Below are 64199 nucleotides of genomic sequence, written 5' to 3'. Positions count from 1 at the left end.
GCCACTGGTTTGGAGGTCACTGAGCCCACGTTTCACCTGCTCAGACTGTTCCCTGGGGTGCCCTGTGGGGTCAGCCCGGGGCTGGGTGTTTGTCTGTACCAGCTGAAATCCATCTGGGATCCCAGTGCAGGTTTGTTCCAGAGGACGTGCGTGGAACACACTGGCTGGACGTGGTGGGGTATGGGAAGGTCTGTGGGGCGTTTCAGTCCCATGAAATTGCCCTTTTTAGGTAGGTTCTTCCATGTTTAATGACAGTGACAAAGCAGGGGACGGGCACTCCGCTCCTCCCACCGGGATCCCTGGGAGTGCCCGGCTCACAGTTCTGTGCTCACAATCAAAGCTGCCGCGTTCTCCACCTGTGGGAATGGTCTGGGAAGAGGGAAGAGCATCAGCACAGCCCTGGTGTGTAACTCCCCAGAGAGCACTTGATCCATGGTGGCCTGTGGGACACCCTGGGCTGGCAGCCAGGCTTTGTTCCTGTTCCACACGTCCTTATCTCTGTCCTGGGGATGGAAGGTACGGCACAGCACGGATCTGTGCCTGGGGGGCATTCCCATTTCAGCCTCCAGCACTCCTGCACAGCCCCTTTGGGATAGTGTTAGGGGTGCCTGTCTGTCAGCCTCCAGCCTTGAGATCTGAAAGCAAATTTGAGGATGAAATAGTGGGATTTGTTGGTTGTTTGTCTCGGGATTTTCTCTCTATTATCCAACTTGGCTGCACAGAACTCCACCAAAGAGACGCTCCCTTCAGTCACACTGGGATCCCTGTCGTGTTCCATGTTGCATTTATTCATGGCTGCACTCCTGGCGTTTTTGGGGAATCCTCCCCTTCCCACATGCATGCTGTGCTCCCAGTTCTCCCCGTGCCTGCTCCCACACAGCCTGCGAGCGGGGCGGAACCCCCGTGGAATTGCACCCTCAGGATGGGGGTTGGGATGGACCCTGCACGCTCAATAAACGCTCTCTCAAAGCATCGAGGTATCTGCACCTTCCCTCGGGATGGGAGCTCACGGAGACACGGCTTTGGAGCTGCTCTGGCTTCCCAGGGAGCAGCTCCACGGAGCAGCCGCCCTTCCCTGAGCAGGGGAAGCTGTTCAGATCCTTCACATCAGGTCACACCTGTCAGGCTTTATCCCAGGATATCGGAATGACCATCACCCTGACTCCAAACACTCCTTAAGATCCTGGTTTCTTTCCAGAGAAGCTGAATTCCAGCCCCTCTGATCCCCACACCCCTCGTGAGCCTGGGTGGAAGGGCTGGAAGCTTGTAAATCCCACCCAGCTCTGCCCATTGCTGCATCCTGAGATCCGAGTATTCACCAGGTGGGATCCTCGTGTGGTGCTTCCCTCTGGAAAGGGAAGAAACTCTGGATTCAGGAGGTCTTTGCTTTGCTGGTTAGATCAGTGTGGTGCCTCTGTCAGCTCTGCTGGGTAAGTCCAGGTCATGGATGTGGAGTGGAACAGCTCCCAAACCTCAGCTGAGCCTGGGCTGGAATCTGGGACACAGCCAGGAATTTGACAACAGTAAAATACGGGGAAAGGAGTGCAGAGCTCACATGGAAGGTGATCTGTGCTGGGTGGGGAAGAAAATGTGCTTTTCCTGCAGAGTAACAGGTTTTGGTTGTGTCCTGCTCTGTGTTCCATCATGTGGTGCTTCAGAGGTGAGGAATGGGAGCAGGATCATACAGGTCATGGGATGGTTGGGGTTGGAAGGGACCTTAAAGATCACCCAATTCAACCCCCTGCCACGGGCAGGGACACCTCCCACTATCCCAAGTTGCTCCAAGCCCCATCCAAGCTGGCCTTGGACCCTTCCAGAGATCCAGGGGCAGCCACAGCTTCTCTGGGGGAGTTGTTTGGTCTCTCATTTATTCATTTCTCACAGAATCACACAAAAGGTGCCCAAACTCAGGGCATTAAAAGGAGCTTCACTTCCCAGGGGCTGCCTGAAGGGTGTCGAGACCCGGCTCTTTCTGTGCCACACAAAATGTACCACAGAAGATGTACCACACCCTCCCCCGATGCCGCTTTGCCTGCCCTCACAGCCAAAACTCATGGAAAAACTTTGGCTTTTTGGAATGTCCATGTGCCCAGGACCTGTGTGGCCCCCTGGTGTAACAGCTGGGCTGGGCTGGGTGTGAGGCTGATCCTGTGGGTGCAGGGACGGGGTGTGAATCCTTGGGATACACAGGGAAAAAGGCTGGGCTTTGTTAAAGCGGGAGCTGAACCACCTTGGCTGTGGAGAGCTGGGAAACCTCTGCAGGAATTCCCAGCAGGAATCCCACAGCCTGACCCACCACAGCCCCTGCCCCGAGGCACTGGTGTCCCTGGGCACAGCATCCCGTGGCTTCTCCTGTGTTCATGTAACTCCTTTTTCTCCGGATTTGGAGCAGATCCAGCACGGTCTGATCCCAGCACCAAAGTCCCTGGCGTAGCGTTTGTCCTTTTTTTTTTATAAACTGCTTGGTTTTTTCTTCTTGTAATAAAACATCACAGTTATTTTTTACATGCTTGAAACCCTTGTTTGCTTCTTGCCTCGTTCTTGGAGCTCCAGTGGAGCGGGACGGACGGTGGTGGGAGCGAGCGGGAATGTGCTGGGGGAATTGGGGTCAACTGCTTGGATTTTAGAGCCTGATTGAAAATAATCGTTGGCAGTCCTTGATTGTTCTTCCTGCTCTGCATGTTCCAGGCTCTGGGAATGAGCTGTATTTCAGAGCATGTGAAAGGAGAGGGGAAAATAAATTAAAGAGCATTATTCCGGGGCGAATTGGGAGTGTCCAAGGCCAGGTTGGACGGGGCTTGGAGCAACCTGGGATAGAGGAAGATGTCCCTGCCCATGGCATGGGGTGGGACTGGAAGGGATTTACGGTCCCTTCCAAACCCAACCCATGCCGTGGCTGATCTCCAGGTGGGATGCGGTGCCGGGAAGCTGCCGGCACTAGAGGGCAGCAGGGTGCGGGGACAGCGGGACAGGGACAGGACAGGGGGGAAGAGCAGGGATGGAACGGGGTGAGGAGGAGACGGATTCTGAGCTGCACCCCAGGAGATCCCACAGCACAGAGGCCGGGAGCTGAACCTCCAAATCCTATGGGAGCTTGGCCTTAGGGCGTTGGGGATTTGGGCTGGGAAGGTTGGCTGAAGGAGGAATATCTTCTTAAGAAGGGAAGCCCAGGCTGTGCCTGGAACCCTCCAAATCCTTCATGGCTGGGGATTTTGGGATGGCCAGCAGCCAACCTGCCCTCAGGGAGTGGTGTCCCCATCGGCAGCAGAGGGAGGGATGATCTGCACCGGGATAGGGACGTGCTGGGGCAGGGAGACATGGACAGCAGGATCCCCAACCCCAAACCAGCCCTTCTTCCAGCTCCTCTGGGGGGTCCCACTGCCTTTGGAGACATCCCTGTGGTGACACGGGAATGAGGGATGGGGGGGACAGACCCCCTCAAACACACCCCCGCTTCCAAAACCTGCTTTTATTTACATTTCAAGTCAAATCACATGCGAACTCCTGGTTTGGGTTTTTTTTGTTGTTGTTGTTTTTTTTCTTTTTGTTTCCTTTCCTTAAGAAGAGTGTGATTAGCAAAAAAGACGCATTATTAGAATTTCCAAATAGCAATTAAATATACAAAAATAGAGCTTACAAAAAAACCGAACAAACAAGAGGAAAAAAAAAAAAAAAAACAAACCAAAAACCAAAACAGCGAATGTTTTAAAAAATATTCTGCTGCAGAATCCGTAGTGTACAAACACGTCTATGAGGCTCCACGCTCCATAAACAGTCCTGGGAGGAATTTACGGGATGGGGGGACGGCACCCGGCGCTCCCCCAGCCCTGCACCCGGGAAAGCCACTGCCATGTAATACTGACACCCTCCCCCTGCCCAAAATCCAGGGAATACGAGTTGTGAGGATGGCGGGGAACACCCAGATCTGTGGCTGGAGAGGCGAGGGGGTGGCCCAGCTCCCCCCCACGCCGATGGCGGGTTTGGGGGGCTGCCCAGAGACTCCCAGGGCCAGGCTGGAAGCGATGGGATGATCCCAAAAGCCAGGATTTTTGCCTGCCCCCTCCATGCCATGGCTCTCGCTGCTGATGGGTGACACCAGGATGGTGCCCGTTCCAGGGACTCCTGAGGTAGCCAAGGAGGGGGACAACCACCCCCAGGCAGGGCGGGTGGGGAGTCCAAACCCAGGAGACCCCACACAGCCCCCACCCGCTGCCGGCGCCCAGGGGGCACCCAACCGCGGCACGATCCCGGGGCCAGACCCCGTTTCCTGGTGGGAATGGCAAAGGCAAAGGAACCAAAGGCGAAGAGGAGGGAGCAGGGACCGGCCGTGGTGCTCCAGGGTCCCCGCTGCGTTTGGGGCACAGTTGACGGGCGCGGGAGGCACCGGGAGCTGGGGGGGCGTTCCAGGTGCCACCGCGCTGCTTCCCGGAGAAGGGATGTGCCGGAAGAAGGATGTGGTGCTGAGGATCCCGAGCCCCCTCCGAGCCCCGGCAGAGGAACCGGGCCCGGGCTCGAGCGTCAGGCCCTTCATCCGTGGGGAGTGGGGGCTCCCCGGCTGCGTCCCCGGCGCTTTGGCTGTGTCCGAGCGGCGCGGGCGGGAGCGGCCCCGGCCCCGGCCCGGCCCCGGCGGGCACTATACGATGTTCTGGGCCCCGGGCAGGGGGCCCTGCGGGGGGCCGGGATCCGGCTTCCCGTGGAGCTGAGCCAGCTGCAGCACCGGCATGTTACACAGCGGGCACACCTTCCGCACCTCCAGCCACTTGATGAGGCACCTGCGCGACACGGGGGGACACCGGCGTTAGTGAGGACACCTGGAACAGGGGGACACACCTGGAATAGTGGGGACACATCTGGAATAGGGGGACACGCCTGGAATAGTGGGGACACACCGGGCATTAATGGGGAGCTGCAAACCCCCCCAAAACCCACTGACCCCTCCCTCTGGAGCTTTGCTGCTGCCCCCAATTTTTAATTCACCATTTGGGTGCATCTATATTTTATTGCATGTGTGTGTATAAATAAATTGAATTTTTGTAGATAGGTTTTATATATATATATATATAGTTTATATTTGTTTATAAAATAGATATAAAAACTTATACATGTACAAAAAATAAAATATATGCACTAAAGATGTCTGTGAATGCATATAAATATGCATAGAAATTATACATAAGCTACGTATATAATATAATCACATATATACTATAATACTATTGCATATGTTATGTATTCTATTATATATAGTTATATGATATATAACATATATAATTATATACAAAACATATAGGTGTAATAATATAAAAGATAAATAATATAAAAATAACATAAAACACATGCGTAAGTAAATATAAAAATGTATTAGTATATATACTATATATAATACAATGGTTTTGCTTTATATAAACCAGACGTGTATAAAATAAATCTATTTACATTTTTCATGGAATTACAGGCTGAGTTGGAAGGGATCCATGAGGACCACCAAGGCCAACTCCTGACCCAGCACAAGGGCAACCTACAAGGTGAGCCCCAGAGCTTGGAACAGTGCCCAAATGGTCCCTGCAGATCCCTGGGGAGCTGTTCTGGTGGTTCTGGGGATCTATTTTATAGATTTATGTAAATTTTATAGATGTAAACACACACACACAAGGGATATGAAGAGCTTGGACTATTTCAAGTGTGTTTATACCTCTCTCTCTACAAATATATATATAAAATACACCTATATGTGAAGCACTTTTGTCAGTTTTTGATCGGATCTTCGCTGCTCCACATGCTCCAATTCATTCAATAAGGGACTGCAATTCCTGCCCCTGGAATGGGGGTGGGAAGAGCCCCTGGGAAGGAGCAGCAGCAGCACCAGGAGGCCCCAGGCCAGGAGCCCTCCCCCAGTCCCAGTGCCCACACTTACTTCCTGTGGAAGGCATGTTTGCAGGGACAGATCCCCAGCTCGTCCTTGGGCTTGAACTCCTCCAGGCACACGGCACAGATCTGGAAGGGTTGGGATGCAGAGGGAAGGAAGGTCAGTGGTCAGGAAGCAACATCAGAAGGGTGAAATCCTCCCTAAAACCTTCCCAAATTTCACTGCCCAGGCAGAGCCTCGGGTCTCCCTTTCCAGGCAGAAGGGACCCCGGAGCCTTCCCAGAGCAACAGCCAGGAAGCTGGGATGTGTTTGATGTGTCAGGAGCTTTTAGGGTGCAGGGGGATGGATCCACACTGCTGCTGTCCCTGGGTCTGAGCTGCATCCACAGGGATAACTCCAGGAACAGGAAAAGGCAGAAGGTGCATCTATCCCAGGGCTGGGAAAGCTGGTGGCTGTTTTCCCAGCAGGCAAAAGACTCAGCCAAAGACTCCTTCCCTGCTTAGTCCTGACTCATCTTGGATATTCCTGGAGATTTTGGGTATTCCCAGCTGGTTTTCCCAGCCCCCTCGGCCCGGGATCTCTGTCAGTCCACAACAAGGGCCAGGCGCAGCTGCCGGGACCATCCCCCAAGGAACACACACATCCCGAGCTCCCCCAGGGCCTGGGAGAGGCGGAACGATGGAAAAAGGGGAAAACCGAACCCAGGGACGGGGAGGGGGAAGGGCTGGGCGGGCGCTTTCCCCTCCCCAGGGCTCCGGGCAGCCGCCCCGTCATGTTGGAAAATTCCCACCCCGTGGCTCCGCTTTCCAGAAACACTTTCTTGTAAATGCCAGGATCCAAATGCCCAAAAAGGGATATTTTGGAGCAAATCCCTTGCAGCCTTTCCCAAACCCCAGGGAAGAGGCTGAGCTGCTCTGTCCCGTTCCCTCGTCCTCCCCAAAAGCTGGGAGAGCTGCGGAGAGCTGGGAACAGAGGTGGAGGAGGGACGGAGCGGGACCGCCGCTGTTCCCGACTCTGGCACATTCCCAAATCCCTCCCACAACCCGTTTCTCACCCCGGGAAGTGCTTTGAAGTCCGTGTGCCGACAAAAAAAAAACCCCACTGCAGGTCGATTGCAGGGAGAGGATCTGAAATAGGAGCCTCCAGCGGGGACTGCTCGGAACGCCGGGGCCCTTGGGATTTACCCCCTGGCCTCGGGGAGCGGAGGGTGAGGATAAAACGTGGGATGGGCTCTGCCCAGGGAATTAAAATAAAATAAATAGTGGCTTACAAACAACTGGAGCTGGCACTGAGCAGATGAGTGGCCTCGTGCCCGGGACGTGGGTGGGCATTTCTGTTGTCTTTGGGGGAATAAATAAATCCAGCCCGTGTTTGACGTGGGATTCGAGCACATTCCTGCTCAACTCCAGCGGGAAAACCGGGCTGTAAATAGGGACACTCAGCCCCCAAAGGCCTGGAAGCTCACGGAGAACAACGGAGGTGTTTCAGACCTCACGGGGCAGGGAGGGGGAGAGGTGGATCTGCCTCTCCCAGGGGCTGGGGGAAGGAGGGCGTTTATCCGGGACTCCAGTTTTCCCTGCCCAGAGCTGCGCTGGATATCGTCACTCTCCGGAGGGGACGTCCCCGCCCAGGGACACTGTTTATCCAAGGCCCAGCTTTCCTTGGCCTCCCCTTATCCACAGCTCCTTATCGCTGCCGTAATAATAAGGCAATAAATAATAATAATAATGGGGCAGTAAAAGCTCGAGGGGAGCCAAGAGGAGGGAGATGGTTTAATCCAGGCCTCTGCAGAGGTGCCTTCCCCCTTTCCAAAGCACACCTGGCTGTGTGCCCTGCTCCCAAGGGAGTTAAATTTGAGGATTTGCCCCCTCCCCAGTGTGAGGAAGAGGAGGGTGAGGGAGGCTTTGCTGCCCAGGATGTGCTCACCTCGTGGAGGTTCAGCTCCTTCACCTTCTCCTTGAGTATAACCTGCAAGACAAAGTGCTGGGGTCAGGACAGAACTGCTGTGAGCATTCCCAGGAAAAACCTCCACAAAGAGATGCAGTTGAGTTTCCCAGCAGAACTGGGAACCCCCCAGTAAACCTGGCACAGCCTGGGAGTGCGTGGGGCCCTCACCCCCGAGCAGGGACAGGAGGAAGGCAGTGCTGGCACAGACATAACCACAAACACAAGGACCAAATCCAGGAGGTGTCTTCCCAAATTTAACCCTCCTGGGCTCCCAACCTGCCACTCCATTCTCACTCCATCCAGGCTGAACACCTGGAGAGGGCCATAAATCCAGGACAACGGTTTGTTATCACCCTGACCCCACCCAGCTTCCTGCTTGAACAACGGATCAGAGGCAGAAAAATCCCATAAATCCTGGACAAAACAGGACGTGGAAGCAGCAACTTCACACCCACCTCTGAGCCCTGTTTATTTTAACTGGGGAGTGTGGGTGCGTGCAGGGAAGAGCTGGGATTGCCGAGGGGACATGGAGCTGTTCCCTGGGAGAGTCCTGTGGGTTTGGAGCAGCTGGGTCCGACCCTGGGAGCAGATTCAGACCCCACAAAGCATGGTTTGGTGGCTGGGGATGTTCCTGCTGCTTGGCAGAGAACCTGGAGACCTGCAGATGAGCAGGTGAGGGATGGTCCTGAGGGGCCCAGCTGGTAGGGAACAATTAAATCACCAGGATCAGCACAAGGAAACCTGATGGAGTGGAGGCTCCAATGTGAATTTGGCGCTGGGCATGAAGGGGAGGAGAGGAAAACTTCCTGAGGGTCATCTCACCTGTTTGTAGGCGTAAAGCTCTTTGTGTGCCTGGTGCCTGAGCCTGCAAAGGAAACCAGGGAGAAACGTGAAGACAGGCAAAGAAAACAGGATTACTGTAACACCTCAAATGTTTCCCTTCCCTCCTTTCCAGATCTAACATATTATTTTTTTAATTTTTCCTTTCAGAACTGAGAATGGCCACATGAAACAACATGTTTAAGAAACATTCAGCTTTCCCTGTGGCTGAGAAGGGAATGTCTCCATCCCAAAGCACACAGCTGTTCCCCTGTTCCTCTTTTGAGGACATGCAGACATCACCCAAACTGTTAAGATCAGTGAAAGCTGATGAGTAAATCACAAGCTGCCACAAATCCCCCCCAGGTTTCCAACCACTTCTGTTGCCAGCAATTCCTAGACTGGACAGAGCACTGTTTTCCAAGTGATGGGGACTCAGACCTGAGGAAATCTCCACTCCCACTCCAGCAAGGATGGGGAAGGAGACCTCTCTGCCCCAGGGTTTCCCACCATCCTGCGGCTTGGGCAACGTTGGGTTCATCAAACTCAGCACTATCTTCAACTCTATGATCAATTGAACAACATCCACTCCTGGAGCAAATCAAGGGGTGGAGATGAATGGGATGAACCTATTCCAAGGACACCTGTGCAGCAGGAAGTCCAGCTGGTGGCAGCAGGAATGGCTGGTTCCATCCCCTCCTTCTTCAGACTCTCCTCTTCAGAGCCAGAAGCAAGAGCAGTCTGTTTTCCACAGCCCAGGGGAGCGCTCCACAGGCATCCACTGGCTGGAGAAGCCCATTATGATCCCAAAATAAATACACTTAAAATAAAAAATAACTAATATTGCCTCTCATTACCAGACCTGGCTCTCAGTGAAGTGCTCTGAAAGCTCAGGAGGGAAGACATCTAAGCTAAAGAGTTGGCCAAGGACTTTCCATAAGGAGTCAGTGTGTGGCTGCAGGGCTTGGAGAGCTGTAGGAGTATTTTCCCCAGCCAGCTCTGAGTGTGAATTCAGAGGGAAACCCCCTTGTCTGGAATTTAATTTCTCTGAAAATATTATTCTGGGGGCTGTCTCAAAGCCCTGGCTGAGCTCATGGGGGTTTTCCAGTCCTGCCACGCTGCAGTGGGGGAGCTATAAAAACAGGATGGAAAAATGCATCCTTATGCTCAGATCTCTCCCCCCCCCCCCAAAATGTGGGCCTTAAAAGCTGAGGAATGGGTGAAAACACACCTTAATGCTGCAGAGAGAGATGCAGAAAGTTGGCTCCTCAGTCCCAAATATTATGGGGAGCCATTCCTCCTGCTCCAAAAGTGCTGCCTGGCAGGAACCTTCCTTCAGAATGATGGAAAACACTGCAGCAGGCAGGGAAGAGGAGGAGGAGGAGGAAGAGGCTGGGGTCGCATCCCTCTGCCAGTGACCCCGAGCAGAAACATGAGCAGAAGATGCAGGAACAATAGGGAAAACAGGATGAAACCGGCCCAATCCGCAGGGATCCGGTGGCTGGGAAAGCGGTTATGAAACACAGATGGAGAGAGGCACGGCGTGCGGCTGGAGACCACATACAGCGGGAGAACTCTCCCGGAATGGGAAGAAACATCCGTCTGACGGGTCCTTGGCCACCAAGGATTCGCTGAGCCAAAGCCACCGGAGTGTCTGGACCAGCAACGGGGAAGAAGGAGCCACCTGGCCCCGCATCTGTGCAGCCCCGTGCTGTGAGCACAGGGGCTACGATGCCATGGGCTGGTGCTGAGCTAGGTAGGGAATTTTTCCCAAAAAATCCCTCCCTGGAGGTTATGGGGAGCAGCACGAGCCCATCTGGTGCCGGAGCGTGCGAGCTCTGTCTGCTCCTCCACACTTCCCTTTCAAAGCCAGGATCCAGAGCCAGATGGATGCTGGTCGGGCCCGGTGCAGCTGTCGTAAGGAGACCCTGGATCCTGGCAGGCCCAGGGCTCCATCCATCTCGTGTCAAGCACTGTGACTCCAGAGGAATTCCTGGCAGATGTCTGCCCAAGATAAGGGACCACACAGCGGGTGGCTGCGGAGCGTGTGCGCCGTCACCCAGCCCCGAACTTAATATCCGCCTTAATATCCCGGGCTTCGGGATGTCTTCCCGCTTTTAAATCCCTCCAGGGATGGGGACTCCAATGCTGCCCTGAGCAGCTGTGCCAGGAATGGACAGTCCTTTCCAGGAAGAAATTTTCCCCAATATCCAAACCTAAACCTGCTGCTGGTACAGCTTGAGGCCCTCTCCTCTCTCTCCTCCTGTCCCTGTTCCCTGGGAGCAGAGCCTGACTCCCCCCAGCTCCCCACTCCTGTCAGGGAGTCGCAGAGCCAGAAGGTCCCCCCTGAGCCTCCTTTTCTCCAGGCTGAGCCCCCCCAGCTCCCTCAGCCGCTCCTGCTGCTCCAGACCCTTCCTCAGCTCCCTTCTCTGGACGCAAAACCCAACGGCAGTGTTGGATCCTGGCAGGTCTGAAAAAATGCAGAAGGAAACAGCCCCATAACAAATGGGGTTTTTAGGGGCTGCATTCTGTGCACCTCCTGGAGACTTCGAGCTGCCCTAGCCTGGGCTGATCCTGCAGAAAGCATGGAGAGAGGAAGCTGCAGCCTTCACCCAGGGTGAGCGTGGCATCGCTCGGCTCAGCATCCTTCTGGACTGGGTTTTATGGGACCGAAGGCAACACGATTTTATCACTTTCATTAATTCAGCAGAGATCAGACACAACCAGCCACCTGCAAAATTTAATTTCCTTGTTCCTCCCTTTTTTATCTGTATTTTTTCCAAGCAGAGGCAGCAGCCTCTGAGGGACCCAAGTTTGACCTGAGTGGTTTGCAGCAGCAGAAGAGCTCGAGATTCATCTGGACAGGGCACAGGTAACGATGATCTTTGCTGGGCTTTGTGCTGAAATCCCTGTCAGGCTCTTTTTAGAGCCAATCCAATTAATTAAAAATGCCACTTTTCCTCCCTTTGGAGCTGGCAGTGTGTTGTGTATTGACACAGCTGTGAAGCACAGCCCGTGTTCTCTCCTCCCCTGGCACATCCTTTATTTAAGGCCTCAGCTCTGGATTTGGGGTGAATACACCAGACACTGGCTTTTCCACGGATGCAGAGGAGAGCTGCACGGGATGCTCTGATCCACAGCAGGCCATGAGAACCACGGTGGTGTCTCGAGCCTCACCTGGTATTTGCCAAATATTTGCAGATGTGGAAAGGAGGAAAAGGAGGGAAAGGAGGGAGAGGGAGGGGATGGGCTGTGTTGACTCTGCACCTGTGGGGGTGCTGTTACCTGCAAATAACCCCTCTGGATACAAGTGGAGCCCTGGAGCTCCTGAGGGGACCGTCCTGGCCCTCTGCCTGGGTTGGTCTCTCTGCCCTTGCAGGTGGGTGGCCCTCATCCTGCTCTCCACCTACCAGGCTCCCCAAACCCCACCACAGCTCGTTTTTTATCCCCCACAAGCTGTGATTACACAGCAGCTTCCGTGGAGGCGGATGCTCCTGGGACACTGGCACAGCTAAAACCCCCGGCACGGCACAACCCTCCCAAACAGGGGCTGCAGGATCCTGTTTTTGGTTCTGTTTTGCCAATAGAAGAGCTGAGGGAGGAGGTCTGAAGAGCCATTTGTAGAGTCTCTATAGAGTTTCAGGCTATAAAGGGATCGCTGGATGATCTAATCCAGCCTCCCATCTATCATGGGTTGCTAAATAGCACCTCGGGAACAGGAGCCAAAACGTCTCGTCCAGAAAGGTCCTCGGTCTTGATTTAAAGATGTGAAGAGACACAGGACTTGCCACTTCCTTGCTGGCTCCTTCCACCGGTTACTCACCCTCTCTCTTACAACACGCCTCCAACTTCTAAATTTAAAGATTTTCTGGCTTGACCTTCCAGACATTACTCCTTGTTATTCCTTCTTTGGGGCAGAACACACCCAGCGAGACCTGGTGCTCAGGAAAAATACTCTCAGAGCCCAGAACGCAGCTTCGTTTTCCAAGCGAGCCGTATGGATTCAAGCTCCACCTGAGCAAAACACGTCCCTGAGCCTTCTGAACACCTTTGGTCTGGTTTTTTTATTTATTTATTTTGCATCCCCTCCCACTGGTGTTCCCAGTTAAAATGCAAGCACTGGATGCAAAACCCAGCACAGACTTTGTTAACATCGAGCACCGTGATGTTACTGGGAACAACCACCTTGTCTACCAGGATGGACAGATGTGCTGCACCTTAAAACACCTTTTTCTTCTGCATAATTGTGGGAAAAAAATTAAGATATGATGCCCATGCAGCCCGAATCACCCCTGGGTAAACCTGGCTCGGGGCTCATCTGCATATTTTATCAGGTTTTGCTTCGTACAGAGCTGGAAATGGGTGGAAATTATCAAGTATTTAGAAGGTGACATGGAAATCTCGCTTCCCAGGTCTACAAAAGCAGGACAAAATATTTTTAGCACCCTCTGGATAGAAAACCTGGCGGGAATGGCTGCTGTGAGCAGGCTCCATGGTGCAAGGAGAGACTGGGAATCTGTCTTGTTGGGACAGAGGGAGGGGATGCAATGGATGTATGACAAGCAGGGAGCTGGGGCCAGCTGAAAAGCCAGAGGGGTGGGAAGGGGGATGGAAAAGCTGGAGAGGAGAGCTGTGGGCACACAGGATTTTGGCTGCCACTGCTGGCAGTGGTGCCCTCTGCTCCCAGCCACAGGGAGAGGTGCAGCCAGCCCCCCATCCCGGGTTCTCAGCTCATCTTGCCCTCATCACCACCTCAGTTCCCAGGCACTGCACTTTTCCCCACTTGGCTCTTGTGTCTCCTCTCAATTAGCAGCCCAACGATCTCCCCAGTGGCCCATAAAACAATTAAAATGAGCCCCAAACTGGAACAACCTTTGGCCCTCCCGTCCCGCTCCCCATCGCTCAGATTAACACATCAACTCTGCATCATTAATCCCCAAACTGCGCTGTTGAAGGAGCAATTTGTGTCCAATAACCAACGGAGCAGGTATTAAACATTCCTTAAGCACACGGGACACGAGTTACTCATTACAGAGGCGAACGTGTTGAAACATTAAGCAGAAGAGCAGGGACCGTAAAACATCCCTTCCCAGGCCTTTTGATTCCATGCCTGTTGGAGCATTCGTGTACCTCCTGGTTTTTTAAGTGGATAACCTGACTGCCTTGTGGGACATCAGGTTGGTGGAGAGATAAGATGATGCCACCCTCTTTTTGGGACGGAGAGGGATCAGTGGCAGGCTCAGAACCAGGGGAACACTCCCTTACAGCCTTCCCTTACCTGATCAAGTAGCAACAGAAGAGCAGACTGAGGATGAAGACGAAGATGGCCGTGCCGAAAACCACGATGTATATGTTGAGAGGAAGGTTCTGGAACCCGATGTTCGGCATCCTGAAACTGTAATGCTGGAAGTCCGAGCTCATGGGTAGGCTGTGGAGACAGGGAGAAAACACATGGATGTGAGGCTCTTTCAGGATGCACTCTGGAGACCTGCAGTCCCTCCAAAGGGAGGCGGAGGAGGAAGGAGATGACTCCTCCGAGGTGAAGCCATCCTTGCCCAAAACTGAGCCCCCAGCTTGGTAAACCTGAAAGCAAAGCAGGGCTGGATCAGCCAGGGCTGGGATTTTCCCTCTCCCACTGTGAGCTTCTCCTCCAGCTGTTTTCCTTACGCATGTCACCCATCCAGTTAAACGCTGCATCAGATGGATGGCTGGGAATTGCATCCAAGCAGCCCTACTGCCCCTCAAACCCCTCAGTATCTGGGTAAAAACACTGAAAGCAGCCAGAAAGCCTTGGAGCAAGGCAGTATTTCCTTCCTTTCCCCTCCAGCAGTCTCCAAGACCGATTCCTCATTCCTTAGAATCTCCCCTCCAAAACCACTGAGGGCCCAGCATCAGTGCATCTCCAGCAGAAGGGAGAGGACAGGGACATTCCCGGGCCATACAGCAGCACCGCCGAGAGAGAAATCCACAGGGAGACTGTGGAGCCCGTAAAGGAGGCTTTGTTTGTTTGTTTCCCCGTGTGAGATCCGGGTTTGGTGGTTTTCAAGAGCATTTTTGCAGGTCTCAGCCTAAACTCCCCAGCACGACCCCCTTCCTCCCAGGAAAACCCCGAGGCACCGGCGGCCAGGAGGAAGGCGCGGCGATTTCTGCTGGTCACGTCCCACGTCTGGGACGTGTGACCAGAACCTCCCTCCCCTCGGAGAGCCCCGGTTAAACCCCGGGCAGCTGCCTGGGATAACGACTCCGGTGTATCATCTCCCCCCTCCCCACCCAATCCCTCCCTCCCCAGGCTTTTAATTGCACTTATTTATTATTCCTTATCTTTCCATCGCTCTCCGAGCCGTTCGCCCTCGGACGAGCCCCACCGTCGCTGGCCAGGCACAGAGTTCCCCCGCCCCCAGCACAGAAAAGGAAGTTACAAAATACACCTTGTTTTCCCTCCTGCCCACGGGAGAGGGCTGGACGCGGCGCGCGATGAAGTTTGGCAACAAGCAAGGAAAGTACCTGCAGTCTGAACGCTGTTTGCCAAAATAAAAGCACCCAGGGATAACAAAACCCTCCCCTGGGGCGGGGAGTTTTCGACGGCGCAGCAACTGCACAGCTCCTCATTCTGCACGGGGTGAGAAGGCAACGGGGAAACCACGGGATCTGAACCCAAACGTGCCGGGGAGCGACGCTCCGAACCCAAAGTGTCCTCTGAAATGTCCCTTCAAGCAGCATCCTCACTCCTGAATCTCTTTTTCCCCTTGAGGTCCCTTTTTTGCTGAACCCTTTGGGCTTTCCTCTGTCTTCCCATCATATGCTCCGGGGAGCAGACTCACCTTTCATCCCGGCTGCCCCACCGGCTCTATCCCCTCACCACAGGCAGCATTCCCGCCAGCACCAAACACCCGCCCGGGAGCCTCCTTGCTCCGGCTGCTTTCAGTTTCCTCGGCTCGCTGGAAGTTTCGAGGCGATTTCTGGTAGAGCCTGGATTTGATTAAAGGCTCCGGAGACCAACACGCATGTTCAGAACCTCTCCCGGCCAACGTGGAAACGCCACAAGAGCTCGGGGAGCCGGCACATCCCCCTGCCAGCGCCGGTGGGGATGGGATTTTATAGCCCAGCAACCACCCGGCAGCTCCCGCTCCTCCACCGACACTTGTTCCGCTCAGCTGAGCTGGTTTGCTTTGCAAATAAATTAAAAAAAAAAAAAAAAGCCCAAACTAGCCCCCAAAACCTTTGTTCCTGGCTCCGGCGGAGTTAATGCGCAGCTCGGCATCACGGAGCGGGGTTGGGTTTGGTTCTCGGCTCCGCTCCGTTTGCTGGGTCAAAGGGGTTTTTAGACGGTTCAGGGACTCCCCTTCGGTCACGCTCGCAGCACGAGGATGTGTCGGCTGCAGGACGAGGCTCTGGCTGCCCCACCTCGCCCCGGGGCTCGTGCTGATAATCACCGGCGTTGGCCAAGGTTGGCCGCCTCCAGCTCCCCAACCACCCTGGAGAAACGTCCTCCATCTGGGAAAGCTCCGGATGGTTTCTTTGCAAGGAAGGAGAGATCACTCTTGGAGAAGAGGCAACAAAGCCAACCAGCACAGGACTGTAATTTTTCTTTCCTTGACAACTCCTTTAACTTGCGATGCTCTTCTGACCAGAGCCAGGGTTTTGGCTCAGCAATTCCACCAGGAGATTCCATGGCAGAGGCGGCGGGTGAGGAGGATCCAGGCTGCATTTAGGGCAGCAAATCCCATGAAGCCTGAAAAATTCCTGATGGTTGTGTGTACCTGAGCTGTGCCGCTCTTGCACCAGACCCCAAAACCATCACAGCCCTCGGCAAATAAACAGTCGGCAGAAACGGAGCTCCGACCCGCTCCCAGCATCCTACTCTCTCTTTCCAATGGAACCACTTCCCAAATATTTTGTCCCAAAAGGGCATCACCGATGCAGCCATGACCTACCTGCCAGCCATGCCGTGGGGGCTCAGCCTCCCAGGACAACCCTTCAGTCCCCTACGATGCAAGTCCAGCAAGTCCCACACCAGACTCATCCAACCCCCGCGTGGAAGAACCTTCTCCACGTCGGAGCTGCCCTGGTCCTCCCTCCCTCCTGCTGCAACAGCTGAGAAATGTTGCAGCAAAAAACACGGAGGTTAGAGGGGGAAAATCAGTTATCCTGCCCAGGATCCAGGAAACTGTTAACTTTAAAAGACTCCAGTGAAATCTGATGATTCCAAGCAGCCAAGCTTTGGAGTTGGGTTTTTTTAAGGGGGGGGTGGGGAGGAACTGTATTTTAATCTGCTTCAGATTTGCGAGAGAGCAGCCAAAAGAAATAAAAAAGGAGGCATAAAGAAGGATGAGAAGTTTCTGGTGCAGAACAAAAGCCTCCCTGTTGCTCTCTCCATGGCCAAGGAACCTCAGAGTGGGGAGATGATGCTTGTGGGGCACCCACAGCCCCCAAGGAGGTCCCTGCATCCCCCACGATGGGGGGCATGACCTGCACATAGCAAAGGGGTACCGGCAGAGGTTTCCCAGAGAAGCTGTCCTATCCCTGGAAGTGTTCAAGCCCAGGCTGGACAGGGTTTGGAGCAACCTGGAATAGTGAAGGGTGTCTCTGCCATGGCAGGGGGTTGGAACGAGACAGTCTTTAACGGTCCCCTCCAACCCAAACCGTTCCACGATTCTGTGATTCTATAGGACACAGAGCACAGCGAGGAACAAGTGTGCTGGGATGCAGAGAGCCAGAGGTGGCAACGCCACAAGACAGAACAACCCGAGCCCCACGTCTCCGTCCTTCCACCCTCCAATGACTCAGCCACGTGGGGCCAAGCACGTCCGAGTTTCTTCAACGAGGACAAAACCGGGCTTTAATTAAAAGCCAGGCTGTGGTTAATGGGCTATCGAGCAGCCAGGAAGGGAGTGTTACAGGTCAGCCTGAGCTCGCTGGCATTGCTGCCCTTTGATTACACCTTGGGCTGTTAAAGGCAAACCTCCAGAAGCCACGTCGCCAAATTAATCCCCATTAGAGCCAGAGCGAGCACTTAATGCGCGGGGCCAACCTCTCACCCAGAGCGTTCCTCGGAGATCGCAGAGGGATTAATGAGGGAGGCAATTATCTTCTCACAGGTAGAGACACCGAGGCAGGGAGGAGGGGAGTGAGGCAGAATCCCTGAGTGTAGGGGGGGGTGACACCAGGGATGCCACAGGAGGTGACGCCATGAGCATCACCCATGGGATGAAAGCCACAGATTTTTGCTTTCCTGCTGCTTTGCCACATGGATTTGAACTGTGTGCTCCTTCTCGGGGTTTTACTTATTAAAAGGAGCTGCTTGTCCTCTTTTTAGAAGTTTTATTATTATTTATTTATAACATCAGTGCACAAAGGGGCCAGGCAAATGCTGTGCATCATCATACCTAAATACAGCCCATGCACAGGGTGGAGGGGTGGCCTCTGCCTCTGCTGTTGTGAATAAAACCCCATTTTTAGAAGGATTTAAGTTACGTTTACAAGAAAAACAACTTCCTCTGCAGGGATTCAAAGCAAACTCAGACTGGATCTCCTCAGCCATTAACTGGGGAAACTGGATGAAGCTGTTGGTCTGAGCAGCATCCCATCGGCCAGGCTGGTGAGGCCAACCCATCTCCAGGAAACACTGAGCTTTAAAAACACAGCAGAGCCAGACACAGGCAGGTCCGAAATCACGAATCTCGGGGAAAAGCAAACGCTAAGCCATGGCCAAACTCCAAGTTGAAACATTTTATCGATGGGAAAGATTTCAAGCGGGCGTGAACGGCGTCTCGAGTTTCAAAGGCGTTTCGCAACGTGTTTCAGACAGGTTTAACCAAAAGCGTTATTAACTCGGTTGAAAGTTAAACTGGGAGCAGCTGACAAGAGCTTTCTGAAACAGCCCAAGTTGCGCTGCGAAGCGGGGTATTCTTCCATGGAATGATTCCACAACAGGAAGGTTATTTATTGGCTATGAGTAACGGGATAATATTTAAAAGAAAAGGATTTTTCCAGGTGTTAAGAAGCAACGACCGGAGTCACCCGCGTTTTAACTCGCAGGCAAAAAAAATCCCCCTCGCGAACCCCAAAAGAAAAGCGAAGCCCTGACCTCAAGCAGCTGGAAGGAATTTCCTTCAGCTCCATCTCTGGAGCTGGTCCAGCACCGGGATCTGCAGCGCTGGGAAAATCACAGGCAGCTGCAGAGCCAGCCCCGAACTAGCACTGCTGTCGCCCCAGAGGTGCCACGCGGCTGCACTGCCTTTCCCCGGGACGGAGTGAGGGGAAATCTCAGTATCCCAGCCGGGAGCGACAGCCTCTGCTGTTCCAAACCAGGGCACAACAGGATTAAGAGGGGGGGTGAAAGCAAAAACTCTTGGCATGTTGTGATTTTATACAGCTACTATGCTGCCGTGGGGATGGTGCTGCATCCAGTGCATCCAACCTGACCCACATCCTTCATTCCAAAAACCCGGCAGCGAGTGGAGGAGGAGCGTGAGCGATGGCACAGGGCTTGGCAGCATTACTGATTAGTGGGATTAATGTGCTGGGAAGGAGGAGCATCCCAACAAGTCCCTCACATCACAGGCAGAGTCATACAGACATCCAGCAAAGCTCAGATAGGGCGATGCAGCACCACCAGCGGCAACAGAAACAATTTTTGGGTGTCAGATGGAACAAAAACCGGTTTGTTTCACCCACTTTGGCCGTGTGCAGGCTTGGGGGGAGGTGGTGGGGTTTTGTTGTGTGCCTGGACAACCAAGAAACCAAACTGACCTCCAACCACAGAGCGCTTCGGACCTTTGATCCCTTCTCCCCAAGAGTGGATCCAATGCTTTTTTTGAACGGGAATCAGGAACTTTCCTGGCTGTGTTCCCTGGCTGGCCGTCACCAAACACAAAACCTTAACCCTCTCCACTGCCTTTGGGCAGGGGACACAGAGTGATGTGACAATGTGCCAAAGCAATCAGCCACTGGAAAAGAACAGGGAAGTCTTTCTAAGGAAAGAAACAGCCAGCGGCGCAACTGGTACCACTGCAATTTCCAGCAAGTGCTTTTGATTCCAGGCAGTTTAACACACAGACAATCCCAGAACCTTAAGACTGAAGAGAACTTTTAAATGGGAAACTGTTTTTTGCTGCCATTGGCAGAGGAACATGCAGACGTGGAGCAGCTGCAGCCCCCATCACCCAATGTAAAGTCAAGTTCCCTCCCAGCGCCGTTGGAAAAGCAAACCAGAGGGTTTGCTCAGGGCTGATTTTGCAAGTTCCAGGAAAACAGGCAAAAATAAACAGAGAAAAAAATAAAAATCAATGGCACTTTTTAATCCTGTCTGGAGGAGGGGGAAGCAGAGTTTGGAGGACAGCCCTGCTTGGGCTCCCATCAGAAATGGGAGCTGGAAGTCCCTTCTCAGGAGGGTGTGAAGCGGAGCCAGCAGCTCCTCGCTCGGAAGGGCACACACAGGCTGCCCCAGGACGGCTCAACCCGCTGCTCGGAGATGAAATAACACTGCAGGAATTTTCCCCCTTTGGCCCCGGGGATCTGTAATTACTTTTTTTCCCCTTTTTCCCCGGCACGCAGCTCCAAAACGTCACAACCCGCTGAGCTCGCTCTTCCTCCCAAAAGTGTGGTGGGAAAGGATGTGCCGCTGCCTCCTCCTGCCCCCAGCCCTGCTCGTGCTCACGGGGTGAAAGGAGAAGGCAGCAGCCCCTGGTTCCCTGTAAGGACTGAGGGTAATGGGATCCCGTGCTTAAAAAATTTTATTATCACACATGTTATTAAATTTGGGTGCATTTTAGCCCAAACAGAGCAACGAGAGCACAGACATCACCATGGGGGTGGGCAGCCTCAGGCCACACCTTGCAGGCTCCCTTGTCCCTGCTGCTTCATTTGGTGGGAATAATCTTCCACCTTCATTTGTGGCTGCTTTTCCTGGTTTGCAGTTTTCCCCAGTTAAGAGGATCCTCGGGGAAAGCAAACTGGAAACTCCACGAGAAACGCTCAGCCTACGCAGCTGAAGGGTCAGAGCAGAGAAACTGGTGTAAAACGCTCCAGGGAATTCGAAAATTCCTGGGTGATGACACAGAGCTGGGGGAAGCAATAGGGACTCCCAAAATATTACATCTGGAAGAAAAAAAAAGTCCCACTTTGATCAAGTCTTCAAGGCTGAACCAAAGCCAATCGCTTTCCATGGAGCCAAAGACCAACTTGCCCTCTCCACTCTTTCATATCAAGAAGCAGATGGACTAAACAACTTCCTGAAACCCTTTTCCCCCCTCTCTGTTTTCTAAGCCCCTTTAATGGGGAAAAAAATAATAATAATAAGTGCAACACTCAGGACTCAATAATCCTACAAAATCCTGCTGGAGACAGGCACCCTGTGCCGGCCATGGGATCACAGCAGCCATCCCATAAAGGCAGTCGGAGGAGCCAAGCACAAATTTGGAAGCAGGAAGGCATAATGCTCTCGTTTACACTAAATAAGGTTGCTAGGTTATGGATTTTTTTGGGAGGGGGGGAGGCATAATCTGAAAGGGGATCCAGATGGCTGTAAAGCCTTGTGGTGGAAAAGCAGCATGAGGCCAGAGAGGGAAGAATTCCTCTTTATGCTGCTGCCGTCTGCTCCCAGATCCCGGATTTCAGTCCTCAGGAATGCTCCCCACGGACCCTTTTTAATTGCCCCATTTATATTTGTGGTAAAAACTAAGGAGAAGAAGGAGCTGGATGCAGGAGAGTGACAAAATTGGCGACTGGATACCGGGAAAAAGTCACTAAACAAATCCCATGGAGCAGCCATTCCCCAAAACCCACACTGATCCAGCCACTTTGTATTTCATAATGCTGAGAGCCTGAAAAAGCCTTTGGGAAAACCTAAACCACCCCAAGCCTCAGCCTGCTGGGAATTCACACTAATGCCACGTCACTGCCATTGGCAATTTTTCCTAATACTTCCAAAAAATGAGCTGCACAGTCAGCCTATCCTTCCCTGGTTTTAATCCAAGTACTGGGATTTAGGGGAGTATTTTTTTTTTATCATTCCTTCCACACTGCTAACAGAGAATAGGAAGGTTTTGCAACACTTTGTAGAGTCCAGCTGAAAGAAACCTCCTGGAAGTCATGGATATAGGACACAAACTGCTTCAGTTCCATGGGACTGGCACCAGAAAGGTGGGTGCAAGGATGGCAAACCCCTCAAAATTTAGCTGGAAATGGAAAATGGAACTTTTCCACTGCCAGACTTGCATAGTCAAGTGAGGTGCTTGGAGAGAAACACTCACAAACCCAACATGTGCATCTCCTCCTCTGTCAGAGTCTCAGCACTGAGGGTGATGCCACGGGATATTGTCCTTCTTCCCTGTTCTCCCAAAATTGTGGCCTGATCTTAGTGGGATGCATAAAGTCAAGGGACCTTAGTGAAGCACTGGCACAGGGTGCCCAGAGAAGCTGTGGCTGCCCCACCCCTGGATGTGTTCAGTGCCGGGTTGGACAGCCCTTGGAGCAACCTGGGCTAGTGGAAGGTGTCCCTTGGCAGGGGATGGGTAGTCTTTAAGGTCTCTTCCAAGCCAAACCACTCCACGATTCTAAAATCCAGGCATACCCACTCCCTGGGGAGTGTAACCAGGAGGTGATGGGCAGCCAGGTGTGAATTTTCAGCATCACCTCCTCCCACCCCTCCTTTGCCCAAGGACGAGTCCTTCTTACACAAGTCCTCATAAACTGAGCACTCAATAAGCAAAACACCAGTTTACAGCTGTGCTGCTGATGTTTAAAAATCAAAAAGGAGAACAAACAACTTCTGAGGAAGTTGCTCAAAATTTACCTTTTTCTTGCAGCCGACTGAACAAACCCTGCTAAATATTTTCCAAACAGCTTCAAAGCTACAAAGATAAAAAAACACCAGCGGGAATTTCAGGCGTGTAAGAGTTTAGTGTCAGACCTCCACAAATTCCCAGGCACTGAATCGTCTCCTAGAAGGGAAAATATATGAGTGGCACTAAAGAGGGGGCTTAGCAACGAGCAGGCTGGCGGCTTCAAGTGGCTTTTTAAAGGTCAAGAGAGAACATGATGTCTGAGAGCCCTCACATTCAGGTTTTTTACTATGATCTAATGATATTTCCTGCCAGCCTGGTTATTAAATCTCTGCCTCGCACCAACCAACAAGCCACACATCTTTTAAACCCAGTCTTGACTTAAAGACCTTACCTTTCTGAAATATCATTATACCTCTTTCCTACCCTTGCCCATCTTCACCAAGGGGAAAAGCCGTGTTGAGACGAAACACAAGGGAAGGTCCCACCACCAAGGGGATTTTCGGGAAGCACTGCCAAGCAGCATCATTGAAATTCAGCGGGAGAAGCCAGTTTTCCTCTGCTCTGTGGGGGCTGCCATGTTAAATCACATTTGGATTCACAGTACAAGGCTGCTAAAATACCACCGCGGCAGCTATTGGCACATTTCAATGAAAGCGCCGTGGCCTCATTAGTAGAGTGGAAATTATGAGCTTGTCTTTGTATATATTTAAAAGCTCGCCTCTGAAACTATACTGGGCCGGGGCCAGGAATTCCTGGCTCGGAGCTCCCACCACTCGGCAGCTCGGGATCACTTTGCTCACACGGGTCAAGCGACCGCGCAGCCACCGACCCGGCAGAAACGGTGTTGAAAAAACACCCTGCGGGGAAAGGCACGGAGCGACAGGGTTTGAACCAAACCCTCCCTCCTTTCCAGCTGGTTAGGGATCACTCCTAATGAAAGCACAGGTTGTAATTAAGAGGATGCAGGAATGTGGGTGTGTGGAGTTTCATCCCGCTCCTGTCGCTCCCAAAAGCCGGGGTGAGAGCATCCCGTCGGCCCAGAAGCGCCGTTCCCCTCTGGGGATGGACCACAAAAACCCAAATCCTTTGAAATAAGGGGCAACCTCATGAAAGAACGTCGTTTCGGGGATCTGATCCTCTCAAGATGTGATTTTGCAAGTCTCTAACCAAGGAAAGCTTCGGGCTCAGCTCCCAACTTACCCGCACGGGCGCCGCAACGCAGCCAAGCCACGCAAACCCAACGTATCTGCCGAGCGGCTACCGCGGTTCGGTGCCAGGGATGCTGGAAGAAAAGAGAAAAACACCCTAATATTGCACAAAAATCCAGATGGAGCGAGGGAGAGGATGAAGACATTGGGGTTTAAGCGTTTTGATTCGCAAAGGCTCCAAGAAATCGGTTGAGCTCCTGGTAACAGCAGCGAGATCCCCCTCCCAAAACGCGGCGATGATGTTACGTGGCATAGAAAGAAAACGGGGGGAGGCTCGGCTAATCCTCACAATTTTATAAGCATCTGAGACACTAATCCGTTGATCTCATTGAAAGGGATTAGAATTACTCCCTTGCCAGGAAATTTAAGAAGTTTTCCACCAGATGTAAACAAAAGCAGCGAGCAGCCCGCAGAGACGGCTGCCACACGGCGAGGCCTCATGGAGAAATCGGGGCTGGTTTTGGGGTGGAAGAGGGGAATTTCCAGCACAGCGTCACTGAGGGTTGTCTGGAGCGATGTGGGTATCCAAGGCAAGCCTGGTCAGCCCACCCAGAGCAGCCTAAGGGGAGGATCCCATCCCGACAAACAACCTGCCAGGGCATCACAACCCATCTTTGAGGTCCAATCTTATGGGAATGATGCTCCAGCTTAAAAAAAAATCCGCCACAAACTCCTGACTTGTTCTGCTCTGGCTTAGGAAAACATTATTTTAATGATAAGGAAAAAAGAGGGCAAATTTCTGAGCAGCAAAGTGGGTATTTCACACAAAACCTAAGTTGTGCCCAGCCTGGCAGCAGCATCCATCTGCATGGCTTTGCAGAAAGGTCTCAGGTTGATAAGACAGGAAAATATAACACAGTATCCTCATGGAAATAGTCTGGGATCTGCTGCTACCCTCACAGTGAATAATTCATAATACTAAAGAATAAATTAATTGATTTAGAAGATGAAGCAGGCAACATGCAACCTGGGTTTTGAGACCAAGCACGGTTTGCTCCTAAGTTGGATGTTCTGGTTTAGAACATCAATAGCAGAGATAAATCAAACCTAAAGGAGGCAGAAAGGATTCAGGGGATCCTGATGAGGAAAAGCCACTCTTGTTACAGAACAGATGTTTTCTAAGAAAGAAACTAAACTTTTGTTAGCACTTCCTTCTTTCCTCTTTTAAATTCCATCCAAAAAAGAAACCTAAAGAGATTCAACTTCCAACTTCAGTGTAAACCAGGACTCAATCACATCACCTCTGTTAGAAACACTCCTTTTGGAGGTGCCTGATGGGACAGCAGCAGAATCCCTCTTCTCCAGCCCATTTTTATGGAGTACCATATAATTTTTAGTCCTTAGGCACAGACAACACCCGCTTGGCTTTGGGAAAACACTCACCATCCCCATGAATTCCAGTTCCTAACTCCCAGCAACATTCCTGCTTGGAGCTTTAGCATCCAAAGCTGGAACAAACCACTTGATGCCAGGCTTGTCTCCAGCTCCATCCCCCTCACCTGGCTGCAACACATCCTAGCCCTTTCCCATCACCCTCCTGACTCGTTCCTCCTGCTGCATCAATGGCAGGTGCATGGGGAAGATACTGCAGGAGACCGGAGAAAGAGGAGGAGGATACAAAGAGGAAGCCCCAAGAGCCGTCAGAAGCACACGACAACTCCAACCCCCTCCCCCACCCCGGCAAAGCAGCAGACAAGGAAATTATCCATTTTTCCTGCTTTTACTCCCGAAGTGCCGCCCCTAAACACCTGAGGGCGTTTTGGTGTGAACGGCAAGCGAGGCCGGGGTGAAGGGCTCAGCTGACAGACATCCAACCACAAGAGCTTCCAGCAGGCGGGCTCCACCTCATCTCGGTTTATTCAGCCACAAACCCACCCAACGCCGCACAATCCCGTGCCACTTTGGATGGCCACCACTCTCACAGCCTCCAAAAGCCTCGCCTTTTATCTCACACTCCGAGAGAGAGAGATGTCGGGTCTTAATCCGGCACTTCTCAGTTGAAAAGCGAAAGAAAAACCCCAAGCCCGCAGCTGCGTTTAAAACTGAGCCAGGAAATCGCCCCGGGGGAAGCCCAGCCTGGCGACGGGTTTTTATAGGGAACAATAGGAAAACGAGAGTCGTTAAAGCGCCGCGGAAATATTTGCCTGCTCGAGACAAAGCTCTGCGTGGAGAGAAGTTTAATTTGATCCTTACGATACGCCGGCGATTTAATTCCGAGAGCCCGGTGGGAGGGAGGCAGGACGGCCGGGCAGATTTGTTGGAGCTGGAAGCTGTCAGGTGGGACGCTCCGCTCCCTCCCATCCCAGTTCGGATGGGGCATTCGGCTTCTCCCACTTTCTTACCTGCTAGGCTGCTCTTCCTGGATTCAAACGGACCGACTGGAGAGCTGGAAACCCCCTGCTCCCACTCCTGGGAAAGCTGCACGGCCACGGAGCTCTTATATTTTTCCCTGAGATACTCCTGTGAGCCAAGAAGCTGGGAAAACCACTGCTATTCCACAGGCAGGGAGAGCGATAGCGGCACGGCTGGAACGGGAGGGCAGCTGCCTCCTGCTCAGCACTTTCAGTTTCTCTCTCCAAACAGCTCTCCTGGCGCCGTTTCCTCTTAAGGCGCTTTGCAAGTGAAAAGCTGCATTAGCGGCGAGATTAATCCTCCGAGGGGATAATAAAATCACAGAATCATGGAATCGTTTAGGTCGGAAAAGCCCTCTAAGGCCATCGAGTCCCAACTGCTAGCCCAGCACTGCTAAGGCCACTGCTAAACCACAGTCCCCAGGTGTCACGTCCACACGGGTTTTAAACCCCTCCAGGGGTGGTGACTTCACCACTGGCCCGGACAGCCTGCGCCAGGGCTGGACAACCCTTTCCATGAAGAAGTGGCGTCAAAGGCTTTACCAAAGTCCAGGTAGACACACCCACGGCCTCTCCCTCATCCACCAAGCAGGTCACCTTGTCATAGAAGATCAGGTTGGTCAGGCAGGACCTGCCTGTGCCAAACCCAGGCTGGCTGTGCCTGATCCCCTGGTTGTCCCGTACGTGATGGCTCAGGGTGATCTGCTCCTGTCACAGGACTGACAGCCTTGTAGTTCCACAAATCCTCCTTCCAGCCCTTCTTGTGGCAGAGTGTCACATCTACTCACTTCTAGTCAGCTGGGACCTCCCCAGTTAGCCAGGGCTGCTGGTGAATGATGGAAAGTCTATCCCCATCCACTGCAGCAATCCAGCTGTGTGAGTCAATGCCACGTGTCTCTGTGACAGCAACCGCGTCACAGCTTTCCTGATGCCCAGTGGCTTCCAGCTCCTCCTCTTGGTGCCCACGCCGTGGGCATTGGTGCAGATGCACTTCAGCTGGCTTATCAATCCCAACACTTTTTCACAGGATAAGTCCCCATTCCTATTTGACCATTCTCGGTCGCTTCCATGTTTTCCAACACACCGATGACCCTTGTGCCTGTGCTGCACATGGATCTCCATCCACCCCCTCCACGGAGAAGGGAGACCAAAGGACCTGGCTAGTACACTATCCCTCAAACAGGATTATCCAGCACAAAGATCCTTTTCCCTCTTGGAGCCAGGGGTACCCCACCTGTTGCCAGCAGCCCTGGTATCATGTAAACCCACACACAATAAAAAAAAAAATAAAAAAGCCAAAATAAACCCAGAGAAGTCATTCCTGCTTGCTTCTCACATTCACAGTCCCAGAGTTGGAGCAAAAAAAGCAGGACTTTCCTGCCTGGGCTTCCCACAGCCCAGCCCTTGCTCCTCCTCCTGATTCTCAGCATCTCTCCCGCTTTTTCCACAGGCAGATCCAGCTTTAGCTCCAGCATCGGAGCAACCTGAGACCCGTCAGCCTTCGGCTACGCTGAGGCAGCTGCTTGCAGCTAATTTGGTCCATGAGCTCCTGGCTGCCCATCCATGCATTGCTGTTGGGGCTTTTTACTTCTCTTGGAGCACCCAGGCCAGGCCGGCCTCTTGTCTCCCCTTGCCATCCCTCCGGCACTGCATCCGCTTGTGAGCGGGACGTGGGTTTGGTTTTGCGTTTTGGTGGAGTTTAAATGTGCCAGACAGGCAGAAAAACACCACTTTGGATGGCCCACGTTATTGCTCCAGCAGGGAAAGGCATCCAAAACCAATGCATCTCCATCCCTGGTGGGTCCAGCTGCATCCTGGCACGGAGGAACAATGCACCGCCCCTGGAGACGCCAAGTCTTTCCCACTCCTCAAGTCAGGAAGGAAATCACCACTGCCCGTGGCTGTGGATCCTCTCCTGGAGCGCGTTTTCCATGGGATCACTGGCGTTTCTCACCCAAGCCAGGGCACCTGCCAGGCTCAGGCGATGACTGGGCTCACCTGCAGATAAGCCCCACATCACGTCATCACTGATGCCACTTCAGCGCCCTGTCAGCGAGTCGGGGTGGGGACACGGGCAGGACGGCCACTCCCAGCCCGACTCTGAGCGGTTCCAGGGTAACAGGGACAGGGAAGGTTCGTCTGTGCCTGTCGATCTTATCTTGTGTCAACAACACTCGGCTTTACTGATTGCAGGAAACAGAAATAAACTAACACAGCTCAGCCACACCAACCACCACCGAGACCAGGGGAGCTTCAAGGCCCAAAGAAACGCCCTGCAGGCTTCCACACCGATATTCCAAGGTGGCTGAGGACCACCAGAAGGACCTGCACCTCCTGCCGTGGCCCGAGGGATGGAGTTGCTTGGGTTTACTGTGCAGCAGGGCCCTGATCCAGTGGCAAAGGACCTTGTCTCAGCCATGTCATCCCAAGGTAGAAGGTTCCAGGTGGTGACAGGGGGAGTGGAAGAGATGAACACCAGCCGTGCCTCCCTCCACCCCTTCCACATCCATGTGGTGTTTTATGGCTGTGAGTGAATCACTCACAACACATCTTCTGCCACACAGCCAAAGTGAAGGTGACAGCAGGTCGCTGGGAAGGGTGACCCAAGGGGAAACACCTGGAGAGATGGTCCATAAGCACAAAAGCCCTCTCAGCAAAGCCAGGTGTCCTATCATCCCACACATCATTTAGTCCAGGAGAGCAGTCCTGGAAGTCAGTCCTTCTTGGGTAGAACCTCCAGGCTTGGTTCAGTTTCAGTCTGGAGCAGCTCTGCCACTTTCTTGCTGTGGAATCCTCCTCCTCCTCCCCATCTCTGCCTGTCCCCAAGGACATGGCCAGGACCACCCTCTGGCCAAGAACAGTGGCAGCAACCAGCAGTCACCCTCTTATTTCCATTTGGCACACTTTGAAGCTCTGACAGATCCCAGAACATCCAGAGCACGCTGAGCCCAAGGTATCCTTGACAGCTGGTCCATCACAGGTATCTCCAGTTACACCTGGAGCTGAGTGGATCTGAGCCCAAGCTGCACAAGCGAGAGGTCCCAGCACAGCTGACCCACCTGCACAACTTGTCCCTCCAAATCTGAAACAGCCTTTGACCAAACAGCAACACCAGTGACCCACCCAGCAGACCTGGAATGTCCAACTCAGATGGAAAGGAGAAGGAATCCATCCTTGGGATGCGACAGCCTTGGTGTAAACTTTTACCAGGCAACAAAAATACACAAGCCTGAGCTGAGCAGGTGGTGGAGCAGAGCTCTGGGAGGTTGTGGAGGGGGTTTCCTTCAGCAGCAAGACTGGGAGATGAGGAAGATCACCACCACACCTACCTCCAGCAGCTCCACCATCCACTCAGGACCAGGATGTCACCTGTGGGCATCAGCCCCATGACTTGGTAATGGGATCACATCATCCCTCCTGCCTGCTTCCGGCACGCAGGGCTGGGAGCATGATTTTCCCTTTTTTAATATGTTTTAAATACCTCAATTAGTGCATTTTGGGCTCCTTCCACATTGCCCCCAAACAGTTCTTCTGTCAGGGGCTCTATCCTTCCACTGCCAGTTATTAGTGGGGCACAGGGTTGTTATTTTTCCAGGCCAGGGGCCAAATTAGTATTTAATTTTTGCTCCAGATGGCACAGCACTTCAGATGCATCAGCCGGAGCATCGAACCTGTATGAATAAAGTAATAGAGCAAACAACCTGATTTACTCAGGGGCTGTTTGACACGCTCAAAGTGCTCTGTGTACACCTGTCATAAAAAAAAAAAAAAGCATTCAAACAAATTCAGGTGATGGTTTCGCTATCACACCCGACTCCTAAGGGAAATAAAACTGCAGTAGGAATCTAAAAAATAATGATAATGATATTAAAACTTGTATTTTGCTTTCTATCAAGTCAAGGATAAAAAATTAAAGGCTGATTTCAGCCATCGGGGCCGAGCCTGGACCTGGGTTTTGTTCACCTTCCCCTGTGCTCCCCATCCCCAAAGCCCCAGTCATGCAAACCGGGGTCAAAGTTCTCCAGGAAAAGGGCTGGTGATCCCGGATTTTAGCGTGGTGCCGAGAGCTTATGGCTCTGCTCACCCAAGGAGGACACCAGAGGACAACCACGAGATGTTCCACTTACACTTCTGGTGAATTCACCCCGTTCTAGGAAGCTGCCGCATCCCTCCGGCACAGCCTGCAGCTGGGATATGTTCCCTGCAAACTAAATCACCCGAAATAACTCAGAACAAAAAAAAAAAAAAAAAAAAAAAAAAAAAGAGGAAAGACATTGAGTAGTCGGTTTATCTGCCTGGGCACACGAAACGCCGCATCAAACCAGCTGAGCCCGCAAACGCCTGGAAACAAAGGGATGGGAGTGGGGGGTGGTTGTGCTCGGCTTTGCTCCGTTCAGAGCATCCTCGGGCTGTGAGAGCCCGTCCTGGCGGCACACCAGACAAAGGAGAGCCGGGAGCTGCAGGCAGGAGTCAGCTGGGGAAAAACCGGGACGCGGAGGCACCCGCATCGCCCTCCCCGGCAGCTGCGGAGCCGGGCTCGCGTGTTGCCGAACACGTTATCCATGGCAGGAAACTGGAGATCAAAGGCGAGGAGCGTGCCAGAGCAAGATGTCATCCAAAACCTCCTGCCAAAGGTGTGCACGGGAAGGGGAGGGGGGGAAACAACCCCCGGACACACACGCTGGCACATCCCACGGAGCCGGCGGCGCTCGGGGGGTGACCAGAGCCATGTGTGTGTGTGTGCGCTCTCCGCCGGGCACCCCGGCCGAGACAAAGACAGGCTGAACTAAACAAATATCACACAAAACCGCAGGAGGTGCATTTTTACCCGCCGGTTTTCAGTCCCCAGCGACCCACGCACGTCCCCTGCCAAAGCGGCGGGTGCTGGGAGGGCTCGGACGTGCCGGCACGGCAGGAACAGCAGCCCCCGTGTAACTCCAAAAAAGCAGCTTTTCCCATTTCTGGGTGTTGGTTTATGTCTTTTTTTTTTTTTTTCTTTTTTAAAGCTGAAGAAACCCGCCTGTCTCGGCCCCGGGAAAGCAAAGGGACGTGTCTGATTCCCAGCCAGCTGCTACCAGGAGCAGAGGTGACCCGGGGACTGAGTGGAGCGTGGGACCCCCGAGAGCTCCCCCTCATCCAGGGGGTCCAGGCAGGACAGGTGGGGACACGTCCCTGTCCCTTTGTGCCACCCCAGCCCCCTCCTGGGGGATGTGATCCCAGCCTGTGGCCCAGTCCCTGCTGTCCCCTGCTCTGGACTGTCCTGCGCCCCACAGAGGGGACCTTATGGCACCCCTGCAGTGCTATCAGACACCCCAAAGGCACCGCCCGGGCACCCCCTGAGGGTCTCCCTTGAGGGGTCTGCAGGGACATGGGGGGCTGCTCCATTGCCCTTTGGGGGATCCCTGTCCCATGGGAATGTGGAGCAGAGAGGGAGAACAACCTGACCCCCTGATGAGGAGGGGGTGCCTCTGCCCCACAGCGGGAACGGAGGAGGAGCCGCGTCCCACAGAACGAGGCACAGAGAGGGGTCCCATCCCGCAGAGGGGATGGAGAAGGGACCCTTCCCCACAGAACAGGGCACCGGGACACATCACAGCCTCACAGGCCAAGGCACGGGGAGAGGGGTCCTGCCCAAAGAGGGGATGGAGGAGGGACCCTTCCCCTCAGAACAAGGCACAGGGAGAGAGGTCTCAGACCCACAGGGCTCCAGAGGGGGTCCCAGCCCCCAGAACAAGCACACCATAGAGAAGGGACCTTTCCCCTCAGAACAAGGCTCAGGGAAGGGTCCCGGCTTCACGGCGGGGGTTGGAGGAGGAGCCCCGTCCCACAGAACACGGCACAGAAAGAGGGACCTGCCCAAAGAGGGGACGGAGAAGGTGCCCTTCCCCACAGAACGAGGCACAGGGAGAGATCCCAGACCCACAGGGACGCCGGAGAAGGGACCCAACCCCACAGAACGAGGCACTGGGGGCGTCCCAGCCCCACAGAGGGGCTGGAGAGGGGTCCCTTCCCCACAGAACACGGCACAGGGAGAGGTCCCACCCCACAGTGGGGATGGGGAAGGGACCCTGCTCCACAGAGGGGTGCACGGGGAGAGGGTCCTGCCCAAAGAGGGGATAAAGAAGGTGCCCTTCCCCACCAGAACAAGGCACGGGGAGGGGTCCCAGCCCACAGGGGGAGGATGGAGAGGGGGTGTCCCTTCCCCACCAGAACAAGGCACAAGGAGGGGGTCCCACCCCACACAGAGGGGGTCCCCGGGGGGGGGTCCCGGTCCTCCGGCCCCCCAGGGGGCTCCCTCCCCCCCGCACTCACCCGCCGCCGCGCTGTCCCGCCGGGGCTCGCGCCGCCCGCACCGCCCGGCCCGGCCCGGGCAGGACCCGGATGGAGCCGCCCCGCCCCGCCCGCCGCCGGGCACGGCTTCGCCGCGGCCGCTGCGCATGCGCGGGACAGGGAGGGCGGGGTTAACGGCACCGGGAGGGGCGGGGCCAAGAGCGGGGGGCGGGGCCAAGGGACGGGGGTGACGGAGGGACGGGAGAGGGGGCACCGAGGGCGGGGGGGACACGGGAGAGAGGGGACACGGGGGACACGGGGGACAAGGGAGGTGATGGGGGGGTGTAACGGGGTGACAGCGCGACGGGATGGTCAGGTAGGGGGGACACCGGGGGCAGGGGGACAGAGTGAGACGGAGGAGGTGACAAGAGAAGGGGGTGGCACGGGGAGACGGGAGGGGACAGGGAGAGGTGGCAGGGGAGGCGGGTAACGGGGTGACAGGGGGACGGGAGGAACAGGGAGAAGTGACGGGGTGACAGAGTGACAAGGGGATGGCCTGGAACCGGGGAGGTGACGGGAGAGGGGTGACAGGGATTGACAGGGGAGGGGCTGACACGGGAAGACGGGGGGGAGGTGAAACGGGGTGACAGGGGGACAGGGTGGGACAAGGACAGTTTATAGGTGATGGGGCAGGGAGTGACTGCAGGGGACATGCAGTGACACTGGGCAGAGGGTGGCACTGGGGGCGGGCAGATGGTGTAGTGGGGACTTGAGGTGACTGTGGGGACGGGGCGGTGGCACTGGGGACAGGGAGTGATATGGGGACACGGGATGACTGTGGGAACAAGGGCGGTGGGGACAGGAGATGACATTGGGGGCATGAGGTGGCAGTGGGGACAGGAGATGACATTGGGGGCATGAGGTGGCAGTGGGGACAGGACACTGGGTGCTGTGACAACAGGGACATTGGGACGAGCATCCCGCGCTCCCGGGCGCTGTGACAGCAGGAACACTGGGATGAGCATCCCGCGCTGTGACAACAGGGACACTGGGATGAGCATCCCGCGCTGTGACAACAGGGACATTGGGACGAGCATCCCACGCTCCCGGCCTGCCGCGGTGCCGCGGGAGGACTCGCCGGCCTTTCCTGACCTCGGGATTCCTGAGCGATGAGATGAGGCAGGGAGCCGATCTGCGGGATGTTTTCGCTGGGTGAAGCCTTATTCCCGCTGTGGGAATCCCCGCTCCGCAGGGGAGGGATTTGCCTGGACACGCTGGAGGTGCCTGTAGCCGGGAGTCCTGGGGTTGGGAAGAGGCTGCGGAGCCGGGGCCCCACGGGGACCCACTGCCGGCAGCTGACGGGAGGAATTTGGGAAGCAAATGCACTCGGAGATCAAGTTCTGCCATTCCTCCCACGCTGACGAGCCCTGGGCACCCCGGCAAAGCCCGGAGCCAAAGCTGGGGGGGAAGGGAAGTGCTTCAAGCCGGCATTTGGTTTGTCCTTGACACAGACAGAGCCATGGAACTGTTTGGGTGGGAAGGCACCTTTAAAGGTCATCTCATTCCAATTCCCCTGCCACGGGCAGGGACACCTTCCACTAGCCCAGGTTGCTCCAAGCTCCATCCCACCTGGCCTTGGACACTTCCAGGGATCCAAGGGCAGCCACAGCTTCTCTGGGCAACCTGTGCCAGGGCCTCCCCACCCTCACAGCCAAGGGTTTCTTCTTCCCAATATCCCATCTATACCTGCCCTCTGGCAGGTCCCCCACTCTGGCAGATCCCCCCTCCCTGGCTGGCCACGCAGGGGTATCAGCCCATGGCATAGAGGGGGCTGGGCTGTGAGTGCACATCACTGCCTCATTTCCAGCCTCTCATCCACCTTTTCCTTGGAAGAGAGAAAAAATACCCAAACTGCCTTCTGCCTCTGGACATGGGCAACGCACGGTGTCCATCAGGACTCAGTGCTGGCACAGGGCTCACGGGCTCTGCCTTATGCCCAGGACCTGCTGCCAGTTATAGAAAACAGCTCCTGTGATGCACCACCCTCCCTGCCTCAGTTTCCCTTTGGGAAGTGCTGCTGCTGCCTTTGGTGGAAGGGGAAGGGTTGGATGGGCAGCGTCCTGCCCGTGGGCTGGCAGTGTGAGGATGTGGGGTGGGGGCACCCAAACCCAGACCACTGAGGGTGTGGGGATGTGTCTCCAAGCTCTGATTCCCGCCCTGCCCACGGAGGGAGCTACACTGCTCACTTTCTCCGTGTTCCTGCTTATAACACTCCATGGTATGCATGGGGATTCCGGTTTTTCCTACTGGATGAGTGAAGGCATTTGCGATCCGTCCCGGCTGCACATCCAGACCTTACAGAGATGGGGTGATCAGGGAAGGTGGGTCTGTCCCCTTAAAAAGGTGGGAGACTTTTCCCTTCTCCTCTCTGTTCCTCTGTGGTGGTGCTGGACCATGAATGCCAGTACTCTCAATCCCTCTGGAACCAGATGCTGATCCTCAACTGGTTGCTGTGTTCGGTTTTGAGCTCCGCAAGAACAGAAAGACATTGAAGGGCTGGAGCATGTCCAGAGAAGGGAACAGATCTGGGAAAGGGTCTGGAGCACCAGGAGCAGGTGAGGGAGCTGGGAGGTCTCAGCCTGGAGAAAAGGAGGCTCATGGGGGGACCTTCTGGCTCTGCAACTCCCTGACAGGAGGGGGGAGCCGGGGGGGGGGGGGTTGGGCTCTGCTCCCAGGGAACAAGGGACAGGACTGGGAGGAAACAGCCTCAAGTTGTGCCAGGGGGGTTTAGGCTGGATATTGGGAAAATTTCTTCATGGAAAGGGCTCTCCAACACTGGCACAGCTGCCCAGGGCAGCAGTGGAGTCCCCATCCCTGGAGAGATTTAAAAGCCATGTGAATGTGGCACCTGGGGACATGGGTCAGTGGTGGCATTGGTAGTGCTGGGGGAGGATGATATTATAGGGTTTTTCTAACCTTAATGATTCCATGATTCTCTGATCTATCCCCATATCTCATGTCTGCTGGTCAAGGGGACTTTCATCCTCACCAGCCTGGCCAGGCCAATCCTGCAGGTGTTGTGGGTGGGAGATGTGGTGGGCAGAGGAAGAGGTGGGCTCCTGCTGACCATCCCCTCCTCTGGTCCCAGTTCCCATGGCACAGCACTGCCAGGTCCCAGACACTTTCACAATCCAAGCATCCTCCTCCAGCTCCTTCACTGGAAAAAACCCACTTTGCTCTTCCCTTTTTCTCTTTCTTCATCCATCCTGACTTCTGGGTGTCCCCGTTCCTTGCCTTTCCTTCCCCCTCCTTTCACTTGAGGTCTCTGGGGTGGCCTTGCCAGCCGATCCGAGAGGGAGCATGGCCAGCCACGGACACTTACTGGTTAATGGTTGGACTTGATGACCTTACAGGGCTTTTCCACCCTTAACAATACTACAATTCTATAAATATCAGAGTGTGCCCATCCCGCCTCCGCCTCTGCCTCCGAAGCGGGATGTGGGGAGCCTCCCTCGCTCCATCCCTGCTGTGGTGCTGTTGCTCAGCCAGCAGCACCTGTGTTGCTCCACACTTGGGCTGCAGCTCTGCTTCCTCAGAGCTCCCCTCCCACGGTGTCAGCAGCGCTTTGGGTCTGCCCCGGCCAGCCCGGTGTGGGGCGGGTGGAGCAGCGCAGACTCTTCCTCTTCCTCGTAGCAGCAGCGGTTACCTGGGAGCTTTGACTCATGGATGGCTCTGTGAGTCAAGGAACGACGCTGCTTTGGCAGGGCTTGCCCAAGGGTGACCCACCTCCCTCCCTGGTCCTCGCACCCACCCAGGGCGATCCCGCTCTGGGCATCACAGCCTGCTGAGCGAGCGGAGCAGGTGCAGCTCCTGGGAGGCAACCAAAACCCCGTGGCTCTTCCTCTCTGGGATGTGCTTGGCTGCAGCACAGGCTCCTGCCAGCCCAAATAGCCAAGGGGAATCCAGGCAGTCACTGCTCACATCCATGCAGTAAATCGGGTTCAAGCCTTGTTTTCAGGTCCTCGGAGGTAGCACGGCACAACCTGCATCCGTGTGGGTCCATCCTCATCCTCCTGCTCCTGCCCCAGACCGTGCCAAAAATGTACCAGGGAAAAAAATGAACAGCTTGAATATCCCTGGGCAATGCTGAAAGCTTTGAGACATGGCTGTGGAACTCGGAGCTACAGGCGGGAACTGATCCTGCCGGGAATGTCCAGCCCCTGGCAGTTAGGGGTGTCTGGCACAGCCTGGAGCTGGGATCAGTGCCATGAGGATGGAGAACTGATTGCCACGGGGATTTTCCTGAGGTCAGGAAAACTTTTCAAGTGGCTTCTGCTGGAGCAGGGACCGTTTGCTGGGGGATGCAGGTGGTTTCCTGAGATGTGAGGAAGCAGTTGGGAATTCCTGTCAGGCAGCCAAGCTCTCCCTCATCCCATTAACACCAACGGGCTCTGCCCACACTCTCCCACTCTGGGAAAAAGACCCTCGCTGAGGATGAGTGCCAGCACCAGCATAAAGATGGACTGACAGGGAAGAGCAGAGGACGGGGGGCAAATGGAAAAGTGGGCTCAGGTGGATGCGGCCCCAGAGACGGGCAGATTGCAGAGGGAAGAGGGCAGGACTGCTCTCACTCTCTGATGCATGGACCACAGAGGGATGAGGAGGGAGAAGGACATAGGAGGGATATCTTTGAAACGAAAAAAAAAAAAAAAAAAAAAAAAAGAAATCTTTCAATAGTAAATGAGGAAGTTTCCTAAAGGGAGGTCAAACCGGTTTGTCCGAGACACCGTGTGCTTCGGCTGCACGGTGGCTGGAGCACGGGAACGTGATGTCCTGCTGCATCAGTGATGCCAAACACGTGTCCCTGTTGGGGATGGGGCACTAGAACTGTCACTACAGGGACCAAACCAGAGCCAAGAGCTGAAGGAGGGGAACCAAATTCCCCCTTATCCCTTAGGAGCGCACCAGCACCTCATCCCACCCACCAGAGACACAGGCAGGGAGTGAGACCAGCTGGGTCCTTGGGTTCTACAAAATCCACTGCAAATGGACAGTACGGACAAGGAACACGCACGCACAGTGGGATGAGAGCTCCCCCTGGCTCAGAGCCACCGACTGTCTCTCCATCCACTGGCCGGGACCGAGGGGAGCTGCTCCGCAGGAATGCGAGGTGAGGGCCAAGCAGGGGAATGCTTTCCACATTATATCCTCTCAGTTTCCGGCAATTTGCTGCCTCGGGACTTCCTGAGCCAGAGGTTGTATCCGTATCTTTCTGTTTAACAGCACTTGATGGGCTTGTGGTGTTTCCTTGGGAAAAAAAAGAGTTCAGAAGGAAGGGCAGGCACAGGAATATGCCCTTCCCTGGTTCACCTCAGGGCTGCTTTATGCTTTAAGTATAATAAACGATGTGGCTAGAGGGATGTAAAATCCCCCTCCTCCTCCCCTCTGCCGGGTGTCTCGTGGAGGGCTGAGCAGGATTCAGCCCTGGGGCCAGTGGGTTTCCACGGGAGGCTGCAATACAAAACATCTGGAGAACATCAGCCATAAAGAGACAGGAATGCTCCGAGCTGGGAATGGGTCCAAGCTGTCCCTTGCAGGCTCAGACAGTCACACACACACACACACACTCACTGTCTCACCCCAGAGCTCTGCCAGCCCTTTGGTTGGGTTTTGGCTACGGGTACATCCTGCCCAGCAGTGCTTGGGGTTTGCAGGTGAGATCCATCCCAGGAGTATTTTTGGGGGCACACTTGGTCATGAGGCCATGTGAGAGCAGGAGCTGACAGCTCCTGTGATCTGCCACTGGCATCCCCCTGGGGAATCAGCAGTGCCAGGGATTTTACACCCCTCTGAGCAGCTGTGTTGGGAATAGAAGGCAATTCCACCTCACCAGGAGCAGCTGCTTCCCTCTAGCACAAGGATTTACTTGGAGGGTTTAGTGATGGACCAAAATTTTGGTTTTGAGGGGAATTTCCTTTTTGGATTTATTTTGGGGTGGGATCTTGTAATCAAGAGCAGAGAGCCCAGAACATCTTTATTAAACAGTGTGTCCCTTCCTCAGTTCCTTGTGGTGATGGCTGTGTTTGGGACCACACTTGAACAGCCAGGATTGATTTAAAATTAGGCTGGGGAAAACCTTGCAGGAGCACCCACGGGGAGAGCAGCTCCTGGATAAAGCCAGGGACAACTTTTACATGGGGAACAATTTCCCAGCAGATGAAAATTGAGGAGATAGATTTGCCATGTGCCAGAGATGGGCAAATAGTGATAGGACAAAGGGGAATGGTTTTAAACTAGAAGAGGAACGATTTAAATCAGATATTAGTAAGAAGTTCTTCCCTGTGAGTGTGGGGAGGCCCTGGCACAGTTTCCCAGAGAAGCTGTGGCTGCCCCATCCCTGGAAGTGTCCAAGGCCAGGTTGGATGGGCCTTGGAGCAACCTGGGCTAGTGGAAGGTGTCCCTGCCCATGACAGGGGGTGGGACTGGATGGGTTTTTAAGGCTCCTTACAGCCCAAACCATTCCATGATTTCGTAATTTGAGGGGATTTGGAGGGCAGCGCATATGATGGACAACATCTAAATTAAATAATATTAAAAAAAAACCAAAGGAAAATAAATCCTGTGGCACCTCTGCAAGAAATGTCATCTCCAGCCCTGTTCTCTTGCCTACCACTGGCCCCAAACCAGAAGGGTCAATTAACTTGCCTCTTCCACGTCTGAAAAATCCGTGGAAGTGGTCATCTAACGCCTGCTCCTGAGCACTGAGGAGAGGCAGAAGCTGAGGCAGCTCCTCTGAAGTTGTCTTTAAATTGGGAGTGAGGAAAGTCCCCACCCTTCCCACTGAATGTGGATTTACCTCCTGCAAGTCCAGGCAGAGCCTGGACTCCTGATGGCATCACACAGGGATGTAAACACAGGGAGCTGGCCAAGCCTTCCCTGGAGCCAGCTGAGCCTGGCTGGGAGAGCAGGGAGAAGGAAATGCTGAATGCATCACCAGTCACCTGAAAGGGCTGTTCTCTAATCCTTCCTCCAAAGGTCTTGGCCTCTCTCAGAGCTTTGTGGTTACAAGAGCATGCTGAGCCAGCAAATCTTGCCCACGGGTGATTTTACAGAATCACAGAATATTCTGTGCTGGAAGGGACCCACAAGGATCTCCAACTCTTAAGTGAATGGCCCACCCAGAGATTCAACCCACAACCTTGGCATTGTTAGCACCAGGCTCTAACCACCTCAGTCCAACAGTTTTTTTTCCTCTTGCTGAACCTCCACACTGGACAGAGACACCAAACACGAGGAAAACACGGTGCTGTGCTGGCAGCAGGACGATGAGATGCTCACCCCAACCATCTGAGCTGAGCTTCTGGGCCTGTCTTTAACCCCAGTGGGGTTTTGCAGCTCCTCACATCACCACCACCACCCCTTGCATCAAAGTGGGGCGAGAAGGGGACTTCCCAAGCCACCTGCACACAACAACGATGGTGCTCCTGCCAAGTTTCCCCAGTCCTGGGAACCGTGGAGGGGAGCAGATGTTTGTTTTTTTTTGGGGAAGTTGGCATCAGTGTCACAGAGGGACTCGGATATTTTCGTGGCTGAGCAGGTGGGAAGTGGTAGCTCTGGGTTTGCAACGTGAGCCCAGGCGGAGCAACCCAGATGTCTCGTCACCCTGTGGGAAACGATCCCAGGCGACCTCCCAGGCCTCCAGCAGGAGAAGATTGGCTCCTTACTGGGCTTAAATCAGGTACAGGAGGCTGTGGGTGAGGAGGGAGAGGTGGGATCCTCCACTGGAGCTGGAATTAGAGTAATTCTCCAAGGAGAGAGTGGATGAGGAGGTCGGCATCCCTCGCTCTGCACAAGCTGGGCAAGAAAGTGAGAGAAGATGAAAGACCCTGGCTTCACCCCCAAATCCACCAGTGGTCTCAGAGGAACACCACAAGGTGTCTCTGAAGCCACCACAAGGTCTAGGAGCCCTCTGGCCCAGCTGGATCCCTGTGCCTCAGTTTCCCCAGGTGTAAAATATGGTTGAAAACCCTTGAGGGGTGTTTCTTGCTCCTGGGTTGACTTGGGGCTCCACAGACAGAGGGATGGGGTGATGACTACGGTGTTTTTTCCATTCTGCTACAAGAAGGTCCTCAAACACCTCTCCATCAGGAGAAATCCCAGCCCAGAAGCACCTTCCAGAATGGAAGACATTCCAAGAAAGGGCTTCACCTGTCCTCCCGCTCTGGTGGCAGGTGGCAGGTCACAGAGGGCAGGTGTGGCATCGGGTCTTTGCCCATAAACCCTCTCCGTGTTTACTCTCCAGACAAACAGGGAGATGGGAAGAACCAGGACTCAGCAACTGGAGTAATTTCTGGGCAAAGGGAAAGCCAGCACAGCCCGTGTCCACACCCGTGATGTCCCTGCCTGTCACCGGGCTAATTGGGGAGGTGATGCCTCACCAGATCTCTTCCTGGGCAGTGCTGGGAGCAGCCCAGATAAGCTGCTGCCTCCATAGTGCTTAATCCTGGCCCCAGCAGTGTTTATTCCTGAGCCTCATGACATCCTGGGAGTGAACTAATCCTCTTCTGATAGCTGGGGAAACTGAGGCACGGCCCGCTGGGGTGACCTGCTCTCCCTGGGGACATCCACCTTTGTGGTGTTGTCCTTTCAAGGGCACCAAGTGATGCTTTTTCATGTTGCCCTTGGGAATAGAGGGGGAAAGATCAGCAGCTCCCACGGGAAATGTGTGGGACACCATCACATGGAGAGGAGAGAGCGGGAAGACCTGGAAAACGTTGCAGCTTCCCCAAAACTGCAGAACTCAAGGTCAGAGCTTTGGCCAGGAGGGCTCATGGTGCACCCTTCCAGCCACTGGCTTTTCCATGAGGCAGCAGGAATTTTTGAGCTGAGCATCTTTGGGATTATTTACGATCCATGGAGAAGGCTGGTCCATCAGAGGAGTGCTCCTGGCTCCATTCACGTAGCTGATGCCCTGTTTTGTGCACGGGTGAGGAGCACTTGACCTGGGCAGCGCTTCCTACGCCTCTGGCTGGATGCCTTTCCCATAAATCTGGGGCGGATCGCATCCAGCTGGCAGGATGGGAGGCAACTTTGACTCAGCTGGACTTGGCTCCAGCTCTGAAACTCCAGCCCAGTCCCTGGTGAAAACCTACCCTTCACGCTGGAAGGATTTGCTGGATGAACCTCAGGTCTTGCTGTGCCTTTTTAGAACTCTCTTTGGGTGGAGAATGCTGAGCCACCATGTGGAAATTCCCATCAGAGGGAAAAGGGGGTCTGGATGCTCTGTTAGGTGACCCATGTGAGGGTGGCAGGGGACATCGAGATGGGGACCCCTCTGAAGGCACTGCAGGGTTGGAGACCAGCAGTGCTCCTGCCCCTTCCCATGGAAGGGAATTACCTCTTCCCAAGGCCCAAGAGCTCCATCAGTCCCTCCTGTGCCTGTGCCAGGCTGGGGGGCCACTGGAAGGGCTGCAAGGAGGGAGGCAGAGAGCAGAGAGCTGGAATTTGGGGGATCTATTTCCATCCCTGCCCCTGATGGATCACAACCCCCAGGTGTTATGCAACTGCTTGGCATCAAAACACCGCCATCAGAGCCTTTAATTAGAAGCAGAAAAGTGTTTCAGGGATGCTGTGGGTGGATTCTGTGCCACTGGGTCCCACTCCCCAGGGGAAGGGGAGGTATCCCTGTGCCCCTCTGGACCCCTGAATGACCCAAGAGCTGGTACAGATGGCCAAAACAAAGTGTCCCCATGTGTGTGGGGCACTTAAAGGAGCTTTATTCCTTTTCTTCCCCAGCCTCTGGGGTTTGTCTTGGATAACACTAAACTGGGGGGCAGGGCATCCATTCAGCAGGATGGAGGATGAGGCCAGCAGGACCCTCCTGAAGTTCAACAGAGGCGGATGTCACATCTGCAGAGCAGGACCTGGAATCAGAGCAAGACCTCGTCTGGAGTCCACATCCCATTTGAGTCCAAGAGAGACCTTGGGGTACTGGGACCAGCCCAGCAGATCCAGCAGGCTGGCTGGGATGTGCTTGGCACAGCCAGGTCTGTCTTGGTGGGAGGAAAGGGGAAAGCCAGAGGTGACCTCAGCTGGGAGAAGTTGTCACCCCTGATGCCAGGATTCCCTGTAAGGAGTAAATTCCATCCATTTACATACTGAGAGCTATTTGCATATTGAGCTAATGAATTCTTCCTGATGTCCTGCTTGCTCTGCTCAAACCCCATGAGGAAATAAAGACTTTTCTTCTCTACTTGGAGCAAAACACTTACCCCACTGGGCAGAATTCAATCCCAGGGCAGTGAGGATGTGGGTTCCCAGTGGATCATTGAGGATCATCCACTCTGTGTCCTCAGCAGGGTGATGTGCACCCATGAACAAGGCACACACAGCCTCAAGTCTCATCACACTCATGACTGTGGTCTTATTTTGATAGAACTAATGATGTTTTATTCCCCAGTGAGTCCTTGTTCAAAGCTCATCTCGCTCTGCAGCTCAGCTTGCCTGTTACGCGTCCTAATGAGGGGGAATATTCCTTCGAGCTGTGGCTCAGACAGGATATTTTTGGCATAATTGGGTTTTAACTTTGGCATTTATCATTTCCAGTCGTTTGCCTTGAAAATTCCCTGGAAGTGTCCTGGGGGGACGGTGGGGTTGAAGTGCTGGGCTGCCTCCATCTCTTTGGCTCATCAGGCTCCCGCTTTCTGCTGGAGAATTCCAGCGCCATGGAGAGTCCAGAGGGTCATTGCTCCGGTCAGACCATGGGGTGGTGGATGCAGGAGAACTGTGGAAGTGGCAGGGACTTTCTGATGACATGACTCTGGTCATCCCATGGTCACACAAGTTGGGGAGGGGGGACAGAACCATCTGGAGGTGCACCAAGTAACGCAGCAAAACACCCACCCACCCGTGTCCTGAGGGGAACAGAGGACACACAGGGGCTGATCCCCAGGAAATCCCAATTACTGGTCTCTGAAGGGGCTGCCTTTCCTCGGGATGTCAAGCAGAGCTGAGGGCTGGGGATTTCCAGCTCGTGATTAGTTCTGGAGCGGCGAGGGATGGGTATTTTTGGCAGGTGCCGGTGAGATCTCCTCTACAGCCTTTTTCCAAAGCTGGATTTGATCATTCCCAGCGTGTGTGGCGGGTGGCCTGGGACATTGCCATCCTCTAGTGGCTGTATCCAGAAGCACAGGAGAGCTGGTGTGGAGGAGAAGTCTCTGGAGCCACAAGCACCACGCAGGGTACGCGGCTCTTTCCCGGGGAGCTGGAGCGTGGGGTTGGGAGGACACCCATGGATGTTCCCCCTTCCCCCTTCCTCCATCCACAGCAAAAGCCCAAGGGCAGCTTTCCTTGCTGGAAAAGGCCTTGGTGTCCACTCCCACTGGGCTTTGGAGACCAGTATTTAAAACCCTGCTTTGTCAGTGACACCAAGCTCCTCCACGGGCCTCACGTCTTTGGGTCTGGCCCTTCAAGGAGGGGTGGATTTGGGGGCAACCTACTGACTCCAGCCATGCAGATAAATTCCTGTGGGCTGTCTGGAGCGAGGGGCTGTGTTGGATGCAAATGTGAGATCCAGTCTTCGGGAAATTTGTGCCATTTGAAGGTTGTGGTTTCAGCACCTTCCCTCCTTGTTTCAACCCCATCTCCGAGGAGCTCTTGAGTTGAACCCACTGTTGGACCTGCAACTGTGTGGAGGTTGTGCAGTGTTGGGGAAGACAGAAAAGACCTTTTTATTGCTCTTTAATGAAGGATATAGGGTCAGGAGGAGCTCCAAGGGTGGCTTGTGTGGGAGATGAGGAGGTAAAAGGGGTGACTTCAACATCCTTGTGTGGATCATGGAATCACAGAATACCCTGAGTTGGAAGGGACCCACAAGGATCGTCGAGTCCAGCTCCTGGCAACTCCCAAAAATGCCACCATGTGCCTGAGGGCATTGTCCAAACACTTCTTGAACTCTGGCAGGTTGGTGCTGTGACCACTGCCCCGGGGAAGCATCTCTGGAGGGTCGTGTCTCGGGTGGCTGTTGGGGTTCCTCAGTCGAGCCACGCTCTGCAGACAACACCAACTCAGTGCAGTGATAGAAGGGAAAGTGGCAGGAACAAGGGGATAAAAAAGGGATAACCACAGAAGGGAGCTCTAAAGCAAACTAATAAATATACATTTTTTAAAAAGGACCCAAAATGGGGCCAGGCCCTGAGGCGAATCTCAAAACCCTGGTGACACATGAGCGTCACAGGGCTCGCGACATGGCTGGCACAGGGTATTTGCTTGGAGTCCTGAGAGCCCCGTTTCCCCTGCCTTCCTTCCTCTCCCAGACATGGTCCCTTCTCTCCACAGGATTTCCTTCAGGGATGGATGCAGCTGTGCCAGCTACAACAGACCTCCCCTCTGCTCACCCACTGATGGAGAGGGACACGGGAATGGGGGGAAAGAGGGATGGGGGATTGACCATAGAATTCCAGAATGGTTTGGGTTGGAAGGGACCCTATGCATCATTTGGTTCCAAACTCCTGCCATGGGCAGGGACACTTTCCACTAGGCCAGGTTGCTTCAAGCCCCATCCAACTGATCTCGTGTGGGTATGTTGCCAAATACCCTTCGGATGTGCCTTTTGGGATGTTGACCCTGTTTCTTTATCACTCCCCTGTCCAAGAGTACAAAGGTTAAAAATCTCTCTCAGTTCTTGAAGTTTGGTGCAGACTTGAAGTGCAGCTTAAAAACATAGTGGAAAACCCATCTCTTTGCACAATAAACTGTATTTTTGTTGCATCGCATCCTGCACAACGTGATCCTGGTCCATGAAAGGAAAGATGGGGGACCAAAGCAACAAAATCAATTAATAAAAAGATTGCCATAGCAACCAATTCAGAAAAGCACACCAGGGATACAGATAACTTGGGCTGTTCCCTGGGATCCCTGGTGCTTTTTCTTACTGCCCTGACTTGTGTGAGTGCCTGCAGGAATAATGCACGAGCAGATCTTCATGCAAGAGAAATGCCTGGTCCATTCAGCTGCACAGAGGAGCCTGAAAAGATGGTTCAAAAGCAAGAAAACAGACAAAAAAACCCCACCCCAACCCAGACGAGATACTTTAACATGCCAAAAATTCCCGAGTCGGTGTTCCCGAGGTCTGAGCGTGCTGGCCCGTCCGAGCCGCCGATCCCAGATGAGATGTAAATATTCTTGGCCAGAGCAGAGTTTCAGGCTGTTCACAGCTTTTGCTGCCTCTGCAATTCCGACCTTTTGTGGTTTTCGATGGAAATCTGCTTCCCTCCAGCTGCCTGTTGCTGGATTACATCTCCAGCCGCATTTCCCAGCGGAGCCCCAGCTCTGCCGTGAGCGAGCCCAGAGCTCTGCGCTGATGTTTCCACACGGCTTCAGTGGCTGAGCTGGCTGGAACCCCCGGGTCAGTCCGTGCCTTTTGGGATGTGCATCCTGGTGGGGATTTTTGTGATCATACTGGGGGCTCGTGGGTCGTGATCCTGCTTTTCCCAGGGAAAAGAGAGCTGCTTTGCGCCTTTGGAGCAAAAGTTATCCAAGCAGAGCTTTGTTTGTGGAATTAATTTGATTGTGCTGTGCCCTTGACAGATTCCAAAACATCCCCCTTTTTTTTTTTTTTCAGGAATAGACCTGTCTCCTGCTGAAGGTGCCTCTTCCATGATCCAAGCACTGAAAGGCCACGAGTGATTTCCCTGTGGATCCACGTGCAGCTCACGGTCTGGAGAACACCAAGGGCTCCTGTAGATACCAGAAGACTCCCAAATGGATTAGTTTGCATCCCCACCCCTTCTCCCAGTGAGATGACAACTGATGGCACCACGACTGCAGGCTGAAAGGCAGCTGTGAGGGTCAGCCCAAGGTGCTCCTGGCATGGAGAAGGGGCTGAGAGGACTTTCTTTGCCCATGGTTTTAGCTTGTAGGACTTTATCTGGAGCATGTGAAGAGCAGCCTGCCCTTTGTCTGAGTGGAAAATGGGCTTCTCTGCTTTTTATTCCCCATTTTGATCCATCCATCCATCCATCCATTCCTTCCTTCCTCCTCCTTTCTGGTGTCCCAGGGCAGCTCTATTTCAGTGGCTGGTGAGGTGCTGCCTGTCTAATGGGAGAGCTGAGATCTACCACTAAAATGCTCCTTTTTTATATAAAACTTTGTCTTTAATTACTGATAACTCTGCCAGACTCCATTCCTTTTTTTTTTTTTTCTAAATCCAGGCTGGCTGGCTGCCTCCAGGCTGAAATGTTTTGGGAAGATTTCAGCTAAAATAGTTCAGCATTTTGCAAGAATTAGATTAGGAGGAAAAAAAAAACCTGTTTTACCCCAGTTGGGTGGGAAGCCTCCAGCTGTTTTCTGCAGCCCTTTCGTTCCTCGTGAATCAGAAGGGGCCCTGAAATCCAGAGGAGGGGATGATCCTTGAATTCACTAAACCAGCAGTGCTTGCCAAGGATGGGCCTGTCCCACCCTTGAGCAGATCCCATCCTAGTCTGGCAGCAACTTGCCCCTGTTGGCCCTGAACCCCTCCTGGCACAGCAAGGCTGCTCCTTCCTGCCATGTTCCACCAGGGAGAAGGGAGAAAGGGCTGCTAGGGGATGCCCTGAAGTTCTTGACATCTTCCTGAAATCCCTTCTCGTTCCCAGAGAAGTTTGTATGGACCCAGTGCTTCCTCCCCACCTAAGGTTCAATCCACTGGAGGCAAAACTGCTCCATGGGGCACCTGGGATGTCCCTGTGGGGCTGGTAGATTTAGCAGAGGACCTTCAAGATGCTGGAGCTCTTCTGGAATAGCAGGTGGGATATCCCAATCCAACACTTTTGGCCCAGTACGCAGTTCAGCCAAGCCCTGGTGTCCCAGTCCATGTCCTGTAGTGGTGGGATGGGATTGTAATGCTATGTCAGGATGAGTTCAGAGCCTGTGACCCTCCCTGGAGCATGTGGGTCAGTATTGTGACCCATGTTTTACATCTTCCTTCTCATGCAAAGGAGGTGCTGGTGAATGAGAGGCTGGAGATGCCCCAACCACGTGCACGGGTATCCCAGAGCCCCCCAGTGCCCTGGGCTGATCCCACAGCGTGGGCAGCAGGACAGGGGGGGATTCTGCCCCTCTGCCCCCTCAGTGAGACCCCCCTGCAGAGCTGCCCCAGCCCTGGGAACAACAGCACAAGGATGTGGAGCTGCTGCAGAGAGTCCAGAGGAGGCCCCGGAGATGCTGCCAGGGCTGGAGCCCCTCTGCTCTGGAGCCAGGCTGGGAGAGCTGGGGGGGTTCCCCTGGAGAAGAGAAGGCTCCAGGGAGACCTGAGAGCCCCTGGCAGGGCCTAAAGGGGCTCCAGGAGAGCTGGAGAGGGACTGGGGACAAGGCATGGAGGGACAGGACAGGACAGGACTTCAGAAGGCAGGGATAGATGGGATATTGGGAAGGAATTCCTCCCTGTGAGGGTGGGGAAGCCCTGGCACAGGTTGGGCAGAGAAGCTGTGGCTGCCCCTGGATCCCTGGAAGTGTCCAAGACCAGGTTGGATGGGGCTTGGAGCAACCTGTGCTAGTGGAAGGTGTCCCTGCCCATGGCAGGGGGTCAGAATGAGGTGAGCTTTAAAGGTCCTTCCAACAAAACCCATGACGTGTTTCTCTGATTCCACGAAGTCACCACGCTCCTGTCCTTGCAGGGTGCTGGGGCTGGCACAGGGCTGATGGAGGACAAGGGAAAGGCTGAGACAGTGCTGTGGCCACCCCTCTGGTGCCCTCTGTCACAGGACATGTCGTGTGACGCTTCTGGGCTGACCCCAAGTGTCTGTCCCTGCGCCCTCCATCACGAGGGGCTCGTGCTCTGCAGGGTGTGCAGGCAGCTGTGCAAATAACCCAGCTTCGCCTTCAGCTTACGCTGAAAAATCAAAGGGAACTTTGGGGCTGAGTCAAACAAAGTAAATAAAGAGAACAACCCCCTCCACTGCAAACACAGACTGGGGAAAAAGGAAAAAAAAAAAAAAAAAAAAGGAAATCTGACCCAAACCAAAAGAGTTGTTTTGCTTTTGTTTCCAGCCCTAACTCTGTTTTGATTTAGTACTGCTGGTGTGAATAAGCTGTGGCAGATGTTGACTCTTATTTCATCTGCTGTGTATTTTTTCTCCTGTTATTTTTATCTGACCAGGGTGATTTGCCAAATTCATGAGTTTCTTCTGGCCACTCAACTCCACTTTTTTCAGTGGGAAAGGCAGTGTGAGCCAGACCCTCTTACATGGTGGTGCAGTGCCTCACGTAGGACACTGGTGCAGGCACAGACTTGTAGTGCTCTCTCAGCTCTTGGCCTCCAGGTGCTGCTCCAGAAGGGTGTGCCTGTCCCTTTGGTCCTCTGTCATGTCAGCCAGGCCCTTGCAGATGGTGACCTGAGCTTCCCCGTGGTCCAGGTGTCCCTGCATCATTAAGGAATCATTAAGGTTGGAAAAGCCCTCTGAGATCCAGCTGTTCCCCCAGCACTGCCAAGGTCCTCAAGTGCCACATCCACAGGGCTTTTAAATCCATCCAGGGATGGGGACTCCACCACTGCCCTGGGCAGCTGGGCCAGGGCTGGACAATCCTTTCCATGGAGAAATTTGTCCTATTATCTATTCTAAATCTCTCCTTGCACAGCTTGAGTTTGTTCCCTCTTGTCCTATCACTTGTTACCTTGAGCAAGAGACCAAACTCTGCCGAGCCCTCGGGAGCTTTGAGTAAATTCAGACCCAGATCTGCTGCTCTTTCTCTCTTGGCTTCATCAATAGGACACAACAGTTGGACTCAATGATCATTGTAGGTCCCCTCCAACTGAAATATTTCACTTCCATTCATTGTTGATACTGAGGTAGAAACCATAGAATCACCGAATGGTTTGGATTGGAAGGGACCTTAAAAATCATCCAGTCCCACCCCCTGACATGGGCAAGGACACCTTCTACTATCCCAGGCTGCTCCAAGCCCCACTCAACCTGCCCTTGGACACTTCCAGGGATGGAGCAGCCACAGCTTCTCTGGGCAACCTGTGCCAGGGCCTCCCCACCCTCACAGAGAAACATTTCTTCATAACACCTCATCTAAATCTCTCTTTTTTTAGTTTAAAACTGTTTCTCTTGTCCTCTCACTATCTGTCCACATAGAAAGTCACTCTCCCTCTTTTTAACAAGCTCCCTTTAGGCACTGGAACGTGCTAGAAGGTCTCCCTGGAGCTTTCCCTCCTCCAGACAGAACAACCCCGGAGCAGGGGAACAGCAGCCGAGCGCAGGGGCCGTGGCTGATGTGAAACAATCCCACAGAAAAGCAGAAACCAAAACGAAACCACAAACTGGAGAGGACCCTGAAGCACACCCAGCTTCCTGCCAGCCAGAAATGGGAGGTGTGGGGCAAGGAGGGGGGGGAAAGGGGCCCTGGTCTGATGGACATGGCTCTGACGGGGAGGGAAACTGAGGCAAGGTGCCCTGACTCGCTGGGTGGCTTTTGCCGGTGTCTGGCAAAGCACTGCTTGGTCGGGGTGTTCCCAGGGGAAGCTCCCTGCCAGGCTTTGCTGCAGGGTTAGCAGGAACCCACAGGCATTTAAATAAAACCCCCACGTGCTCCAGCAAGAGCAGGGGAAGCAGTTTCCCAGCTCGGGGAGGAACCAGCACAAGGGAGACTTTGCACGATCTGTCTCTCTTTGGGAAGAGCAGGGGAAGTTTGGGGCAGTGGGAGCAGGTGGAACTTCTCCTGCAGAAGAAAACCACCCAGGTGCATGAGATGAGAGTTTTTCTGTCATGAAACCGGATCAGAGTGTGCCCTCACAGCCCGAGCATTTCTGGGCTCTTGTTGCACGCTTCTGGGTAAACAGGATGTTGATATAATTAGCTTTCCTGTCATCAACCCTATAGTGGCTGTACAGTGGAAAAAACCCTCCTGGCAGTGCTGGGCCTTTGCATTATGGAAAAATCCCGTGTCTGATTTCAGCTCCCTCGTTCCTTCTCCTTCCAAGCTGCAGGTGGGAGATCCCAGAGGTCTCTCTGCTTTGCTTCTACAACCTTTTACCTTCCTCCCTACCCCTGTTTGAACCCAGGAGGCAGGAGAAAAGGCACCTGGAGCTTGGCATGGGGGAAAAAATGCAACAATAATCACTGAAATACGAAATAAATCAGCAACACCAAAGCAAAACACATCCTGCCCCCCTATAATGTTGCATTTTGGGAGGGTGCAAAACGGGATGTTTGTGAAACCTCAACTCTTCTCCAGCTCCCTGAGCTGGGAAAGGCAGGGAAGCCTCCTGAGATACATATCTATGCATTCTGTAATTTTTCTGGGGAAGGAAGACAGGTCTGTCCAAATATTCCTGGTTGGCTGAAGCCTGGAGGCAGAGGGAAGTGCCTCAGGCTGGGAAGGTTTGCAGAGGTGTGGGTACGTGGTCATGGCTTCCCAATCGTGTCCTTGGTTTGTGGGTAGACTGGGGTGGGAAAGGGACAAATCCAAGTGGGATGAAAGTTCCTGGGTGACCCCAAAACGCCCTTTGGGCCAGAAAAAAATTGTCCCAACCCTTGACATGAGACTGAGCGGTTGGGTGGAAGCCCTGCAGGGTTTTACGTTCATGGCACTCCTGTCGTGGCAGGGAAGGGGCTGATGTGAGCCAGGGTGTCACCTGGATGTGGAGTGGGGAGGTTGGGACCTTGAGTAGGCCCTGGGGTCCTCAGTTTCTGTGCAGACACTGGGTTTCAAAAGATTCACTCTGTGAGGGCTGTCCTGGCCTTGGTTCACCCCAGCACGATGGAAACAGCGTGGGTTGTGCTGTTGCTCTGCAGGATCCTGCCTGGGGCTCAGCCCTGCCACCAGTCCTGCCCGTTCTCAAAACACGAGGAGCTGGTTGGCCCTGACAACTCAGTGCTCTCCCTTTTCATTTTCCTCACAGAGACATCCCTCAGGGTTTTCCCAAGCCAGAATAAAACCAGAGAGCCCTTGGATTACAAAATAGTGCCACAGTCACATCTTTTCCCTGTGCTGTTCTCCTGCTCCTTCCCCTACCAGCTCCCCCCCAGCACAGTCAGACCAGCTGGAGCCACTGGCACCAAAAAAACCTCCAGGATCCAGGAGACATCCTGGGCACCCAGCCAGCCAAGAGACACTCGAGCTGGGCTCAGGAGCTGCGGGGCAGAAGCAGCAGCCAAATTTTTGGAGGTTCAGGCTGGGGTGACCAGGAGGCCACTGGAGGAAGGGTGTGCACAGAGGCTTGGAAGCACCGTGACCCAGCTGCATGGAGCAGACCTGGCCTTGACACTCCTGCATTGCCAGCAGAAGTTTGTGTCCTTGTGGGTCTCCCATCCCATTCCTAGAGGTGAAAATCTCCTGGGAAAACAACAGCTGCAAGGAGCTCATGAGCTGCTTCAGTCAAAATCTGATGTCTCAGCATTATCAATGTGTCCTTCTGCAAGCAGGAGTGGTGCTCCTGGTCACAGTCCACCTTGGGTAATGATCTCCTGATGGCCAAATTCCTTATGAACTTGCTGGCCAAGCATCTTGCAGCATCTCCTAGTGGACAAAAGATGTGCTGAGGCCCACACCACCTCTGGCTGCCACAGCAGAGGAGGGAGAACCATCTCAGCTCGAAATGGTACCTGTGGAACAGGGGAGGGGGGTGACCCTAATCTGAGATGGTGCCTTTCCCCCTGGATTTTCAACTCAAGCAAGAAGAGCAGGGGAGTCTCTGGAGTCTCCTGCAGCAGGAGACCAAATCCAGAGCTTATCTGCTGCTTGCTGGAAAGCCAGGACATTGCTGCTGGCCAAGATGCAGGACCAGGAGCAGTTCATACCACAAGGTGTCCAATATTGCCTCATTTAATTTGTTTGTCTTCCAAATAAAGTGAGGATCTGCTGGTCTGGAGGATACTTCCCCCCATCCCACTGGGTCCAGTTTGACTTTCCAGCTGCAAGGAATCTTGGCTGGTTGGAAAAAAGGTTCCAGAGCACCTGAGAACTGAGCTCCTTTTTTCCCCAGCGTGTGAGCTGGGCTGATCCCAGACACCACTACCATTTCAACCCACTGCTTTTGTCTTCCTGAAGCACAGGGGCCACACAAGTGCTGGGTGCTTGCAGGCAGCCCTGTGCCACCAGGACACTGTGGCAGGCAGGGAGCAGGGAGCTGGAAGGCAGATGGATGGAGAATTCCTTCCCAGTGGCCAAATCCCTCTCTTGGGGTGGGAAGGAGAAAGCAAAGAGGTTTCCAGAAGCAGGCTGGTGTGGATCAGGTGAGTAGGGAGCTGCCAGATGGGTGCTGGTGGGTCATAGAAGTTATCCTGAAGAGCTCTGAGTGCATCATCTCCAGGACATCCTGATCCAAGAAGGAAGCTCCGTGTCTGTGCTGCAGGATCTTGAAGATGAACTCAAATGTCCTCTAAAGGGAGCTGGTTCCTTCTTCTCTCTCATCCCATCCACTGTCCACTGGAAACCAGGGGCACCCTGTGCTCCTGTGGGGTTCAGGCCAGGTCTGCACGTCTGGGAATGACTCCACGTGGGTGTGCAGGGATGAGGAGTGAAGGATGGCTCTGTGTAAGGGGAGCAGCCTATTGATGGTGTCAGGTTGATTCTTGAAGTAACTCCTCTGATCAGGGAAGGGCAGGACTCATCCTGGCCAGGGGTCAGCTGGGACCAGAGGTCACATGCTGCTTCTTTCCCTGCAAGGGAAAGACACCAGTCTTTCACAGGTGTTCAAAGACACGCAGGGTCCCCAAGATATTTGTTTCACTGAACCACAGAATGGTTGGGTTTGGAAAAGTCCTCGAAGACCATCTTGTTCCACCACCCTGCCATGGGCAGGGACACCTTCCACTATCCCAGGTTGCTCCAAACCCCATCCAACCTGGCCTTGAACACTTCCAGGGATGCGGAGTCCGCCTTACAGCTCAAAAGAAGGCTTGGATGAGGTGATGGGGAGCTGGGGCTTGGATCTGCCCCTTCCCAGCGCTGACGCCTCTGGAACGTGAAGTCACAACTCATCTCAATGCCACTCAGGCTGCTGGGACAGCTCTCACTGCCATGGCTTTGTGAATCAGCAGGAGAGTTTTGCTCACTGTAAGGAGTCTCACACCAACCAAGGTCTCCTGAAGGGCTGCCCAGCCCCTTGGCAGCAACGCCACAGCCCACGCTCCTTCCTGCAGACACGGAAGCTTCCCATGGATGCCTGCATGGGAACTGACCTTTCCTAAAGCAGAATTTAGAATCAGTTTTTAGTGGGAATGCATAAAAAGAAGACAGCCTTCCTTCCTTCCTTCCTTCCTTGGGTGGGACTCTTTCCCCTTCCAGCCCTATGCCTTTGTGTGCCCGTGGGTATGAATGTCGACAGGAGATAAGGATGCCAGAGCCATCGGTTGGCGTCACAGCAGGATCATTTCCCTGCTGGGCTGCAGTAAAAACAGGCATTTTGGAACATAAAACGCCAGGATATCTAAGCTCCTTAAATTCCAGCTGCATTACCCGCTGATCAGGTGATTTCCACACTTCAAAGGGTGGCAGAGAGGTGGCACAGGCTTGGGGGGGGCTGCTCTTCTGGACTGAGGTGGCCCTGCTTGATGGACTGAGCAGGCACTGTGAAAGCCCTGGAGTTGGAAGGGGGGGGATGATGCTGAAGGGAACCACCCTTAAAATATCTGAGATCAGCAGGAGAGACGAAGGACAGTGTTTATAATACGTGAAAACAATGTTTTTGAGCATTTCTGAGGGCTTCTGATGGCCCTCTTTAGGTTTGTGCCACCTTCGTGGCTGAGTCACCTTTGCTGAGGTGTTCCACTCCTGGCTGCATGGATAGCTGTAATCCCCCCAGGAATGAGCTCCATTTGCTGCAGGTGTTTTCTACCTTTGGAGACACCTTTGGTGTCGAGGCTGTGAGGGCTCAAATCAGACTTGATGATCATAACCAGCCTCACCTGCAGCCTCCACCCCACCCATGGGCTCTGGGCGCTATTTAAGCTCAACCTGGGGCACTCAGACTCTGTTTGGGGAGAGTGTGGGTCTCTGTTTTGGCTATTTCTTTCTTTTTAGCTGTCTTGAGACTTGTTTTTTTGTGTCTCTTGGATGCCTCCCAGCCTTGAGTGAAGCACAAGAACCTGTGGTACCCCCTGGTCCTTGTTTACTGCCCACAGCCAGCTCTGGGTCAGCACCTCCATCGTACCAGTATTCTGGGTTTGGATGTCCCAAGGTAGGTGTGTTGCCATTTGGGATGCCTGAGAGAGCCCAAGCTTCCATGGAGTGCTGGCTGGGACAAGGTAGATCTTCTGGATAATTTTGGAGGTCTTTTTCAGAATTTCTGTGATTCTTCCTTCTTGACCAGCAAAGTGGAGGGAGGGACAGGCATGGAGCATCTCCAAGGGCACTGGATGTCTGAGCAACTGAATGGTGGTGTTCCAGCCAGACAAGATCCACACTTCAAATTGTTCCTGGTGGCATGGGAAGAGTGGGAGGAAAGCATCCTCCAGACCTTCACATCCTCAGCAGCATCCCCTTGATTCTCACAGTTGCTGGCATTCACCGTGTTGCTGTTATCTTGCTCCCTGTATCCACAGGGGGATGCTGCCTTATCCCTTGGATTTTGCTTGGTGGCACATTGTCCTTCCCTTCCCTTCCTGTGAACAGCACTCCCTGACTGCTGAAGGCTGGCAGGTGTTGGTATGGGCTGGAACTAGATGATCTTTAAGGTCCCTTCCAATGCAAACCATCCCATGGTTGTGTCTTTGTCCTTGTGGCTGAGGCTCAGCCTACCAACCCCTCTGCTCTGGTCAGGCCTGCATCTTGCACCTTCTCAAGATCCTGCTATAGGATGTTCTTCCTGTTCTTGCAGTTCCAAGTGTAAAATCCAGGTGCTCAGTCTGCTCTGTGACTGACAGATGTGTGGGCCACAGCATCCCAAAACGAGAGAGGAGCCAAGGGAGGCTGTCCAGAAAACTGTCTCCTTGCCCCATGAGGTAGGACCACAAGCACTGCCACTTGGCAAGCTGCCCCCTGCCAGAGCTGAGCCGGGGCCACGCTCCTGTCACCAGCTGGCAGCTCTGGGGATTCCCGGGATGATGCTTTTAGGTCAGGGGTTGTCATGCAAGCCAGCTCAGCTAAATGTTGCCTGCTCCGGGATCAGGTTTCTGGGAGTGGCTCGTGGCTCAGATGGAGCTGTTGGATGCGAGCGCTGAGAAGTCAGATGTTTGCACCGGGCGTTCAGCAAATCCAGGGGTTGAGGGCAGTGGGAGAGTCAGATCTTAGGGTGCCTGAGAGCATGGTCCAAATGCTCCTGGAGCTCTGGCAGCCTTGGGGCTGTGCCCACTGCCCTGGGGAGCCTGTTCAGTGCCCAACCACCTTCTGGGGGAAGAACCTTTTCCTGAGATCCAACCTGAGCCTCCCCTGGTGCAATTCCAGCTGTTCCCTGGGTATTGTCCCTGCTCACAGAGAGGAGAGGTCACTCCTGCCCTTGTGAGGAAGCTGCAGACCCTGCTGAGTCTCCCCTCAGCCTCCTCATCTCCAGGCTGAACAAGCCAAATGACCTGAGCTGCTCCTTGTATGCCTCCCACTTTGGACCCTTCATCATCTTCGTGGCCCTCCTTTGGACACCCTCTAATGGCTTTATAACCTTACATATTCCTATGTTTGCCCTGCCTTTCAGGCACCCTTCCCAGATCCCCCCCTCTGTCCTGCCTAACCCCACTGAGGATTTGTCCCTCCCAGAGACCTCCCCTGCCTCTTTCAGGTGATTCAGTGTCACAGCAGCAGAGGTGGCCGCAGCATTTGCAGCCAACATGCAGTGGCTTTAAGAGGGAGAGCAGCTGTCCTTACCTTTAACACCCTACTCCTCACGTGGGACACTGTTTCTCGAACAGAACGATTTCCTCAGGGGAACCTACAGATCCTGATTTCCTGTGGCATGGCTCAGATTCAGTCCCAGCAAGGTCTCACAGGGACAAGAGTGTGAACGTGTGTCTAAGCATCCAGGGTGAGGAGGGGAAGTTCACCTAATCAAAATACCTCCCAACGTTTTAAGGTCAGCATCTTCACTTAATTAATGTAGATTTCTTTTTTCTTTTTTTTTTTTTTTTTGTTTTCCCTGAGTGTGAAAAATGTGATGAAGCTGAAACACACCCCAAGGAGTTATCCCAGCAGAAAAATTATATTTCCAATTGTTTGAGACTGAAGTTAGTTTCTGAGGAAGGTACTTCCCAGGATCACAGACTGGTTTGGGTTGGAAGGGACCTTAAAGATCATCCAGTTCTAACTGCCTGCTGTGGGCAGAGACATCTTCCACTAGACCAGGCTGTTGGGAGCAGAGCCTGATCCCCCCCCCCGGCTCCCCCCTCCTGTCAGGAAGTTGCAGAGCCAGAAGGTCCCCCCTGAGCCTCCTTTTCTCCAGGCTGAGCCCCCTCAGCTGCTCCTGCTGCTCCAGTCCCTTCTCCAGCTCCATTCCCTTCCCTGCACACGCTCCAGCCTCTCAGTGTGATCTCAGCTGGTGATCATCTTTCTCTGCCCTGAAGCTCGAGGGCTGTGAGATGCTGCAGCTGCCTCTGAGCCGGAGTGACAGCAGATGCTACTCGTGGAGACATCCAAATATTTAATCCTTTGTTGGGAATGATCATCTGTGGTGTCACTGCGAAGGTGGAGATCAAAAGCACACAATAAATGTGTCAGAACAGAACCAGGGATGAAGGGAAGTGGCTTGCAGAGGATAATTAGCAAACAAAGCGTGGAGATCTTTTAATCTCTGGAAATTCCCTGGTCTGTAAAACGTCACCAGGTGGAAGTCAGGGGCCACTATTGCTCACCTCACCTCTGCTGCCTTCCCGTGGGAGACAAACAGGCTCTCTGCTCCTTTGGGCCAGGAAAAGCAGTGCTGGGGTTTGGAATGTGACTTTTTACTTTGCACTGTATTTTACAGAATCTTAAAATAAAATTAATTTTTTTTTTCCCCTTTGTTGGTTCCCTTTATGTGAACTCTGTATTTCCTTGCCAGGCTGGTGGAGCCACAGGGCTCTCCTTGCTGACTGGCAGTGATTTACCTCATGTTTGTTCAATACATCTCTCTGCCTGCTTCATCCCAAAATGATTTCTTCTGGATGACCTGTGCTGGCAGCACTTGTTCAAGTGGTTTGTACTGGGGATGGAGCAAGAGCATCCCCAGCAGTGCCCACACCTGCCCGTGGGGCTTTAATTCCAGAACATCCTTCTGCCCTCGGCACAGTCTGCAAAAATCCCCTTTTTCTGGGATCCAGACTTGGATTTAACTGCTGTTCTCCTGGATGGGCACCTTGCCTGGACTGGAAGGGGGGTAGAAAGCCAGAGGATGCTACACCAGCATCTTTCCTCTTCTATCTTTATGTTACTCTTCCTCTTAGAGGTGAGTGGAGGCATTTGGTAGTTTTAGGGCCATTTTTTTTTTTCCCAGCTGTTTCTTCTTAGCCATGATGGAGAGGGACTATAAAATCATTATGAGCCACTCTAGATTTTGGTGCTGAGCTTGGGTCTGGATCTGTCCCTGTGTGTCCTGAGCAAGGGATCCCAGGAAGAAAAAAATCTTCAGTGTCCTCACTCTGTGCATGTCCCCTATCTGCTTTTCCTATTGAAATACATTTTGTCCCCTTTCCCAAGGGACTTTGTCTGCGAAGCCAACACAAGGGAGTCACCTGGGTGCAGTGGGAGATGTTCCTGTGCCTGGGGCAGTGGCTGTTCATGGCAAGTGTTGATCTTGGATGAGTGGTTATCCAGACAGCTTGGGCAAACAAACAGCAAACACATGGGTTTGTGTTTTCAGGGTTCTGCCTTTCAGCTTTGATATTTCATCTCTCATCCCCTTTTCTTTCAAACTTGTGCCTGTGTTCGGGGTTAGTTCCTACACAGCACCAGCCACCACCCCGGGCCACGAGCAGTGGTGTGCTCAGACAGGCAGGTCCTGTGGGAAGCAGAGTGCTCAGGTGCTGGGCTGGAGGAAGAGGTGGGATGCAGACCCAGGGGGACTGGCAGCTCCTGACCTGGAGATGTGCCTGGTGGCAGGGAACAGGCTCCAGTGGTTGATGTGGATGGGAGGGGCAGATCCAGGTTTCACCAGCAGGACCCCCAGGAGGAATGCCAGGGAATGCCAGATTTCAAAATCACAGCCCTGAGAGCTCCTTGGGAAGGTGCAGCCTCTTGATTGAAAGGGAGGTGCCACCTGAGGGCTTTCCAAAGCCAGCTCCTCCTGCCTCTCCCCCTTTCCTGGTGGAGGCACCTCTACAGGACAGAGTGATGGGGATTCCCAGGAGCCCAGCAGACCCCCGAGAGATGATCCAGCTGGAGATCCAAGCAGGCACTACTGCTGTCAGCTGGCTGCTCCCAGAGCAGGTCACACCACCCTGATCCTCCTCTGGAAACACGGGTGGGCTCTGGGGCCCCTTGCAGCTGCCTGCCTGTGCACCTGGGTGTTTGATCTCCCTGTTCCACAGGGATAAGGCTGCCAGGTGCTTTCCTGTGGAGCTGGGGCTTCGTTGCTGCCTGTCCCAATTCTGAGCCCTTCTGGATGGGCTCTTCACAGATCTTCTCTCCTCTGATTCCCCCTGCACTGACAGGAGTCCCCAGACATAATGTCTGCACCCAGGCTGCAGGTCCCACTCAGGCAGGCTGAAGCCACCATGGACACAGGAGGGTGCAGGAGCTGGCTTAGGAATTAGAATGTTTTTGTTTGTTTTTGTTTGGTTTTGGTTTTGTTTTGTTTTTGGGTTTTTTGTTGGTTTTTTTGTGTGTGTTTTTTGGGTTTTTTTTGTTTGTTTTGGGGGTTTTTTGGGGGTTATTTATTTATTTATTTATTTATTTATTTAGAATTATGAAAGCAAGAAAAGCTCTTCATAAATGCAAAGCAGCACAGGAGGGATGTTCACCAGGATGAAACCTGGAAGGGAAAGGACCTTCTATAACAGCACATGCCCTCCCACCTCCCTGGGAGATGGGATCTGTAACTGCACAGATGAGAACTGTTGTTGTGCTCTCAGTGCTGTGTCAGGGCCTGTGGGGGTGCTGGGAACGGGCAGGACCACACAGCTCAGTAGAAGCAGGGAGGGGTGGATTACTGAGGATCTTCCCTCTGCTTGTGGGGATGGCTCAGCTGCACGTGGATCTTGGCCATGGAGCTCGTTTTGCTCGTGCAGTGTTTGCATATGCCTTGGAAATAGGTGTATCTCTCTCTCTTTCCAACTCCCTGACAGGAGGGTGTAGCCAGCTGGGGATCCATCTCTTCTCCCAGGTAATGAGAGACAGGACAAGAAGAAATGGCCTCAAACTGTGCCAGAGGAGGTTCAGATTGGACATCAGGAATAATTTCCTCACAGGAAGGGGTTGGCAGTCATTGGAAGGGGCTGCCCAGGGAGGTGGTGGGGTCACCATCCCTGGAAGAGTTCAGGAAATGGCTGGATGTGGCAGTGCTGTGGTTTAGTTGATGAGCTGGGGATCAGCCAAAGGTTGGACTCAGTGATGTTGGAGGCCTTTTCCAACCTTAATGACTATGGTTCCATGACCAGGACCTGAGCAGGTGGGTTTGGTGGCCCAGGCCTCTGTTAAAGCATGTCTATCTTCCTAGTGCTCTGTTAGGCAGTGATTTAGAGGCAGGACTGCTCACAAATGTCCTAAAACATGACATGGGTTAATGCTCCAGGGAATGTGAGAGCTGCTTGGGCACAAGGTCCACTTCCCAGCAGTGAGTGGAAGTGACAGTGCTCACCACAACATCCTTTTCGCGATAATAAAGGTCTGACTTGGAGAGATGAAACCAAGAACGTTTGTAGCTGAAGAACGCCCTTGAGTCACCTCTCAAGGCCCTCGCTGGATGCAGGTGGCAGGGAAACACAGGATGTTTTGTGTGAGCTCAGCACACTCGGTCTCATCCCAAGGAAAGGAGGGGTGAGTGGTCTGGAGCAGAACCAGGAGCTGTTTGCTTTGTCTGGGGCACCTCTTGTAGCTGTGAAGAGATTCTTTACTGTGAAGGTTCTGAGGCCCTGGCACAGGTTGCCCAGAGAAGCTGTGGCTGCCCCTGGATCCCTGGAAGTGTCCAAGGCCAGGTTGGACGGGGCTTGGAGCAACCTGGGCTAGTGGAAGGTGTCCCTGCCTGTGGCATGGGGGTGGAACTGGATGATCTTTGAGGTCCCTTCCAACCCAAATCATTCTGTGATGATTCCATGTGAAGGCTCAAGTTGTGCAGGGGGTGACTGTGCTTGAACATCTTCAGTGAGCAGAGGTGGGTCCAAGGGAGGGTTTCCTTGGTCCTCATCCCTAACAGTGAAGGGAATCCTCTCCCTCCAGCTGCCTTCAGAAGGGATGTGAGCACTAGGAGGGGCAAACACTGGAGGAAGTAAAAGAAAAAAAATATTAATGAGATGCCAGGAAAGTCCAAAGAAGGACAACAGAGCTGGGGAAGAGTTTGGAGCACAAATTTGATAAGGAGGGGCTGAGGGAGCTGGTGGGGCTCAGCCTGGAGAAAAGGAGGCTCAGGGGGACCTTCTGGTTCTGCAACTCCCTGACAGGAGGGGGGAGCTGGGGAGGAGTCGGGCTCTGCTCCCAGGGAACAGGGACAGGAGGAGAGGGAACGGCCTCCAGCTGTGCCAGGAGAGGTTTAGGTTGGATATGAGGGAAAATTTCTTCACAGAAAAAGAGGTCAGGCATTGGCACAGGTTTCCTAAGGTGGTGGTGGAGTCACCCTCCCTGGAAGTGTTAAAAAGCCGTGTGGATGTGGAACCTGGGGATGTGGTTTAGGGGTGAAAATGGGGGTGCTGGGTGAATGGTTGGACTCAATGATATCAGAGGACATTTCCAATTAAAATTATTCTAGGATTCTAAGAAAATTTACAGGGCTTAGAGGAAAGCAGAGGAGCAACAACTCTCTCCACCCTTTCCTTTATCCCACCTAGGATGAGACGCAGGGAGAAAGCAACACAGGTGGAGGGAGGGGACTATGCCAGTGGGTCACTCACTTCTGTGAGACCTGTGCAAAAACTATGGGGGAAAGGGAAGAGTTAAAGAACAGAAGCTGTTTCTTCACACCCTGAGAGGGGAAGGAAACCCCTTGCAATTCAGGAAAGCATGAGTATGGAGCCAGAGAGGGGGTGAGGACACGATCCGCTTGATTTCCCATCCCCGCGGTGGACGTAACGCTGGGAGGTTTGTTGGCAAAGAGCTGCACCCTCTCTGCCAGTGGTGTGAAATAGCATTTCCTCCTGTTTGCTTTAATCCTGCTGCCAGGGCTGTGTCAGGACCTTCCAGTTCCTGCACACCGGGAAGGTGGTTGGAAGCACAAAGGATCGGCCCCGGCTCTGGGAAGCTGCTGTGACCAAAGGCCTGGGCACCCCAATGCCTTGGGCTGTGCAGGTCTGGCCTCTCACACCCTGCTTGCAGGTGTTTGATCTGCTTCACTGGGAAAATGACCCCAAATGATGATAATAATAATAATAATAACAACAATCTGGGCTCCTGGTTTTCTCTGCAGCCCCGAAGAGGTGGCAGAGGTGGAGATAATGAGGAGGTGGAGGGAAAACCACGTGCATCTGTGACCCCTGGCAGAGGCTGAGTTCAGTCTAAGGGGATTTTTAACACAGGCAGATAGGGATAGGACAAGGGAGAATGGTTTTAAATTAAAAGAGGGAGATTTGGATTAGATATTGGGGAGAAATTTTTCCCTGTGAGGGTGGGGAGGCCCTGGCACAGGTTGCCCAGAGAAGCTGTGGCTGCCCCTGGATCCCTGGAAGTGTCCAAGGCCAGGCTGGACAGGGCTTGGAGCAACCTGGGCTAGTGGAAGGTGTCCCTATCCCTACCCAGGGTAGGATGTTGTAGGACCTAGATGATTTTTAAGGTCCATTCCAACCCAGTTCTGATTCTATGATCCTAACCTGACCCCTTCCACCAGCTTAAGCCAGACTTCTCCTGACTAAGGATATTAAGAGACTGGCTTTGAAAAGCAAAGCTTCCTGCTGGAAGCACAGCCTGGTGACCAAGGAGAGCCAACACAAACACCTGGCAAGCTTCCCTGGCCAAGTTTCACACCTAGAATAAATCAAAACATCTTCCTTCCTGCTCAGCCAGCCCCCAAGGAGCTGCTTGCCCCTGCCACACACACGTTCTGTTCTTTCCAGGAGAAAACTTGCTTCCTCTGGGAAGTTCACACCATGAAACCTTTTATTTTAGACTGGCCCCCTTGACCGTGGTTCCAGCTGAGGGCTGGGAATAGGGAATGCTGGTCCCTCTCCTGTACTGATGTCAGGCACACTTAACCAGGGAGGTCTGGGCATCTGTCATTATTTAGGGCTCCCCAGTGAAAAAAGACATGGAAAAGACCCTCACAAACAGCTCAGGGTGAGGAGAAACACCTTCCCACTGGTGGAATTTCTCCCTTCTGGTATCCTCTGTCCAAGCCTGCTGGTTTCAGAGGGGTAGAGTTGCCCTGATATGCCAAGGTAGGTGGTCCTTGGTTTTTATTTTTGCTTGGAAAGAGCCATCATTTGCAGGAGAGGATGAGAACTACGGCGAGGAATTTAGGCTGCAGAACCAATCCATCAGGAAACAACCCTCTGTGCTCCTGTGGAGGAAGATCTCATCATCCACAAGACAACGGGTGCCCCACCAGTTCCTCCATCATCCCTCTGGTTCCTCTGGATGATCCCTATCCCACCCAGCCCACTCCAACTGCTGAGGTGTAAATTCCAAGTGCTGTCTGTGACCTGGCATGTCCCATCTGTCCCCTGGCTGCTGCCCCAGAAGGACATGGGTCTCTTGCAGGTTCTCAACCAGGTGTCTCAGATCCCTGTGGCCCCCTGAAGATGTTAAAGGTCTGGCAGGACTTCTGTGAGAGGAATGGTTAGGCTGGCCAGGACTTCCCATCAAATCCAGTGTGACAGGGAGGAGTGGGAGGGACCAACTTGTTCACAGGGAAGTGATTTTTTTTGGGGGGGGGGCAGGAATTTCTGGGGGATTTTTGGGCACCTACACCAGTGCTGTGTCCATGCATTTTGCACTGCTGGAGAGGATTCCACGTGCTGGTGGAATAGCAAAGCAATCCTGGTTCAGCTTTCCATCACAAAAATGCCCTCAAAAACAACTCCAGAGGCAGACTTTGTCAGCCCAGTCAAACTTCAAAGCAGGAGGAGGAGAAAACAAATAATTCAATGAGGTTTTTTTTGTCCAAATACGTACTCAGACAAGAAGCATCCCATTGTATTCCTTTGGAAGAGGGTTAATTCCAGGCTGCTCCAGGAGCAAGGGGGCAGCAGGAACTTCACAATCCTGCAGCACTTAATTTTCACATCCTTGGGTGAAAGTTGACACAAGGCAGCCTGTGTGATGTGACAGTGGAGGAGGATTTTTCTGCTCCTTCTTATTCTTTTTACAAAGTCTTCCTCCTGAACGATCTGGTGACCTAAGATCTTAAATTTGGGATTACCTTAAGAGCTGCTTTATCCTGATGGGAGGGAAACAGCAATTCCAAAGCAAGTCCCTTTTAGGATTGCTCTCCTGTCAACAGCAGCAGCAGAAAGCAATGAGGAGGAAGATGATTTTTTTTTTCCCCCTTCTGGCAAATTTTGCTCCATTTTAGAACAAACTATTCCTTGTCTTAGCTATTAGCTGAAGTGATTAGCTTATTGTCAGTGATTTATGACTCCTCTTAAGCTATTCCCAGGGCTATTGGACTGACATCACCAAATTGCTCCAGTTAAGAGCAGGCAGAGCCAGCAGATAAGCAATCCTGAGGAGCTGCTGCTGTTCCAGGCAGGATTTGCTGAAGTACCGATGGTGTGAAATGCAGAGGCTGAGTTTTCTGACCCTGGCCCAAGCTCTAGTGGTGTTGAACTATGAGCTTGAGCTTCTCCATCCTGAATTTCAATTTTAGATGCCTCCAGGGGCTGGCAGCCCTCAGGTTATGAGAGAAGAGTGAAGCATCCTAAAATTGGCTCTTCCTTGCACCCCCGATAAGGGGCTCTGTCGTTGCTGTGCAAAGCAGAGCTTG

At 53.5% G+C, this 64199-nt stretch overlaps 2 protein-coding genes across 8 annotated transcripts in view; one reads left to right on the top strand and one right to left on the bottom strand.

Moving 5' to 3' along the window:
* PANK2 (pantothenate kinase 2) overlaps window positions 1-972 on the top strand; it is a 13495-nt gene extending 12523 nt beyond the window's left edge. For both annotated transcript variants that reach the window (XM_050321063.1, XM_050321064.1), the window contains one exon: window positions 1-972. This exon is cut by the window's left edge and continues 99 nt beyond it. The gene's annotated coding sequence lies outside the window, so the exon portion shown is untranslated.
* A 2482-nt stretch (window positions 973-3454) lies between these two features.
* Window positions 3455-32397, bottom strand: RNF24 (ring finger protein 24). 6 transcript variants are annotated; one of them, XM_050321077.1, is made up of 7 exons: window positions 32291-32349; window positions 23620-23701; window positions 13911-14060; window positions 8636-8678; window positions 7793-7834; window positions 5915-5994; window positions 3455-4772 (listed from the first exon to the last, which is right to left on the bottom strand). In XM_050321077.1, exons 3-7 carry the CDS (start codon window positions 14051-14053, stop codon window positions 4634-4636), a joined length of 447 nt encoding a protein of 148 aa, XP_050177034.1. In that variant the 5' UTR covers window positions 14054-14060; window positions 23620-23701; window positions 32291-32349; the 3' UTR covers window positions 3455-4633. The 6 variants fall into 6 exon arrangements, with proteins under 6 accessions (XP_050177034.1, XP_050177030.1, XP_050177032.1 ...); XM_050321073.1 differs by lacking the exon at window positions 32291-32349 and adding an exon at window positions 30106-32102; XM_050321075.1 differs by lacking the exon at window positions 23620-23701 and having other exon boundaries at window positions 32291-32397.
* Between the last annotated feature and the right edge of the window lie 31802 nt (window positions 32398-64199).

This window comes from Myiozetetes cayanensis, unplaced genomic scaffold (assembly GCF_022539395.1).
Source record: "Myiozetetes cayanensis isolate MyiCay16 unplaced genomic scaffold, myiCay2020 scf26, whole genome shotgun sequence".
Classification (NCBI taxonomy): domain Eukaryota; kingdom Metazoa; phylum Chordata; class Aves; order Passeriformes; family Tyrannidae; genus Myiozetetes; species Myiozetetes cayanensis.
Note: the sequence above shows the minus strand (reverse complement) of the source record. Positions and strands in the feature narration are given on the sequence as shown.

Coding starts and splice junctions, on each gene's coding strand:
- RNF24 (XM_050321072.1), bottom strand. CDS start 15,352: ATGCTGCTTGAAGGGACATTTCAGAGGACACTTTGGGTTCGGAGCGTC. Junction 14,063..14,953: donor GCTCGGAGAGCGATGGAAAG/ATAAGGAATAAT, acceptor CCCTGTCTCCAC/AGCCTACCCATGAGCTCGGA. Junction 4,773..5,914: donor AAACATGCCTTCCACAGGAA/GTAAGTGTGGGC, acceptor CGTGTCGCGCAG/GTGCCTCATCAAGTGGCTGG.